Here is a 64,255-nt window from a genome sequence, read left to right as displayed (position 1 = left end):
CATTATTCTGTAATTTTTTCCCACTTAATACATTGTAACCTCTTTCCATGTCACTAAACATTATTATCTAACATCATCTTTAATGGGTCCATAGTAATCCATTGTACAAGCATATTAGAATTTGTTTAAAAAACTGTGTTGTTGGAGTAATTAGGCTGCTTCCAATTTTTATCTTTTATAAACATGCCCTTCCAAATATTCTTAAAGCAAATCTTTGAGCATTCTTATCACATACCTAAAAGTGGGATAAATGAATCAAATGACATGCAAAAGTTTGAGTTTTGACATATATTGTTAAATTGAAGGGAATTTTACTTTGAATTAATGAATTTTTTGGTTAGTGGGTGTTGACACGCCATGGACATTCTTCATCCTGATTGGTTTCTCACTATAGTGGCTCCTCATTGAGTATCTGTGAAATGAAAGCCAGAGTAAGGCCGGCAATTGGTGGTGATTAGTCAGTACTGTCACCCCTACTGTAAACTAACTTCAAGTAATCCTGAAAGTCAATTCCCCTGAAGTTCAGTGAATGCCACATAGTACTAAAAACAATGTGGAGACTATAAAGATGAACCACCAACCTTGAAAGTATTTACAATTTAGTGTTCACACATAATTATTACATAATACAAAATACGGTAAGTTCAATAAGAAAATTACAAAATGCTGTGGGAAGAAACATATTTCTGAATAGGATGTTTGGGAGGTTTATATAAAGGAAATTATATTTAATCTGGACTTTGATGAGGATACGGTCGGACTTTGACTGGCAGGGGGCAGAAAGGCATCTTGGGTATGGAGACATACCAAGCAAAAGGACCAAGGGCAAGAAAGTGTGTGACATTTGTAACAAAGGCGGGGGGTGGGGGCGGCAGCAATTGAGGTGTCCCATGAGTACAGTTAATGCAAGGCAATAATGAGAGAGATACTGGGGAAGCAGACTGATAATCAAATTTTAACACATTGCTGAGAAGTAGAAACTATTTGTAGGGAAATGGGGAGCTAATGAAGGGGAGAGATATGCCGCAGGAAGGTTAGTGTGTCAGCAGTGTGGGTCACAGAGGCATCTATCTGGTAGAGGGAAGTATTGTAGTAGTCGCAGAAGAAGTAAATAAGGGCCTGAAAAAGGAAAGGGGCAGGTAGAGGCAGACTGTGAGGAAAGAAAATGTATAGAGAAATTCTTCAAGTTACGTAGAATAAAATCATGCAAGCAAGAGTGAAAACTGGCAAAATTAAAAAGCTGGATTTATAGTTCCCCTTCACACACACCCAACTTTTTTCCTAAATAAATATCCAATTAATTGTCAACATAGACTGTTCAGCTCTTTATTTAGCTTTTATTTGAAAAGCACCAGCACCACCTGGTGACAATAACTCAGATTGCCCCTCCCCAACAGTCCTGGTTCCTTCTTTTCTACTTTCAATTGCTTTTTGAAAAAATTTCACACATACATAAAACTTGAAAGAATACTAAAGTAAACACCCCTATACTATCATCTATATTTACCAATAGTTAGTGTTTTGCTACATTGGCTTTATCTGTTTCTATATGTGTTCATAACTGAACAATTTGAAAGTAAATTGTGGACACAAAACCACTTAAGCTCCAAAATTTCCTGCATGAATCTAAGAAAAGGATTTCCTGTACATGATTATAATATCATCACCTTACCTGAAAAGTTAATAATAATTTTACATCATCATACAATATGCTATGTATGTTCAAATTTTCCCAATTGTCGTAAAACATTTCTGTTTTTAATCCAAGATCTAATCAAGACTTATGCTTTTCAACTGGTTGTTGTTTCTGAGGTCTCTTCTAATCTAGAATGACGTCCCACATTCTGGATTTGTCTGATTATTACCCCCATGATTAAGTTCATAGTAAACATTTTGAATACTTCATAGGTGACTTTGTGTAGTTTTTATCGCATCTCTTCAGGAAAACTTACTGGTCAGCTTGTCCTACTATTGGTGTTGCCAAGTTTGATCAACTTGGTTAAAGTGGTGACTGCAAATTTTACCCCACATAATTAATGCCGTAAGTGGAGAGTTACCATGAGACCAAATGAATATCTTCACTCCAACAAATTTTTACACAAAGGTTTTGACATACATTGGCACGCCTTACTCGAATCAGTTAACTATACTAGAAATTGCAAAATGATTTTCTATTTCTATCATTCTTTTGACATTAATTATCAAAGAGAAACAAATAAATTAACCTAGCTATAAAACAAACTGATACAAGCAGATTTTCACCAAGTACTCTGTACACCCTTGGTGAGCTATATCTCAAAGACAAAAAGAACTGAAAAAGAAATTTCGAACTTGGGGTACCTGAGTAGCTCAGTCAGTTAGGCAGCCAAGGTCAGGTCATTACTTCGTGGTTCCTGAGTTCAAGCCTATGAATGGGCTCTCTGTCATCAGCGCAGAGCCCACATAGTATCCTCTGTCTCCTTCTCTCTCTGCCCCTCCCCAGTGTGTGTGCATGCTCTCTCTCTCATTCTCTCAAAAATAAACAAACGTTTAAAAATAAGAAATTTTAAATTTTAGTTAGTTTGTATATTATTAGTAATCATGGTATTGTAACTCTGAAAATTTTTATGTAATTATAAAATTAAGCAAATGAACAGATGTATTCATAAAATTAGGAACCAAGATTTCACCGGAAGAGCAAAGAAATACAGAAATCAAATATAACTAGCTAAGGAAAAATGCTATAATGTTACACTTGAATTAGAATTATCAATATTAATTCATGCTTTAAGAAAAAAAAGTTACTTCTGGGGTGCCTGGCTGGCTCAGTTGGTAGAGCATGCAGCTCTTTATCTCAGGGTTCTAAGTTCGAGGAGAAAAAAAGTTACTTCTGGGGTGAGTGGCTGGCTCAGTTAGTGGAGCATGTGACTCTATCTCCGGGTTGTAAGTTCGAGGTCCATTTTGGCTATAGGGATTACTTAAAAATAAAACCTTTTTAAAAAAAATTTTAATGTTTATTTATTTTTGAGACAGAGAGAGCGCGCGCACAAGTGGGGGAGGGCAGAGAGAGAGAGAGAGAGAGATACACAGAATTCAAAGCAGGCTCCAGGCTCTGAGCTGTCAGCACAGAACCGGATGCGGGACTCAAACTCAGAACCATGACATCATGACCTGAGCTGAAGTCGGACGCTTAACTGACTGAGCCACCCAGGAGACCCTTAAAAATAAAATCTTACAGGAGCACGTGGGTGGCTCAGTCCGTTGGGCGTCCGACTGAGGCTCAGGTCATGATCTCGCAGTCCATGAGTTCCAGCCCCGCATCAGGCTCTGTGCAGACAGCTCAGAGCCTGGAGCCTGTTTCAGATTCTGTGTCTCCCTCTCTCTCTGACCCTCCCCTGTTCATGCTCTGTCTCTCTCTGTCTCAAAAATAAATAAACGTAAAAAAAAATAAAATAAAATAAATAAAAAATAAAATAAAATAAAATCTTACAAAAAGAAACAAAGAATAACTCCTTAGTTCTGTCCACTAATCATTTAAACAAAGATATTGCAGCAGCAATAACAGAACTAGCACCAAGATTTTGGTTTCTCATATGCTTACCAGACATTTGCGTATCTTCCTTCATAAAATGTCTACTCAAATCTTCTACCTATTTTCATTGGATTGTCTGTGTTTTTTTTATGATGTAGTGAAAGGACTTATTCTGTATTCTGGATTCAAGTCCATTATCAAATATATTGTTTTGTGAATATTTTGTCTCATTCTATGGCTATATTATTTATTTTCTTAGTGTTTTTTTTTTTTGATGAGCAATTTTTAATTATGATGAAGTCCAATTTACACATTTTTTTTCTCTTATGGTTATCGCTTTTCTGTGTTCTGCCCAAAACACCTTTGTCTATTCACAAATCACAGATACTCTTCTAAAATCTTTATAGTTTTAGTTTTAAGAATTTTTGTCAATTTATATAAAAGTTATTTGAATTTCAAAAAAATCTTTATAGTTTTACTTTTTATGCACAAGTCTACAATCTATCTAAAATAAATTTTTGTTTATAATATGAAATAAGCATGAAAGTTAATTTTTCTATATGGATATCTAGTTATTCCAAAATTATTTGTTAAAAAGGTTTTCCTTTACCTATCAGATGACTTTGGCATCTTTCTCGAAAATCAAATAGCGTATAAGTGTGAGCCTAATTCTCTCTATTCTGTCCTCTGATTTACATGTCAATTCTTATGCCAATACCATACAGTTGGATTACCATAGCTTCATAGTAGTATTGAACTTAAGTAGTTAGGTCTTTTAACTTTGTTCTTTTTTTGAGATGCTTTGGATATTCTAAATCCTTTTCATTTCCAAGTGAATTTTAGAAAAAGTTTGTCAATTTCTACCAAAAGCATAGTGGAACTGTTACCAGCATCGTGTTGAATCTATAATCAGTTTGGGAAGAATTGACATTTTAACAATATTGAGTCTTCCAATCCATGAACATGGTATATATTTTCATATAATGTAATCCTTTTTTCTCAGCAATGTTTCATAGTTTTCAATGAAAATAACTTGCATGTCTTTTATTAAATTTATTACTAAGTATTTTAACTTTTTTATGTTATTGTGAGTGAAATTAACTTTTTATTTTATTTTCCAGTAGTTTAAGATAATATACAAAAATACAATTGATTTTTGTATATTAACTTTGTATCCTGAAATTTTGCTAATGGTTATCTTGTAAATTCCTTAAGATTTTCTATATAAACAATCATGTCATCTGCCCCAAACAGCAACAACAACAACAACAACAAAATAACAGGTTTTCCCTTCTGATCTTTATGCTTTTTACTGCTTTTTATTGCCCTACTGAAATGGCTACAACCTTAGAGAGAATGAATATAAAGTAATGAGAATGAGTATTCTTGCCTAGTTCTTAATTTCTGGGAGAGCAGTCAATATTTCACCATTAAGCAGTACTGTAATTTTTTCATATATGCCATTTTCATATATTCCATTTATCAGAGTGAGCAAGTTCCCTTCTATTTCTAGTTTCTGAGAGTGTTTACTAGCAAATGAATGAAGTTTATCAAATGTTTTTGCTGTATCTATTGAAATAATAATATAGTTTTCCCATTTTTCTGTTAATATGCTGACTTTCTTTCATTGATTTTCAAATATAAACCAACCTTTTATTCCTAGAATAAAACTAACTTGTCACAATGTATTATCTTTTTTATGTATTGTTGGATTTGACTCACTAATTGTTTGTTATGGATATTTGTGCTATGATTATTGGGGATATAGAGCTGTAATTTTCTTTTTTTGTAAGGTCTTTGTTAGGTATTGTATTGGGTTGTGCTGGCCTCATAAAATAAATTGGAAAGTAGTCACTCCATTATTTTTGAAGGAGTTTGTTTGTTAGGATTAGTTTTATATCTTTTCTTAAATGCTTGAGAAAATTAAATAATAAAACCATCTGGGCTTTCACTTTTTATTGTGGGAAGGTTTTTAATAATTCTATTTCTTTAATAGATGTAGTGTTATTTAATCATGTGTCAATTTGTGTAAGTTTATCTTTCAAAGAATTAGTCTGTTTTCTCCAAGCTGTCAAATGCATTGCTATAAAGTTGTTTAAAACTTTCTCTGGGGGGCGCCTGGGGGGCGCAGTCGGTTAAGCGTCCGACTTCAGCCAGGTCACGATCTCGAGGTCCGGGAGTTCGAGCCCCGCGTCAGGCTCTGGGCTGATGGCTCGGAGCCTGGAGCCTGTTTCCGATTCTGTGTCTCCCTCTCTCTCTGCCCCTCCCCTGTTCATGCTCTGTCTCTCTCTGTCCCAAAAATAAATAAACGTTGAAAAAAAAAAAAAAACTTTCTCTGGGGTGTCTGGGTGACTTAGTCGGTTAAACATCTGCCTCTTGATTTTGGCTCAGGTCATAATTTCACTATTCATGAGACCAAGCCCCTTGTTTACCTCTGTGCTGATAGCTAAAAGCCTGTTTAGGATCCTCTGTCTCCCTCTCTTTCTGTCCATCCACTGCTCATGCTCATTTCCTCTCAATAAATAAATAAATAAATAAATAAATAAATAACCAAACTTAAAAAAAATTTTTTTAATTCTCTAATTAGCCTTTTAATTTCTTTAGAGTCTGTAGTGATTACTCCTATTGGTGATTTTGGTCTCTTTTTTTTTAATCTGTCTAGATAGGAGTCTATCAACTTTGTTGACCTTTTCTAAGAACAAACTGAGGCTTTATGAAATTTCTATATTGTCTTTATGTTTTCTATTTCATTGATTTCTACTTCAGTCTTTAGTTCTTCTTTTCTTCTACTTAGTTTGGTTTTACTTTGCTCTTCTGTCTCTGGCTTCTTAAGACAGAACCTTAGGTTACTGATTTTAGACCTTTGTTTATTTATTTTTTTTTTTAGACCTTTCTTGTTTTCTAAAATAAGCCTTTAAGGCTGCAAATTTCCCTCTAAGTACCTTTATCTGCATCCCACAATTTATGATATTTTTCATCTTCACTAACATTTACTTTGAAATGTTTTCTAATTTCCCTTGAAATTTTTTCCTTGACCCACAGCTTATTTCAAAATGTGTTATTTAATTTCAAAGTAATTGGATTATTCTGTATATCTTGTTATTGGTCTTTAATATTCTTGCTTTCTCATCAGAAAGTATATTTTGTGAAATTTCAATGCTTGGAGACTTATTGACTTGTTTTACGGACCAGCATACATTCCATCCTGGTAAACTTAGCAATGTCCACTGGAAAAGGATGTGCATTCTCCAGTTGTTGTGTATTGTTCCACTTAATGTCAGTTAGGTAAATGTGGTTAATAGAGTTATTCAGATCTTCTATGTCTTTCCTGATTTAAACAATTCTATCAATTACTGACAGAAACGTGTTAAAATCTCCAACTATAATTAAGGAGTTGTCCATTTAATTCCATCAATTGTTATTTCATGATTTGAAGTTCTGTTGTTACACACATACACAATTGTGATTATTATGTTTCCTGATGAATTACTTCTTTTATAACATATCTTTTTTTATTGCAGTACTATCTCAGAGTAATATTTTTCCTTGAGTTTACTTTATCAATACTAATATAGAACTCCAGTTTTTTGTTCACCTATTGCATCATGTGTCTTTTTCTATTGTTACTTTCAAAAACATTGTGTGTGTGCATGTGTGTGTGTATGATACTCATTTATAAATATATATGACATGCAACATGTTATTTATGTCCTCTCTTGGAAATAACATATAGTTGGGTCCTCCTTTTTTTATCCATTTTGAAAATCTCTACATTTAGTCAGAGTATTTCTAGGTGTCTTATTATAATTATTAAATGTTATTATTGATATGGTTTAAGTATTCCACTCCATTATTTTGCTTTCTGCCTGTGCTCTCTGTTTTTAGTTCCTCTGTTCCTCCTTTTGCCTGTTTTTGAATGAACTACTTTAAAATTTTCATTTTAATTTATCTGTTGCCTTTTAGTTATACAGCTTTCTGTTAATTTTTTAATAGTCACTATAGAGATTTCAACATCTATCCTTAACTTTTCTCAGTCTACATAGTATTAACACTGACCTCTTCATATAAAAGGTAGTAACTATACAAGCTGTGTATTGACTCTTTTTTAATAAAAATTTTAAATTTTCATATAGTCTAAATTGTCTATTTTTTCTTGGTGTCATATCTAAAAAATCATTGCCAGATCCAATGTCATGATTTTTGTTATGTTTTCTTCTAAAAGTTTTGTAGATTTATTTCTCACATTTGTTTGTTTTGTAGATTTATTTCTCACATTTGTTTCCTTGATCCATTTTGAGTTAATTTTTGTATATGGTGTTAGATAAGGGTCTAGTTCATTCTTTTGCATGTGGATATACAGTTTTCCCAGCATTGTTAGTTCTAACACTTTTGTGGAACATTCAGGAGTTTCTACATATGGGATCCTATCATCTGTAAAGATAAATAATTTTACTTCTTCCTGTCCAACAGGGATGTCTTTTACTTGTTTTTCTTGTGTAATTGCTCTGGCTAGACCCCTAGTACTTGAATAGAAGTGGTTAAAGTGGACATCTTTGCCTTATTCCTAATCTAAGAGGAAAATTTTTCAGTTTTAAATTCAATAACGTACAAAAACTCTGCTCCTTTACAACTCCATCCGCAACTTTTTCAGTGGTCGATGTCACAAAAAAAATCTTTATACACTGTATGCCCCCAACCATAATCTACTAATTCTTTAAATGCATTGATCTTTTAAATTACATAGAAAAATATATGGAGTTACAAACTAAAGTTGTAATAATACTAGCTTTTAAACTGCTATTTTTAAAATGTATTAGTCTTTTCAATCATAGAAAACAAAGTGTTACAAACCATTGTTACAATAATACTAGTTTTTATAATTTCCCAGGTGTTTGTTTATCTTTACTGAGATCTCTATTTCTTCATAGGGCTTCAAGTTACTATCTAGTGCCCTTTCATTTCAACTTGCAGGATTCCCTTTAACATTTATTACAAGGCAGGCCTAATGGTAGCAAATTCCCTCAGTTTTTGTTTGCCTGTTAATATCTTAATTTCTCCTCACTTTTGAAGGACAGTTTTGCAGATATAAATTCATAATTGATAGGGTTTTTTGTTTTATTTTAGCACATTGAATATATCATGCCTTCTGGCATGGCTTCCAAAGTATCTGATGATAAATCTACTGATAATTTCAATGAGGAGCTCTTGGATCTGACATGTCACTTCTCTCTGACTGCTTTCAACATTTCTCTCTGGCTACTTTAAAGATTCTCTGTCTTTGTCTTTTGAAAGTTTGGTTATAATGTATCTCACTGTGGATCTCTTCGAGTTCAACTTACTTGGAGTTAGTTGAGCTTCTTAGATGTTTATATTCACATCTTTCATCAAATTTGCAAAGTTTTCAGCCATCATTTCTTCAAAGAATCTCTCTGTTCCTTTCTTTCTCTTTTCTTCCTGGAACTCCCAGAACATGAATGTTAGTCCACTTGATGGTGCTCACAGGTCCTTTAGGGTCTATTCACTTTTCAAAATTTTTTTCTTTCTGTTCCTCACACTTGATAATTTCCATCATTCTATCTTCAAGTTCACTGATTGTTTCTTCTGCCTACTCAAATACGACCCTCATTCTCTCTTGTAAATGTTTCATTTCTGTATTGTACTTTTCAGCTCGAAATCTTCTTTTTGGTTTCTTTTTAGATTTTTTATCTCTTTATTGATATTTTATTTTCTTACATCATTTTCTTGACTGTCTCCACATATTCCTTTCATTATTTAAGGATCTTTAAAACAGTTGCTTTAAAGTTTTTGTCTAACAGATCTGCCATCTGGGACAGTTTCTGATGCTTTATTTTCCTTTGAAGGAACCATATTTTCCTGTTTCTTTATATGCCTTGTGATTTTGTTGTTGCTGTTGCTGTTGACAGCTGGGAACTTGAATCCAAAACTGTGATAAGTCTAGAAGTTAGATTCTCTCCCTACCCCTATAATTTGCTGGGGGGTTTTGTTTTTGTTTTTTTATTGTAGGCAAAGTCTGTGCTAAAGATCACAGATTTTATCTGAGCTTAAGCCTATCCATGGGCATGCATGGTGACTTTCTAATCTCCCCCATATATGCAATTGCTTTTGAATATTCATTTCTAATGTTTGGTTCCCAAAAGAGGAATAAAAGAAAAATGAAGAGAGGAGGGTGTTGACCCTTTAAATACTGTAGAAGTCACTTTGACTGGAGGAGGAAGAGTTTGCAACAATAAAGGAGGTAAAATAACAAAGGCCACCCAACTCTTTGCCCCCACCTCTGAGATCAGAAGCTCCAACCTGTATCAGAGGATAGATCTGTAATGCTGGAGGTGACAGGGTCTTTTTTGTCCACTGTGGCTTCCACAAACTGCATGCAAGCTGCTCCTGGAACATGTGCACAGCTGCCTGCCATGGATCTGGGGATGGGAGGATGGGTAGCTACTACTGTGCTAAGCTGAAATTGACATAAATTAAATGAAATTTACTGTCTGAGCCTTTCTTCAGAAGTTGCAATCCTTCAATAGACTCCAGGGTTCTAAAATAGTTACATCAGACAGATTCCTCCAAAGCAATTGTGGTCTAGGTAGAGAAAGAGATTCTTGGTGCTTTCTACCCTTCCAACTTCCCAGAATTCTGTAAAGAGTTCTTAAAATACAACAATAAGAAAACAAAAAACTGAATAAAAATGTAGGCAATAGATCTGAGCAGACACTTCACATGCAAATAAGTATATGAAAAGACACTTAACATCATTGATTATTAGGGAAATGCAAACTAAATTTACAATGAACTACTACTAAACACATAATAGAATGGCTAACATCAAAATATCTTACAATTCTAAATGCTGTTGAGAATGGAACTGGAAGTCTCATTCACTGCTGGTGTACATACAAAATTGTACAGCCACTTTGTAAAACATTTTGGCGTTTCTTTTCAAACAAATGACCCCCCACAATCCCATTCCTAGATATTTACCCAAGAGAATTGAAAACTTATGTTCTTGTACACAAATGTGCATAGCAGTTTTATATTAATCAACAAAACCTAGATGACATACTTCAAAAGGTGATAAACAAACTATGGTATATCCTGAAAATGAAGTTCCACTCAGCAATAAAAAGGAACAAAGTATTGATTCATGCAGCTACATTTCTTTTTTTTTTTTTTATTTTTTTTAACGTTTATTTATTTTTGAGACAGAGAGAGACAGAGCATGAACAGGGGAGGGGCAGAGAGAGAGGGAGACACAGAATCGGAAACAGGCTCCAGGCTCTGAGCCATCAGCCCAGAGCCCGACGCGGGGCTCGAACTCACGGACCGCGAGATCGTGACCTGAGCTGAAGTCAGACGCTCAACCAACTGAGCCACCCAGGTGCCCCTTTGCAGCTACATTTCTAAGTGAAAGAAGCCCTGAACCCCTATACCAACTTGTTTAGATAATTTGTGTAAACAGTATGACTTATAGTGAATATTTTCTTTCCTTCTGGGCATAGGGAACTTCAGAAACTGCATTCGCTGTGTGTTTATGTGACTAATTCCCAATACAAACTGTGGATTCCCAGGCTTAAGCAATCTTCCCTAGTAGACAACAGTTTGAACATGTACTTACAATTAAATGCTGGAGGAATCAAGTGCATCCTGTAAAATTCCATTGGGAGAAGTCTCTTGGAAATGAGCATTTGAATTCCTCCAGACTTGATCCAATGTGCTTTTTCCCTTTGATAATTTTTATTTGTATATTTTTTAAGGTAATAAACCATGAATATAATGATTTCAGAGGCCTGTGAGTCCTTCTAGCAAAACACTGAACCTGAAGGTGGTCATGAGGACCACCAATGCAATGTGTATGCATGGGTTAGTATACATACATTTATGTTCTAGTTTTGTCTACAGAGAGCTGAAAAGCAGCAAGTGTGCCTAACAGCAATGCACCTGGGTGGCTCAGTTGGTTAAACATCCGACTTTAGCTTAGGTCATGATCTCATGATTTGTGAGTTTGAGCCCCACATCGGGCTCTGTGCTGACAGCTTAGAGCCTGGAACCTGCTTTGGATTCTGTGTCTCCTTCTCTCTGCCCCTCCCCTCTCTCCCTCTCACAAATAAAAATTAAATTTTTTTTAATTAAAAAAAATTACAATTAAAAAAAATAAAATAAAAAAAGATGAGGATGGGGAGATTGGGGCATGTCAAAAGGACACAGGCTCCCAATGGCCAATGCTCGAACAATTTAAACAACAAAATAATAATAGTGTTGATTATACATCTGTGAGTAAAATAAATTATCCATGAATTCATATTCATGCAAATAAATAAGGAAAACAGAGAGAAAGAGGAAGAGAAAGAGAGAAGGGACAAATCTTTAGAAAAGAATTTCAAGTAATAAATGCAGAAAGATAAGGGAAATAGAAATTCACCATTAGAATACCACAATAAAAATTAGCACTATAATTTGGGGGCAAAACTTTAAGGAGAAATAGGGTATGTGCATAGCCTTGAAATATCTACCCCAACATGTTTATTAATAATTGTGGTGCTTTTAACATACGTCCAAAAAAATCTTTGATATTTTTCCCACCAAAAGGTGGAACGTAATTCCACTTCTTGTATGCTAGAGTTAGTGATTTGCTTCTATTGAACAGAATATAGAAAGTATTGGGGCACCTGGGTGGCTCAGTCGGTTGAGCATCTGACCTCGGCTCAGGTCATGATCTCACGGTTTGTGGATTGGAGCCCCGTGTCTGGCTCTGTGCTAATAGCACGGAGCCTGAAGCCTGCTTCAGACTCTGTCTCCCTCTCTCCCTACCCCTCCCTCACTCATGGTCTCTCTCTCTCTCTGTCTCTCTCAAAAATAAATAAACATTTTTAAAAAATTAAAAAAAAAAGAATATAGAAGGGGAAAAACATTAACTTTACGCAGACAAACCTGACAGGCATTACCTTAACTAAGGAGTCAAGGTTAATATAACCAATAATAAGTAATGTTGGTATCATGTGCCCCTAAAATGATATGATAAGAGCATTTTACTTCTACAGTATTCTTCCCCCTAATTCATAGCCCTGGTCTAATAATGAGAAAATGTATTAAAATGTACACGTGGGATTTAAATTTATGGAGGTAACTGAGTGATGACATGGAGAGGCTAATGTGAGTGAAAGAATTTATTACTTACAATTCCCAAGAGAAGGGGCTATGCCATGCCATACAGGACTACATGGGAAAGCACCAGTTTTGATCAAGAGACAGAAGTAGGAGCAAGGGCAACGTATGGCCTAAAACTTTATTGTATTTTCAATGGAACAGGCAAGACAGGACAGGAGAAACCGCTTAGGAATGACTACTTCAAATAATATCAACTGGCTCTCAGCTACGGGTGTAGTCTGGTTCCTGGCCCTAGGTGATTTAAAGCAGGGGAAATATTGGCTTGGTATGTGATGGTTAGATAAAGGAGGTTATCGAGAGTATGGACCAGAACTGGTGAGGGTTTGTAATATGATTTTCATGTACCTGTGAATGCTGGGTCACAAAGGAGATACAAAGAACTCTGGCTGTTAGTTTGGCCCTATGATCAATGGATGCCAAAACTATGAATACAGGATCTAAGAAAACGCAGAACAAAAAACGTCACATAAACTCATATTGAAGAACATTCTACAAAATACCTTGAGCAGTATTCTTTAAAACTATCAAAGTCATGAAAAACAAGAAAACACTGAGAAACTGTCACATATTGGAGGAGACGAATAAAATAGAATGGTGTAGTGCCCAAAATCGGATCTTGGAACAAAAAAAGAAAATCAATTGGAAAAGTCAAAGAAAATTTCTACTTCAGTAATAATATTGTACTAACATAAATTTGTTAGTTTATATAAATGTACAGTGATTCTATGATATATAACATTAGGTTAAGGGTATATGGAAACATTTCTATCATCACGATTTCTATACATTTAAAAATTCACTCAAAATAAAAAGTTTAATATAAATAGGTAAAATAAAAAACTTTGCCTGGATTCCACATCTGACTCTAACATTATATTTCTGCCCTCCCTTTCTTGGCAAAAATCTCTTGCCAAAATTATCTAATCTTGAATTTTTTTTTTTTACATTTTTTTTTCAACGTTTATTTATTTTTGGGACAGAGAGAGACAGAGCATGAACGGGGGAGGGGCAGAGAGAGAGGGAGACACAGAATCAGAAACAGGCTCCAGGCTCTGAGCCATCAGCCCAGAGCCCGACGCGGGGCTCGAACTCCCGGACCTCGAGATCGTGACCTGGCTGAAGTCGGACGCTTAACCGACTGCGCCACCCAGGCGCCCCTCTAATCTTGAATTTTTTATAATGTCTTTGTTGATAGTTTTTTAAGCACAAAAATTATTCAAGAGTTTTAAAAATAATTATTCAATTTATTAAAATTACCAGTTCAAAATCCAGTTATTCCTTGAGTTTTTTTCCCCTTCAGAGTTTTTTATTTCAGTAAATTTACATATTGAAATACAAATATAGAACCTTTGCATCACCCAGGTAAGTGCTCACATGTCCCTTCCCAGGCTATATACCACCCCTCTCCGAGAGTAAATAATTTTTCTGATTTTTTTCTACCATAGATTGTTTTTGCCTATTCTGGAACATCATATAAAGTGCATTACAGTACGAATTATTTTGTATCTGGCTTTTTCCATTTAGCATCATGTCCTGGCTTCTTTCAGTCATCCATACCACTGTGGTTATCAATAGTTTGTTCCATTTTATTACCTAGTAGTGTTCCATTTTATGAATACAACACAGTTTATTTATCTAATAAACAATGATGGACATACGGATTATTTCCAGTTTTTAGCTGTTATGAGTGAAGGTGCTATACATTTTCATGTACAAGCCCTTTTTGTAGACATGAGATTTTATTTTGAGGGATAAATATCTAAACTTGGAATTGCTCTATTTAATGAGAAATTGTCAAATATTTCCCAAAGTGGTTGTGCCATTTTATAATACCACCAACAATGGATGGGAGTCACACATCCTGACCAATATTTGGTCTTTTCAGTGTTTTAAATTTTAGTTAGTCTAGTGGGTCAATTTAGGGCCACTAGATTAACTAAATTTAGTCAATTTAGTTAATCTAGTGGCTTTTCATTGTAGTTTTACTTTTGCATTTCCCTAATAAGTAGTGATATTAACTACTCATGCACTTACTGGGCATTCATATATTTTCCTTTGTGAAGTATCTATTCAAGTCATTTGCTTTTTTATTGTTTTTATTTATCATTATTATTTATCATTAAGTAGGATTCCTTTCATTAATAGGAATATGTCTGCCATATACCTTTTTTTTTTTTTAATTTAGTTCTTTGAAAAGATCAACCATTTTTTAAGATTTTTAAAATTTATTTTTGAGAGGACAGTGAGATCAGGGAAGGGGCAGAAAGAGAGGGAGACAGAGGATCTGAAGTGGGCTCTGTGCTGACAGCAGAGACCCATGCGGACTCCAACTCAAGAACCATGAAATCATGACCTGAGCCGAGTCGGCTGCTTAACCCACTGAATTACCCAGACGCCCCTGCCATATACTTTTTTTTTTAAGTTTTTTTTTTTTTTCAACGTTTATTTATTTTTGGGACAGAGAGAGACAGAGCATGAACGGGAGAGGGTCAGAGAGAGAGGGAGACTCAGAATCGGAAACAGGCTCCAGGCTCTGAGCCATCAGCCCAGAGCCTGACGCGGGGCTCGAACTCACGGAGCGCGACATCGTGACCTGGCTGAAGTCGGACGCTTAACCGACTGCGCCACCCAGGCGCCCCTGCCATATACTTTTAATACACTTTCTTTTTTACGTAAGTTTTTGATTTACAGAAAATTGAGAATATGGTACAGAGAGTTTCCATATACTCTTTCACCCAGTTTCCCCTATTATTAACATCTTATGTTGGTATTGCACATTTGTTACAATTTAATGGACCAGTATTTTTATATTACAGTTAACTAAAGTCAATAGAAGACTCAGATTTCCTTAGTTTTTTGTTTTTGTGTTGTTTTGTTTTGTTTTGTTTTGTTTTGTTTTGTTTTGTTTTACCTAATGTATATTGCTGTTCCAGAATCCTACCCAGGATACTACATTGCATTTACTTGTCATGTCTCCTTGGGCTCCTCTTCTCTGTGAATTTCTTAGACTTCCTTTATTTTGATGAATTTTACAGTTTTGAAGAGTACTGGTCAAGCGTTTTGCAGGATATCCCTCTAATGGAATTTGTCTAATTTTTTTCTCATGATTAGACTGGGGATATGGGTTTGGAGATGAAGACCCCAGAGGTAAATTGCTATTTTCTTCACATCATATCAAAGGTACATATTATGAATATGGTTTATCACTGTTGATGTTGACCTTGCTCATATGGCTGAGATAGTATTGTCAGATTTCTCCTCTATAAAGTTACTCTCCCCTCTCCCCTTCCATACTGTACTCTTTGGAAGATAATCACTTAATGCACAGTGGGAAGTTATGCTCCTTCATGGCAGATCATCTACATAAATAAATTAGAATTCTTCTGTAAGGGATATTTGTCTCTTTTCCTTCCTTCATTTCCCTATTCAATCATTTACTTATATTCCTATACACTTGTGATATTTATTTCCTTGCTAACAGAGCAAGGAAGTGGTTTTATACATTGTAATACAGTTAGAGTCTCTTGTCTCATCTGCATTCCTTCCTGAATCCCCCAACCTCCTAAATGATGTCTTTTAATTGCATACATTGTTTCACTCAGTGCTGTGAAGCTGTATGGGTCTGAGTAAATGCATAATTTCATGTATTCACCATTATAGTATCATACAGAATAGTTTCACAACCCTTAATATATTGCTTGCCTTGAACTATTGAACTCTCCTTCCTTCCCCCAAATCCCTGGCAACAACTGATCTTTTGCTGGTTGTATAGTTTTGCCTATTCCAGAAGGTCATGTAATGGGAATCATTTTCAGACTGGATTATTTCACCTAGCAATATGCATCTAAGGCTTATCCATGTCTTTTAAATGGTTGGTAGTTTATTTATTTTTGTCATTGAGAGATATTCCATTGTGTGAAAATACCACAGTTGGCTTATCCATTCACCTGTTGAAAGGTATCTTGGCTACCTTTTTAAAAAATTATTATTTTCTTCCAGTCTATAACCTGCCTATTTATTTTGGTAAGAAATTTTACATTTGATGAAGTTTAACATATAATTTTCTCTTTTATGGCTATTGCTTTCTATGTCTTCTAAAAATTATTTGCCTACTCACAAGGGTATATACATATTTTCCTATATTTTCTTCCATAAATTTTATTTTATGTTTATGTCCACAATCTATTTTCAATTAATTTTTATGTAGCATATGAAGTAGGGATTGCAGCTCATTTTTTTTACTGATGTAAAATTCATATAACAAAAACTCATTTAAAATTACTTTTAAGTTTATTCATTTTGAGAGATACAGAGACAGCGTGAGTGGGGAAGGAGCAGAGAGACAGAGGGAGAGAGAGAATCCCAAGCAGGGTTCATGTTGCCAGCGCAGAGCCTGATGCAGGACTTGAACTCACAAAACCACAAGATCATGACTTGAGCCAAAACCAAGAGCTGGATGCTTAACTGACTGAGCCACCCAGGCGGCCTCTAAATCTATCATTTTAGAGTGTACAAATCTGTGGTATTTAGTACATTTCACAATGTATGCAACAATCGCCTCAATAGATGCAATTATTAATAAATAACATTTTCATCACCCCAAAAGACAACCTTATACCTATTAAGCAGTTCTTCTCCATTCCATCCTTTTTTCCAGCCCTGGCAAACATTATTCTGCTTTCTATCTCTGTGGTATTACTTAATCTGGATACATACAAATGTTGTTACAGAATATGTGAACTTTTGTGTCTGGTTTCTTTTCTATAGCATAATATTTTTGAGATTCACCCACATTGTAGCATGTAGCAGTACTTTATTCTTTTTCTGGTTGAGTAATACTTCAGTGTATGTATGTACCACATTTATTCATTCATTCGTCTGTTAATAAGACTTTTGGGTTGTTTCCATGTTTTCCCTATTCTGAATAGTGCTGCTTTGAAACTTGTGTACAAGTATTTGTTTGAGTATCTGCTTTCAGTTCTCTGGAGTATATGCCTAGGAGTGGAATTGTCAGTTTATATAAAAATTCTGAATTGAATTTTTTGAGAAACCACCAAACTACTTTGCACAGTGGCTATACCATTTTACATTCCCACAAGGATGTGCAATGTTCCAATTTCCCCAATTTCTCAACCAATATTTGTTTCCTTTTTTAAATTATAGCCATTCTAGTGGGTGTGAAGTAGTATTTCATTGTGGTTTTTTTTTTTAATTTTTTTTTCAACATTTATTTATTTTTGGGACAGAGAGAGACAGAGCATGAACGGGGGAGGGGCAGAGAGAGAGGGAGACACAGAATCGGAAACAGGCTCCAGGCTCTGAGCCATCAGCCCAGAGCCCGACGCAGGGCTCGAACTCACGGAGCGCGAGATCGTGACTTGGCTGAAGTCGGACGCTTAACCGACTGCGCCACCCAGGCGCCCCTCATTGTGGTTTTGATTTTCATTTCCCTACTAATGATTTTGACCATCTTGTTATGTGCATTTTGGACATCTCTATATTTTCCTTAAAGAAATGTCTATTCAAGTCTCTTGCCCATTTTGAAAAATGGCTGTCTTTTGATTACGAGTTTTATTCTTTATTATTATAGCTTAATAATAAGCCTTGCATTTCTTCAAACTTTTCTTATTTTTATAAATTAATTTTCTTACTATAGGTCCTTAGAATTTCCAAGTAAATTTTAGAATAATCTCATCACTTTCTATACAAAAACCTACTGGGATTTTGATTAGGATAGCATTCAATATATTGATCCATTTAGGAAGCAATGACATCATAGTGATATTGTGCGTACCGATCCATGAACATAGTATATTTCTCCAATTATTTAGTTCGTCTTTAGCTTATCTCTAGAATATTTTGAATATTTTGTGGTTCTCAATATATAGGTCTTATACACATTTTATTTTTAGGTATTTAATTTTTAATACTATCATAAATGGGTCCCTCTTTTAAAATATTTAATTTTCAATTGTTTGTTGCTAACATGGAAATACAATTGATTTTCCTATTGAGCCTATATTAATTCTTGTAAACACACCTGTTAATTCTAGTCTGCTTTTAATAGATGTCTTGGATTTTCAACCGAGATGATCATGACATCATGAATAAAGTAATTTCTGATCTGTATACTTTTTATTTCTTTTTCATGTCTTGGTGCAGTGGGTAGGATTTCCAATACAATATTGAATAAAAGTGGTTACAGTGAACATCCTTGTCTTGTTTTTGTTCTTAGAGGACATAGTGGGAAGAATTCTAAAAATATCCCCCCAAATTCTCATTCTGTGATTATACAATCAAATACTAATCTAGGTACTGCTCTGTAGGGACTCTGAAGATGAAATTAAGGTTACTAATCAGCTAACCTTAAATTAGGAAGATTATCCTATTAAGCCCAATGTAATTACATGAACACTTAGAAGAAAAAGGCAGAAAAGTCAGTCAGAGAGATGCTGAAGAAGAGGAAGTTAGCAAAGGAAAGATGATGAAAAAAGGGAGGTTAGAGAAACAAAGCATAAGAAGGATTTGACTTGCCATTGCTGATTTTGAGAATGCAAGAAGACAGGCATGAGCCAAGGAACACAAGTGGCTTCTACAAGCTGGGAACAATCTCCAAGTGACAGCAAGGAAACAGGGACCCCAGTACTACAATTGTGTGGAACTGAATTCTTCCAACAACTTGAATGGTCTTAGAGGTGGATTCATTCTTAGAGCCTCCAGAAAAACAAAACAATACAATACAAAAAACACAGCCCTGCTGACACCTTCAATTTGGCCTGCTAAAATGCAGGGCAGAAAATGAACTGAGCCACACTGTGCGTGGACTGCTGATGTACAGAACTGAATGATTTTTAAGTGAGAGTTATTTTAGGGCACCTAATTTGTGACAATTTTGTTATGGCCACAATAGAAAAGAAATATAAAAGGAACATATTCAGTATTTCACTGCTGAGTATGTTCATTGTTGGGTTTTTTCATAGATGTCCTTTATATGTTACTATGTTAAAGAAGTTCCTTTATATTCCTAGTTTGCTGAGTTTTTCTCAGGAATGTATATAAAGTTTGTCAGATGCTTTTTCTGCATCTATTGAGATGATCATATGGCTTTTCAACACTTTTCTGTTAATGTGGTGAATTATATTGAATTTTTCTTCTATCTTTTTAATTAATATTTAGGAAAGTCATAACAAATGGAACTTTTCATATAAGCATATAAAAGAAAAGGTTTATGAAAGAACCTTCACTATGGTATGCAAAATTATTTATGCATCAATGCTTACTTTTTATCTTTTTTAAATAACAGCTTTATTGAGGTATAATTCACATACCATAAAACTTCCCTAGTAAAGTGTACAATTCAGTGACTTTTTTTTAGTATATTCAGAGTTATGCAACCATCACACTAGTTTCACTTTACGTTTTCATCACCCCAAAAGAAACCCTGTACCCATTGGCAGTAACTTATTCTCCCCTCCATCCAGGTCCTGGTAACCACTAATCTACTGTGTGTTTCTATGAATTTGCTTATTCTAGACCCTTCATATAGACGGAATCACTCAATATGCAGCCTTTTTTCAAGTAGCATTATATTTCAAGGCTCATCCATGTTGTACTCTTCATAAGTACCTCTTTCTTTTTATTGTGAAATATTTTTCATTGCATAGAATATAATGGAATATTATATGACTAGATGTGGAATTGCTCAGTCAGATGCTTACTCTGTGTTTAACATTTTGAGAAATGAGAAACTCATTTAACATTTGAAAAAAATTTCTTTGCCTTTCTTTCACTAGCATAAGGTGGAAATCTATGCCATTGATTTAAACCTTTCTCCTTTCCTAAAATAAACATTTAAAGCTATCACTTTTTTCTCTACAGCTGTTTTAACTATAGCCTACAAATTTTAATATATTGTATTTTTGTTATTCAATTTAATATATTCTTCTCACTTTCCTTGCCTTTTCTACTTTGACCTACAGGTGAATTACAGATGTCCTAATCTCTAAATATTTTCAGTTTTTAAATATGTCTTAGTGTTTTTTTATTTAATTCTATTGAGGTCAGCCAAAGATTTCTGAAAATTGATCAAGCATATTTTGGATGATGATCAATGTATACTTGAATTCAATGTGTATTTTACAGATTTTAGGTACAGCACTCTAAAAATGTCCATTAGATCAAGATGGATTGTGATTTTAAACCATACTACATTCTTAATGATGCTATGTCTATTGTTTCATATATTGCTGAGAAAGGTATTGAAAAATACCTACGATTGTAGACTAGGCTATGTATTTAGTTCTGTCAGTTTTTGCTTCATGTATTTTTAAGCTCTATTAGTCATGTACACACTTAAATTATGTTTTCCTAATGATTTGATCCTTTATCATGCAATGTCTCTTTTCCATTGGTAATAACTCTTTGTCTTGAGGTCTACATTATGTGATATCAATAAAGCCACTCCAACATTTTAATGCTTACTGTTTGATTGGTATCATTTTTTTAATCCTTTTATTTTCAACCAATATGTGTCTTCACTTTTAAAGTGTATCTGGTAACACTATATGTTAACTAACTTGGATTTAAATAAAATTCAATGTTTTTTAATTAAAAAAATTTTTTAAAAGTGTATCTGGTAGATGGCATATAGTTGGGTATTATGAGATTGAGATTCTCTAGTCTGACAATCACTACCTTTTAATTGGAATGTTTAACCCATTTATATTTAATGTAATTATTGATCTGGTTAATTGGGATTGGGTCTCTTTGTTATTTGTTCCTATTTGCCCCATCTGATTCTTTTGAGATTGATGACATATATTTAATGTAACATATACAAAATATAATTTCAACATGTGATCAATATAGGACATTATTAGATAATTTATCTTCTTTTTTCAACTTACTGAGGTATAATTGACAAATATATTTGTAAGAAAATTTAAGTGTACATCATGATAATATGATATACATACACATTGTGAAATGATTCTTCCCATTTAATTAACACATCCATCATTTCATATACTTATGTTTGGGGGTTATTTTTTGTTACTGTTGTTGTTGTTGTTTGGTGAGTACATTTAAGTTCTACTCTCATACAATAAAATGTTATCAACTATAGTCACCATGTTATAGATTAGATCCTTAGACCTTATGCATTTTATAAGTAAAAATTTATACCCTTTTACCGACTTGTCTCTATTTCCCTGTCCCCATTGCCTGGCAACAATATTCTATTTTCTGCTTCTATGCATTCAACTTTTGTTTTTGGTTTTGTTTTGTTTCCACACATAACAATCTAAATGCAGTATTTGTCTTTCTCCATTTGGCTTACTTCACTTAGAATAATGCCCTCAGGATCCACCTGTGTGTTACAAATGGCAGGATTTCCTTCATTCTCATGGCTGAATTATATATTTGAATTATAATTCAGCCATATGTGTGAGTGTCTCCCATCTTTTTTATTCATTCACCCATCAATGGACACTTAAATTATTTGCATATCTTGACTGTGTGAATAGCAATGAACATGAGAGTCCACATATCTCTTTGATGTCCTGTCTTCATTTCCTTTGGATATATACCCAAAAGTGGGATTTCTGGATCATATAGTAGTTCTATTTTTATTTTTTTTTTTAACAACCTCCATGCTGTTTTCCATAGCTGCTGCACCACTTTACATTCCCAACAGTACACAAGGGTTCCCTTTTTCCACATCCTTACCAACACTTGTTATCAAATACATTTTTGAGGATAACCATTCTAACAAGTGGGAGGTAATATCTCATTATGATTTTAGATTTACATTTCCCTGATGATTAGTGATGCAGAACCCCTTTTCATGTACCTGTTGGCTACTTGTATATCTACTTTGAGAAATATCTATTCTGTTCCTTTGCCCATTTTTTACATTTAGACTTTTTTATGCTATTGAATTGGATGAGTTTTATATATTTTGGATATTAACCCCTTATCATGACTTACAAATATTTTCTCTGATTACATAGATTGCCTTTTCTTTTTGTTGATGGTTTCCTTTGCTGTAGAAGCTTCTTACTGTGATATAGTCCCACTTGTTTATTTTTGCTTTTGTTTTCTTTGCTTTCAGTGAAAAATCCAAAATATCATTGCCAAGATCAACGTCAAGAGCTTACCCCCTCTGTTTTCTTCTAGAAGTTTAACAGTTTTGAGTCTGTCGTTCAAGTTTTTAAACCATTTGAATTATGTTTGTATACAGTGTAAGACAGGGGTCCAGTTTCATTCTCTTGCATGTGATTATCCAGTTTTTTCAACACCAGTTATTGAAAGATTATATTGTATATAACTGTATACTCCATTGTATTCATTGTATATTTATGCCTCCTTTGTTGTAAATTAATTGGCCACATAGACATCGGTTTATTGCCAGGATCCTCTTCTAGTCAATTGATCTATGTATCTGTTTTTATGCCAGTACCATAGAGTTTTGATTACTTTGGCTTTGTAATACAGCGTGAAATCCAAAAGTGTAGTGCCTCCAGCTTTGTTCTTTCTCAAGATTAGTTTGTCTACTTTGGGGCTTCTGTGGTTCCATGCAAATTTAAGGAGTTTCTCCTAAGGTGAAAAATGCCATTTGAATTTTGAGATGAATTGCACTGAATCTGTAGATTGCTTAGGGTAGTATGCACATTTTCATAATATTAATTCTTACAATCTATTAGCACAGAAAATATTCCCATTTATTTGTGTCTTCAATTTGTTTCATCAACACTGTTTTCTGTGTATAGGTCTTTCACCACTTTGGTTAAATTTATTCCTAAGAATTTTATTCTTTTTGATGAAATTATAAATGGATTGTTTTCTTAATTTCTTTGATAGTTCATTACTAGTGTATAGAAACACAACTATCTTTCCATATTAATTTTGTGTCTTGCAACTTTACTGAATTCATTTATTCTAACAGTTTTTTTGGTAGAAACTTTAGGGTTTCCTATATACAATATAATGTCATCTGCAAACAGAGATCATTTTACTTATTTTCCAATATGGGTGGCTTTTATTATTTTTTCTTACCTAAATATTCTGGTTAGGACTTCCTAACAACAAGTGGAATAAAGGTGGTGAGAGTGGGTATCCTTGTCTTAATTCATCATTGACTGTGGGTTTGTCATATATAACCTTTATTATATTGAGGTACTATCACTCTATACACAGTTTGTTGAGAGTTTTTATCATGAATGCATGTTGAATTTTGTCAAATGCTTTTTCTGCAACTATTGAGATGACTATAATTTTTATCCTTCATTTTGCTAATGTGGCATATCATATTGATTGATTTGCAGATGATGAACCATCCTTGTATCCCTGTAATAAACCTCACTTGATCATGGTGTACAATCCTTTTAATGTACTATTGAATTTACTTTGTTAATATTTTGTTAAGGATTTTTGCATCTATGCTCATCAGGGATATTGACCTATAATTTTTTCTTATACTGTGCTTGTCTGTTTGGGGTATTATATGGTCTTATAAAGTGAATTTAAAAGTAACCCCCCTCTTCAATTTTTTGGAAAAAGCATAAGAAAAGTTTATATTAATTCTTCTTTAAATATTTGGCAGAATTCATCAGTGAAGACATCTGGTCCTGGACTTTTTTTGGTTGGGAGATTCTGATTACTGATTCAGTCACCTTACTAGTAATTTATCTGTTCAGATTTTCTATTCTGTGTGATTCAGTAATTGTAGGCTGTATGTTTTTAGGATTTATCTATTTTTTCTAGGTTGTCCAACTGTTTGAAGTATAATTGTTCATGGTCGTATCTTATTTCTCTGGTATCAGCTGTAATGCCTCCTCTTTCATTTATAACTTTTTTTCATTTATAACTGTTCTTTTTTCTTGGTAAGTCTAGGTAAATGTTTTTATCTGTTTTGTTTACTTTTTTTAATAGCTTTTAATTATACTAATATTTTTCAATTTTTTTGCAGTATTCCATTTTGCTTTGGTAATTTGTGTCTCCATTTTCATTTGTCTCAAGATATTTTATTTCTCCTTGATCTATTGGTTGTTCAGTAGCATGTTGTTTAATCTCCACATATTTGTGAATTTTCCAGTTTTTTTCTTGTAATTATTTCTAGTTTCATACCTTTGTGGTCAGAAAACATACTTGATATGCTCATAATCTTCTTAAATGTATTGATTTGTTTTGTGGCCTAACATATATATACCCTATCCTGGAGAATGTTCCATGTGCACTTGGGAAGAAATGTGCTTTCTGCTACTGTTAATTAAATATTTTGCAAATGTCTGTTAAGCCCATCTGGTCTAATGTGTAGTATAAGTCCATTGCTTCCTTACTGATTTTCTATCTGGATGATCCATACATTGTTGAAAGTGGGGTATTGAAGTCCCCTACTATTATTGTATTGCTGTCCACTTCTACTTTTAGGTCTGTTAATAGTTCCTTTATGGATCTAGGTGTTTCTATGTTGGGTGCATAATTATATACAAATGTTATATCCTCTTTCTGAATTCACCCCCATATCATTATATAGCTTTGTCTCTTATTACAGTCTGTCTTAAGGTCTATTTTGTCTGATATAGAAGAATAACTATCTCATCTTTCTTCTGGTTTCTATTTGCATGGATTATCTTTTTGCATCCCTTCACTTTCAGTCTGTGCCCTTAAGGCTGAAGTAAGTCTCCTGCTTTAGCTTTAATAATCATCTATATACTAATGATTCACAAATGTCCATTTCTATTTAAGATATATACATATATCTCCCACAGGAAGCTGAAATTCAATCTGCCCAAAAGTAAACTCAACTTTCCCTGGTAATTTGCTCTTTCTGTTATATTTTCTATCTCAATGAATGGTAGCATCATTCTCCCAGTTTTTTACTGTATCCTCTTCCTCATACCCTGCATCTCTCTTTCCATTTTGACCCCTAACATTTAATTAATTATAACACTATTTCCATTTTTCACGTAATTCTCTTGAATATGTCCTCTCTATGTTCTCATAGTCACCACCTTTGTTCACCAACATAACTATTTCTTCCTAATCAGTTTCCTATTTCCAATATTTTCTCCTCCCCCCAAATCCTCCATACCATAACAAGAAGTGTATTTCTAAATGAAAGCTACATTCTTGTTATTTTCTTATATGTACTATTTCAATATCTTTCTGGTTTACTTGGGAGAAAATTCAAGTTCACTTATCTCTTTTTACAGTATGCACCAGACACACTGAAACATTTACAGTCCAGGATGATGCTATAATTCTTTCATCTACAAGTCTTTGTATCCCTTTGCCTAAAATACCTTTTCCAAAACTCTCCTCATTGCTAACTTCTACTAATTTTTTTTCATGTCAGATTCATATATTCACTGCTAGAGAAGCAGTCTTGAAATCTTCTAGACCTGGGGCGCCTGGGTGGCGCAGTCGGTTAAGCGTCTAACTTCAGCCAGGTCACGATCTCGCGGTCCGTGAGTTCGAGCCCCGCGTCAGGCTCTGGGCTGATGGCTCAGAGCCTGGAGCCTGTTTCCGATTCTGTGTCTCCCTCTCTCTCTGCCCCTCCCCCGTTCATGCTCTGTCTCTCTCTGTCCCAAAAATAAATAAACGTTGAAAAAAAAAATTTGAAATCTTCTAGACCTGTGATGTGTCCAATATGATAGACACCATCATACCTATTGAACACTTAAAATATGGGTAGTCTGGGTAGTCTGAATTGAGATGTACCCTACACCAGAGACTGAAGGATCAGTTTAAAAAAACTATAAAATTATCTTAATAATAATTTTTATATTGGTTACATAAGAAATCTTTTGGATGTACTGGGTTAAGTAAAATATATTATTGAAATTAATTTTATCCCCTTTAACTTTTTAAATATGGTTGCAACAAAACTCAAAATTATATGTGGCTTACATCATATTTCTATTGGATTACACCTAGACTATATGAGGAAGAGATCCTTTTTTTCAGAACCCTGTAGTTATTTATTTGTATTTATTTTATCTGTTAAAATTGCTAAATTGCATCATATAGTAGACTGCAAGCACCTAACGAACAGGGGGCTGTCTTGGTAAACATGGTAATTCCAGTGCTAAAGGTATTAAAATAAAAACAGTAATCCCCATTATTCATGGATTCCATATTTGTGGCTCTGCCTATGGATTCAATTTACTTATAATCAGGACTAGCAGTGCTTTCAGTCAGTTATGGACAAGCACAGAACAGCAAAAGATAGAAGTCATCCAATGCATTTTTTCCTAGCTGAGGTCAAACAAGGTGAGGCTCTGCCTTCTTGCTACAGCTGTCAAATTCAACAAGTATTTCTTTTCAGTCCATTAGCACCACTTTTCACATTTTTTGACTTTTGTTGGTGACTTGGCTGCCTATGATGGCTCTGAAGCATAGTGCTGAAATGCCGTCTAGTGCTTCTAAGCACAAGAAGGCTGTGATGTACCTTATGGAGGAAATACATGTGTTAGATAAGCTCCACTCAGGCATAATAATTATAGTGCTGTTGGCTGTGAGTTAAATGTTAATGAATCAATACGTATTAAGTAAGGTGAAACTGAAACACACATAAAACAAGATTATATATTGGTCGGTTCACAAAAATCTTGTGACCAGAGACTCACAGGAACCTAACTCTGCACTTCCCCTAGGAACAATGGTTCAGTATTTGCTGATTCAGTGTTCCAGCAACTTCACTAGAATTGACTGTATGTGTTGAATGAATGAAGCTGGATCATTTGATTCCAAATCCAAATCTTATGCAAATGCAGCAGTAGTTAAAGTAGTGATTATGGAGCCAAGCTGCCTAGAGTTCAATCTTTGCTCTCTGATTTCCTAGCTGTGTGAGTTTGGCCAAAATACTTTTCTCTGCTTTTTTCTCACAATTAAAAATGTAGATAAAACAGTAGTTGCTAATGGTTTCCAGGGGCTGGGTGTAGGGGGAGGGGACTGACCACAAAAAGGAGGGAACTTTTGGAATCAGGGAAATATTCTTTATTTTGATTGAAGTCATAGTTATAGAACTACTTATGTTTTTCAAAACTCACAAAACTGAAAAGGGTAAGTTTTAATTTGTAGAAATTATAACGTAGTAAACTTAACGTTAAGGGGCACCTGAGTGGCTCAGTCAGTTAAACGTCCAACTTCAGCTCAAGTCATGAGCTCAGGTTCCTGGGTTCCAGCCCTGCATTGGGTTCTGTGCTGACAGCTGGGAGCCTGGAGCCTGGCGCCTGCTTCAGATTCTGTGACTCCCTCTGTCTCTCTGTTTCTCCCCTGCTCATGCTCTCTCTCTCTCTCTCTCTCTCTCAAAAATAAATAAAGATGAAAAAAATTTAAAAAAAATAAATTTGGGGTTAAAAAACGGGTAACAGTTAAGATTAAAGGAATAATGCACATAAGACATTTTATGTCTACCTACTTGCATAAATACCCTTTACATACCAGCAATCATTCTAATAACATTAGACAGGGAAAGGTTAGACAGTGTAAGGAAAAGCAGAGTGGACTCATGAACCAGGGTTCTAATTCGACTCTTTCATATATTAGCTAGAGGCTGAATTCCGTTCATGGGAGTTCACTTTTTTATAATAAAGGTTGAATTCAACATATGTCAAATACCTGTGCAAACCATAGGGCCACATAGTAATGTGAGAACGTGACTGGCTACTCAAAAGACAGCAATACAAAATTACAGGACCACATACTGGGGAGTATAGGTCACCTCCCCAAGGTAGAATGCAGTGCGTTGTGAAACCGAACACAAGGGGGCGCATCTCTTTTAAGAACCTTGGTCCTTAATCCTAGTCAAGTCTCTATTGGCTCCTGGTCTGTTTTGAAGACAACCCAACAGCTCTACTGAGGTTTGAACATACCTCAAACTCAAATACCAATACCAAGAGGAAAGAAGAGCCGAGTTTCTCAGAACTGGACTGGTCTGAGTTTCTGGACAGGACCGTGACGAAGGAAGGAGGTAGGCATTCACCATTCACCTTCACAACTCCGTAACAGCCTAGTGTGAAGAATGAGCTGGGTCATTTCACTGCTGTTATCTGGGTCGCAGATGTCTCAGGAGTTCCCACCCCAGAAGGCACTGCTGACCCTGCCCAGGCACCCAGTGGCAGTCACTGCCAGAACCTCATCACGGATGGCCGGGGTCCCCTGTGAGCCGACAGGTTAAAGCCGGTAATAAAATACTGCACTTGGGCTCTTCCTTGAGGAGCCAAGTGTGGTTTCGACCATCAACCTGAGCCATAAGTTCGACCCCAAATCTCCTCCCACAACCACGCAGGGCACCCGTTGAATCCGAGTCCCTCACAGGGCCTGACAACTGTCACGTGACAACCACCACGCACCCGATGGCAGGGGCCACAGAACGCGTGGTTTGGCTCTTGTTAACTTCAACTTGGACCCGAGTGCAACCAACATAAAAGTTTGAGGTAGCAAGTTTCCTTGCCTTTAAGTTCACCCTCAGCAATCGGACTCCAAAAAGTGCTCCTCACGCCGGAAGTGCACTAATCCGCAGCACGTGGGGTTGCCAGGGCGCTCTTCACGTGACTGGGCGGGACCTCGTGAACATTGTAGCCAATGGTAGCCCGAGAGGGCGGTGCCTGTGACGCGCCGGGACCTATCCCGGAAGTGGGGCTGTGGTGGGGGCGGGAAAGGGCGGGGAGGCCGGGGTGTGGAAAGTGTGGCGGCCCCGCCCCGTCTCTTGGAACTGCCGGGGCCGCCACCGCTGCCGCCGCCGCAGCTGTAGGGGACCGGCGCCGGTACGCAGGCAAAAGGAGCTCTTTCCCTGCTGAAAGGTGAAGACATGGGGAAAAGCTGGTAGGGCCGGGACCGGAGCGAGGCAGGGCCGGAGAAGGCGACCGGAGCCGAGTCCAAAACTAGGGAAGGAGGAAGGATGGATGGGGGAACGGAGGAGAGCGCGGGACCCGCCAGGGCTCAGGCCCTTGCGGGGCCGGGCCGGGCCGGGCCAAGGATGCCGGCAGGACAAGGGGGCGCCTGAGAGGCCGGGGCGACGGCGCCGCAGGCTGGAGGGCGGGGTGCACGCCTGCTCCCTGGGGGCCAGGTGCTGTGGACCAGGTCCTGTTATCCCCATCCTTGTCGGGGATGTGCGGCCTGGGCTGGGTCCCCCGCAGTGAGGATAAGGGCGGCGGCGGAGGGCCGGGTGGCGCGGCGCGGCGCTGTGCGGGAAGGTCGCCGGTTTCTCCTGCGGTGGGACGACGGGGGCCGAGATTTGCTGCTCCCCGCGCCGGTGAGTGCCCAGGGCGGGTATCCCCCACCCGCTAGGAGCTCATCTGCGACCTCCCTCCCTACCTCCCCACCAATGGATGGAAAAGTTTGTAGAGGCCGGAGTTAGAAGTGCCCCCTATTCTTTTGTGGGTGTTCTATAAATGAAAAAATAATAGATCCATGATGTTTGGTACGTAACCTGTCCGAAATTCCCTGCCTGCGTTCCCGTTGTTAAAAAGCAAACACAAACTTTTTGTGTAGTTCCCTGGGAAAAGCTAGCATCTCCCCAGCCCACCATGGCGGATGAAATTGATTTCACTACTGGAGATGCTGGGGCTTCCAGCACTTACCCAATGCAGTGCTCGGCCCTGCGCAAAAACGGCTTCGTGGTTCTCAAAGGACGACCATGCAAAATAGTGGAGATGTCAACTTCCAAAACTGGAAAGCACGGTCATGCCAAGGTAAGTGCCCTTCCAGGTCTCTCTTTGCGTTGGGGTTTTAATCATTTGAATTACAGTGCGGAACATGAGATTTCCATATTTATAACTTTGTAATAATCACAATTTTTTCTTCCCACAGTTACCCGGTGACCAGCTATTGCTTTGCATCCTGAAATATAGCATTTCCTTTTGGGGCCCTTATAATGTTTCATTTAACTGGGAAATGAAACTTTCCTGAAATCCTAGTGACTTAGAATAATCTATTCAGATGAGAAAACGTGTTCTAACATAACTTCATTTTTCTTATGCATCTTATAATTGAATTACTGGACTATATATGATATTGGGTCTGGATATGTCATGATACTGTTTAGTTTGGTTCACTGCTTCTCAAGTCAATGACCACTACTTTTTTTTTTTTTTTTTAAGAAAAAAAAATAAGATGACCTTGGAAGGAGAAAGAATCTGTCATAATCAGCTTTGGTATTGTGCTCTTGTGTATGTAATGAGTGATATACTTGGCAAAGATTAAACAGGTTTCCTGTTCTCCCTTTTCTGCTAGGTTCACCTTGTTGGAATTGATATTTTCACGGGCAAAAAATATGAAGATATTTGTCCCTCTACTCACAACATGGATGTTCCAAATATTAAGAGAAATGATTATCAAGTGAGTACTAATTTCCTGTAAAATGCTGGTTGTTTCTTAAAGTTGCAAATACATTCTACTGTTAACTGTAATTTAACAAAACCTGGGAGTAGTTTTGTAGGTTTTTCTAACCAAATATTAGGCACCACTTCTCCTAAAAATTGGAAAAATAGTGAGATTTAACACTTGTACCTTATCTATAATTATTGCTAATTTGCTATTTTTTTTAACATTTTGAATTTTTAAAAAGTTGAACATGTCTTATTGTTTCTCAGATCAAGTGACTGCATTTTGTGACTGAATAAGTCCAATGTTTAGTAAAACTGCTCTTTGTTGTAAACTATTTCAAATGTAGGTAACTCCCTCCCTGGTATTTTATTTCTTTTCACTTCTCAAACCTAAGACTTTATGAAGTCTTTGGGATTCATGTTCCACCAACCAAGTTTGTGTATTAATGAATGTGAGTTAGAATTTGGTATTCTTAAATAGGGAAGTCAGCCGAAAGCCATTAATATAAAAGATGAAGTACCTGGCCACTGCATATAGTAAAGAAAATACAAAACTATGTAATTGTTTTATTTACATTCAGTGACCATGCTGTGACCTTTTGTTAAATTATAGGTATAAACTTCCAAGTTTTAGTTCCAATTATATATTTGGATAGGTCATGTGTAATGATAACATTTTGTTGGTTTGGGAGAATTGATGGTAACCAAACCATTGACCTCATAGGATGTGGGAGCTCAGATTAATCATAACTAAAGTCTCTCTTGTAAGTCTTCAATCTCAGTGACAAGCATACCATATACAGAACTCTTTTCTGTTATATTTTACACAGTGAAAAATACAAGTGTGATACCTAGATTTTTTAAATTCATTTTAAACTGACTTCTTGCTATATCTTATATTGTATTACGTAATTTTTAGAGCATGTTACCTTCAGCTGCAATTCCCATATGACTTCCTTTTACTCTTTATTCACACATAATGTAAACATATTTTTACATAGTTTTAATCTAGTAAGTTTTATATTTTCACTTTCCCATTTATAAATATTTTCTAGGTTTCCTTGGAGTCTTTGTAGACATTTGAATTGTCTTATTATAATAATAGCGTATGGGCTTTTTTTTTTTTTTTTTTTTTAATCAGGCAAATTTGGGTTTGGATCTAGTTCTGCCACTTTCTAGCTGGACAACCTTGGACAAATTATACAATCTCTCTGAGACTCAGTCTTCCCATCTACAAAGGAAGGATAATGTGAGGATTAAATGAGAAAATGTATACCGTAATTACCTCATAAGTAGATATGTACCAAAAAGTAGTCCTTTTCTGCTCCCCCTTTTCCTGTATAAAAATTCCATTTAATCATTCCATTATGCTTGGAGCACCTAATTTAGACATGGCTTATAGTGGGTGCTCAATAAACATTTGTTAAATGCATATGTGATTATTCATTGAAGTAAGGATAGTGCAGCTAAGGCTAAGCATAGACTTTTCTTTTGCCAAAAATGGATTTCTGTTTTTTTATCCTTAACATGTGAATGCTTTGAATATTCAATATTCATTATATACATTAATACGCATTCAACATAGAATGCTTTTGCCTTTGAGTGTTTCAGAAAGACAGTATCAGTAATTCATATAATTACTACCATGATCAAATTAGTCAATCATTGGGGCACCTGGGTGATTGACTAATTGTAAAAAATATTGTGCTCTAGGCAAAGGCTCACTTACTTCGTTCCCTTTACCTTAGTCTAGGCCATGCTGTATCCCCAAATAAAACCCAAACCAAATTTTTCCTTTAAGTCTTTTCAGTCGGTTAAGCATCTGACTCTTGATTTCGGCTCAGGTCATGATCTCACCGTCGGGGCTCTGTGCTAATGGCTGGGAGCCTGCCTCGGATTCTCTCCCTCTCTCTCTCTGCCGCTCCCCCATGCACACACGATCTCTCCATCTCTATCTATCTCTCTCCACCCCCCTCAAAAATAAATAAATATTTAAAAAAATTAGTCAATCATGGATTGGAGCTCTAGATTTAACATAAAGGAAAATTTAGTTTGGGTTTTATTTGGGGACACAGCAGGACCCAGACCAGGGTAAGGGGAATGAGGTAAGTGATGCCCTTGCCTAGAGCACAATTTTTTTTTTTTTTAAGTTTATTTTGAGAAAGAGAGAGAGAGAGAATCCCAAGCAGGCTCTGTGATATCAGCACAGAGCCTGACTCAGGGTTTCATCCCATGAACAGTGAGATCATGACCTGAGCCGAAATCAGAAGTGGGACATTTAACCGACTAAGCCACCTAAAAGGAAAAATCAGTAGTTCAAATTTTGTCTTTATTTAAAATTTTGATACTTTGTTCATCATGGAATTTTTGTATTAATTTTAGTTTTAAAATATGTGATCACTGATGAGTTTTTTTGGTGCCACCTTAAATTTTGCACTCAGAACAAGTGCTTCACTTTCCTCATCCTAGTGTCGGCTTTTGGTATGTAGTCTGTACTGGATCATGGATAAGAGAATGACTCATGCCAGATAGGCTGGGTCCGAATCCTTACTTTAACACTTACTAATTACGTGACCTTGGTTGGCTAGTTATTTAACCTCTTGCCTTTTTTTCATTATTTAAAAGTGAAGATAAGAATAGTAAACCTCACGGGAGGTTTAGTTAGTTAATACTTAGAACAGTGCCTTGCATCGTAAGTACTCAGTGATCATACCCCTTTGTTATCAAGTCACCATATAATATTTATTTCTGTTCATTTAAAAAATTTAGCTCTGTGGGCCTTTTCAGTTATATTTATTGTGCTGTGGTGGTCTTCATGCACGTATCCATGCCAAATATGTACAAGGTATGAACCTGGAGTTGGGAGGAAATAGTTTCTATCAAAGACAATATTGGAACAATTGATAAATTTTTATATGGACTATATATTAAATAATATTTTAGCAATATTACATTTCCTAATTAAAAAAAATAAGTTGGTTATATAAGAATTTGTCTTTTTTGGGAAAGAAAAAAAATTTGTCTTTCTTGCTAAAGAATCATGATTTTTGAAACGTACTCAAATGGTTTAGTAAAAAGAAGAAAAGAACAAGAATGTATATTCTATGTATTTTATGTATTCATATATACATAAATGCACATGTGGTTAAATGTTAATGGGTGAATCAAGGGGAAAAATATGGGATTTTGATGTATTATTTTTGTAACTTTACTGTATATCTGAAATTTTAAAAATAATTTGTGTAAGAAGATCAAATAATTTTCATTATTTAATTTTATTTCTCTACAGTTTTATTTTTGAAAATTTTAATTTTATTTCATATAGCAATTTATTTTAATAAGATGTTTAATTTTTTAAAATGTTGTTTTACTAGAGATTTTATAATGTCTATACATATTTTATTTGAAATGCTTTATATTTCATCCCACAGTTTAACTGATGAATTCTTAACTCTTTAAAAATAAAATACCACCATTATATAAATAAATATCAAAGTATCAGTAGTATTATTTGACTTTTATGTTTCAGTCACTAATGGCAGTGGGAACCTTTAATTCTCGAAATAGACAAGTTCTACTTCAGGGAATTGCTAAAAGAGCCAAAATCAAAAAGATCTGCCTTGTAAGCCTGTGGCTATTTAGAATTATATAATAAATGATGTTGGAAAAACTGGACAGCCACATGCAAAAGAATAAAACTAGATTATCTTACACCATATACAAACATTAACTCAAAATTGGTTAAAGACTTGAATATAATTCCTGAAACCACAAAACTAGAAGAAAACATTTGTGGTAAGCTTCTTGACATTGGTCTTGGCATTACATTTTTGGTTCTGACACCGAAAGCAAAGGCAGCAAAAGCAAAAATAAATGAGTGGGACTACATCAAACTAAAATGCTTCTGTACAGCAAAGGAAACCATCAACAAGATGAAAAGGCAACCTACTGAATGGGAGAAAATATTTGCAAATCATATATCTGATAAGGGGTTAATGTCCAAAATATATAAAGAACTCAATAGCAAAAAAAAAAAAAAAAAAAACCCAAGCAATTTGATTAAAAAATGGGCAGAGGATCAAAACAAACTTTTCCAAAGAAGATACACAGATGGCCAACAGGTACCTGAGAAGATATTCGACATCACTAATTAACAGGGAAATTCAAATCAAAACCACAATGAGATATCATTTCATACATGTTAGAATGGTTATTATCAAAAAGACAAAAAGTGACAATTATTGGAAAAGATCTGGAGAAAAAGGAACTTCTTGGACTGTTGGTGGGAATTTAAATTGGTATAGTCACTATATAAAACAGTATGGAGGTTCCTCAAAAAATAAAAGTAGAACTATCATAATGATCCAGCTATACCACTTTTGGGTATGAAAACACTAATTTCAAAAGCTATATGCACCCAGATGTTCATTGCAGCATTGTTTACAGTAGCCAAGATATGGAAACTGCCTAAATGTCCATTAATGGATAAAGGAATAAAGAAGATGTGGTATACATATACAACTGATTACTACTTTGTCATGAAAAAAAGGAAATGTTGACATTTGCAACAACCTGGATGGAACTTGAAGATATTATGCTAAGAGAAATAAGTCAGAGAGAGAAAAATAAATACTGTATGATTTCACTTCTATGTGGAATGTAAAAAACAAATGAACAAAAACAAAACAAAACTTATAGAGCAGATTGGTGGTTGGTTTTTAGAGATGAAGGGGATTGGAGAATGAGTGAAATGGGTAAAGGAGGTCAATTGTATGGTGATGGGTGGTAACTAGACTTATTTTGGTGATCACTTTGTAGTGTATACAACGATTGGTACAATAAAAAAAACTACACTTCTGCCTCAACCTCCTTGTTTCCCACTCCTCTCCCAACTACCTCACAAATGTTTGAGTGATGTAAAGATGAATTAAAAGGATTTGTAGTTGCTTAGAGGATGCTTTTTGTTTTCGAGGTTTTAGACGTGTGCAAAAGCTGAAATCTGATGAGATATCTGTGGGAAGCCATAGCCAGATTTGGTAGTGCCATAGAGAGGAGCTTTGAAATCTACCTCTATGGTAGGTTTGTGTTACAAACAGTAACACAAAGCAGTAAAGGGGAGTAAGGACCAAATCTTCAACTCCTTTTGTGTTTGTCAATGTTAGCATCTGGTATTCCAAACAATTGCCTTTTATAAAATCTGTTAGAAGTCTAGGCACCTGTTGCTGGATGGCAGGATAGTTCTATTTTTGTTTTTTTGAGGAGCCTCCATACTGTTCTCCAGAGTGGAAGTGGCTGTACCAGTTTGCATTCCCCCCAGTAGTCACTTATATGTGGAATTTCAGAAACAAAACAGATATGGGAAGGCAGTGGGGGGGGGAGAGAAGAGACTGAGGACTGATGGAAGGGGGTGGGAGATGGGCTGGATGGGTGAAGGGCATCAAGGAGGGCACTTGTGATGAGCACTGTGTGTTGTATTTAAGTGATAAATCACTGAATTCTACTGAAACCAGTACTACACTATACATTAACTAAAATTTAAATAAACTTAAAGAAATCTAGACATACTGTATATGCTTCTAGAATAAATAAGTACAGCCTGGCTATTTCATCATTCCTGTAATAAAAAAAAAATCAGGAATATCAAAACTGTGTCTGTAGGTTAGACTGGGTTTGTTTCATTAATGTCATCAACAAGCAAATGTTTGTCTTTAAAAAAAATCTAACGTTAATAGTAAACTGGACACCAAAAGTTTTCTACAGAATTTTGTTCATAATCAAATTATAAAACACATTGTAATCATGGAAAACTAAAATTAACTTTATGCCCATTAATAGGAAAATAGTTAAATCAGTTACAATCTATTTATGCAGCTGTGAAGTAGTTAAAGAGACTGAGGTAGGCCTATAGTTTCCAATTTGGAAAGATTTCTAAGACATACTGTTAAGTGAAAACAACTTGCTGAAAAATACCTGTAATATCCCATTTATGTTTTTTTGACACAAAAAGTGACATTGATTCAAAGAAAAGAAAAAAACCTGACAAGATGTCTATCCCATGGCTCCCTTCCCTCCCCACTCCTGCTCCTCTTCAGCTCCCAGGGCCTGAATCCTGGATAGGGCTAGGTAACAGGACAGCCCTTCAGATGAGGTCAGCAACATTGACGAGCATCTCCTCAATTGAGGATCTGTGGAAGGTCTCGGTATCTCAAAGAGTCCTCCTGTCTTCTTCTGTCACCATGTTAAGGGCCACACCCTTATGGCCAAATCGTCCACCAGGACCAACTCTATGGATAGTTTCCCCTGTTGGTGGGAAGGTCATAGTTGATGACTAAAGAAACCTGATGCGTATCAATGCCTCTGGTCTAGGTCAAGGGCTTAAGAAGACGCAACCTATCCAGAAAGGGTTGAAGTATACGTGTAGGCAGCCAAAGGCAGGCAAAGGAAACAAACATCCCCTTCCCTCCAACAACCTAAGACATGTCAGATTTTTTTCCAAGTTACTAATTTCCTGAAGAGGGACATGAGCAGACCCCATGTAGACAGAATCACCTTGGATTCTCATTTATTTTTTCTAAAGCAACTATATTTGTACTGTGCACATACACATAAATGCTTCAGGGCATACTAGAGAGAGAGAGAGAGTTGGGGGAACGTGGTGTGCAGGAAGGAGTGAACTTATACTTTTAGTCTATACATCTTTTATGGTTTTGTATGTTTAGCATTATTTAAGCTCAGAATATATTAACGTATTACTGTGTACTTGTACAAATTAATGTGGATTGCAACTTAACTATGTAAATATTACAAAGTGATATAATCTAATCACTGCAAATGATATAATTTCTTTTAATAGCTGATATGTATTCAGGATGGTTACTTATCCCTGCTGACAGAAACCGGTGAAGTTCGTGAGGATCTTAAGCTGCCAGAAGGTGAACTAGGTAAAGAAATAGAAGGAAAATACAATGCAGGTGAAGATGTACAGGTAAAGACCTAAGGGGAGATTGCTTTTTATAAGAACTGTGGCATAAACTAGTTAGCAAAAAATGGCAAATATGAAATGTAGTTTTTAAATACTGCTCTATGAGACGGTTTTCCCCTGATACCCCGAGAGGTCCATTACCAAAGAAAGTATCAAAGTTCACTTTTTGCTAAGCAGACATTGCCAACCCCAAATTTGTTTTGAAGACCAGCACCTGAGCTATGAAAGATAAGAAAAGATGGTATGGGAACACTAAAGCGTGAAGGCGATATACTCTTTGTCTTTGCTATGACTCTCAGAAGTATGACATCTGATAAGCATTGAGACATTCATAGCTCTTACTCTTCCTGTTTCCTGGAAGTCACCTTAAAAACCACAGTTTGAGAAATTTTACTTTGGAAAACTATAAAGAAAGTAGGTTATCTGGTCTTGGAATACCTCTTTCCAAAGTCAGCATGTATGAAATATCCACAAATATCCAGTATATAATAACATATCTTATGCACGTATTGCCTTCTGAATAACTTTTTGCCTGCATTTTTCCCTTCTAGGTGTCTGTTATGTGTGCAATGAGTGAAGAATATGCTGTAGCCATAAAGCCCTGCAAATAAATGGGAGCATCAGGCACGAGCAAAATGTTAGGTCTGGATCAACCACAGATCTAAAGTTTGGGTCTAAGTTGTCACCAAAGCTATGGCCTTCATAAGCCACCTCATTTTTTTTAAATTGTTTTGAAATTGTACTCAGTTTTGTAGGCAATTGGTAATTTAAAATCATCAAGTTTGTAATTCTTTTTTTTTTTTTTTTTATGTTGTAGGTGTCTTTCCTATAACTTTCCTGTGGTTTTCAGTGAGTACAAGAAATAGATAAGATGGCTTCAGCAGATATGATTTGTCTGAGCAAATCATTCCTGAATTTTAGTTGATAGATAAACCAGGGCTTAAAATCAGACAATGTAGCATCTAGTGGTGTCAAAGTACCACATTTAAGTTGAATTGTTCTGCATTAATTTCAGACCTAATATAGAATGAGTTGATTATGGATTGGAATTGTCACAGTTTCAGCCTGTGTGTGGCAAGCACAAATCCTTAACCAAAAATCATGTTATCAAAAAGGGTCAGTTTTCTTAGTAGGCATGTGCAGCCACCTGTATTACCTCAGTCATACTTTCCTTTGCCAAATTGTTGCAAGACTAAACATAACCTTATATGTAGTGATTTTGCTACCTGCTCATAGTTGACAGACATTGAACTATAGGTTGACGGTTATTAGCAAGTCAGATTACCAAGGACGAGTCTACAGGGGACAGTGGCAAAGGGGATTGGTTAGGTTTTTACTTGAGGCCTGTGTAACTGGCATAAAAATAGAAAGTTTCTTTCTAGTTATGTTTTTGCTTTTTGTTCTCTCTCTGTATTTAAAGGAGTGACCTGCTTTATAGGATGCTATGCAGCGCTCTTTATCAATATGTTGAATAAATTGTTGGTATTTATAGTAGTCCCTCCTTTCCAACCATTTTTAAGTACACTTTTGGGCATTAAAATATTTAGTTGTCCAGCAAAACTGGATATTCTTTAAATTGATTTGGAATATTTGTTAAATTTATGTACACTTTTTCTAAAGTGAATTGAAAGTGCATCATGGAGCAAGAGTTACTTTCTGTGATGATTATTTTTCTTACTTTGAGAAGTACATATATTTTTTTCTGATTGTTATGTACTTAATTCGGTTACCAGTGTGAAACATAACTAGGAAAGAATTCTAAAAACTGAATAATTTTAAAAAGTGTTTTAGGTGACTCAGCTACATTTCTCTTCGTATATCTTATTTCCAGGATTCTAGACACTGTCACAGGGTTTGCAAGGACCTTTGACTTAAAAACAATCATTATATTGAAATTAAACTTAGAACAAAATCACTACTTCAGTAATCATTGTCTAAGACTGATTATGAGACCTTTCTCATCATGCCTTGACCTCTGAAAGACCTTTGTTCCTATCATCTGGAGGAAAACATATATGATGCTGTAACCGATCTAATCAGTAACTAAAAATAGCATTAGGCACTTGATCTTAGCCAAAAGGCCGAGAAGCGATACTGAAAATAGTATTAGGAACAGAAGATCCCAAAGGTTTAGTTACTTAATTTGTGCACATTTTAAAATCTTATATAGGCCTCAGCAAACCCATTTGGAGAAGAAAACAGGATACTTAAGAGAAATGCAAGGAGAATTCTAAAGCACAAGAAATATAGAGGTTATAGTTAACCATTTTAGCATAACATCTTAGCTTTTGCCCATCTGAAGCACAATTAGGAATTAGGCTAAATTCTTTCCAGTATTCCATCTACGTATCTACTTCATACTGCTCTAGTGTTTTAGTTGTCTGTTCTGTGCGTTTTACTTGTTACTGGTTGGCATTGTTATCCACAGGAATTCCAGGAAGTTCTCAATCTGTGCTGCTTGCTGGTCACTCACATGACCCCAGTTAACCATACTAGTGTTCTGGTTTACTGTTAATTCTGGATTAGCATGCCCTTGTTGTTCCTAACTTGTCAAACTTCACATAAATACATTTCAATTGTGAGGTAAGCATATGTGAATTATAATGCATCTCTATCTTCATACCTTGAATGGCAAAAGCTATTTATGCATAAATATTTTAAGTACCATAATGAAATGTAAATACTCTTCTGATATATAAGTATAAGTATAGATTTTAAAGATATGGGACTGTTTATTTTCACATAAGTCAGTACATGTTTCTCTAGAACAAAATATTTCATTTAGTAAAGCTTTATAAATTGTATTAAAAGGAAGCAGGTAAACGTATTTTTTAACATAGAACAGCAGTAACTTCATTCTTTTTGACATCAGAAATATTAAAAGTTGATTCCTAGTATTTGTTGTACTTTTTTGTAGCAAATGTTAAATATCACAGGTTACCATGTATAGAGTGTAGACTGTCATGTTGATAGATTATACGATGATACACCATTTTTGTCGGCAGGCATTTCACCAATTTGTATACAATATTAACACGTGGAATATTTGTTTCTTTCTAGAGCAACATATTTTATTTCTACTGTGAAGACTTTGTTATACCTTATTTGCTACTACAAAGTTGAATACCCTCTGAAATAGATCAAATCATTGCTACTTTGACTTAGCATTTGCGTCATAAACATAATTATGATGTGTCATTCTCCCCTCCAAGGGCTGTCTGTCACTTGAAATTGTTGCTAACCAAGCTCTTGAATCCGTTACCATTTATGGTACAAAATTCTGTACCAATGCTTTATAACAATTACCAAAACTCTCCTGCAGCCGGAGCATGATACCTTTAATAGGAGATGCTATAATAAAATGTTTAGGCTATAAAATTTGGGGACACAATTTTTCATTATAGCACAATGTGGAGTGTGTGCATATGCACACCCAGCTTTGTATGTTTGTTCTTTTTACAAAGTCCTTTCAACTCTTAAAAGTACTGTAGTCTGGTAGTGCCTCAAATGTTGTGACTTTTTTTTTTAATTTACAACTTTTCCAGAATTTGTTTTTGTAACTTTAAAGTCTCTCAATTAGATTATTTCTAGTTGAGCTGTAATTTGAATGCATTGTTCTCAGGGCTGTTTGTGCTAAGAGCTGAAGTTGCATTATTTTAAAGCTGCCTAAAAGTATATTGCCAAATTTTCCCAAATTGTAATACCATGATAACATGCAAATAAAAATCCGTAACATCAAAATACTTAACCTAAGTATTAAAACAAAATGGGAACATTGATAACATCTATACTGAAATCTTGCCATATAGTTTTCATTGTGGAATAGACTTTGGTAGTCTTATCTTAGAACCCAAACCTTAATGATCTATCTGAAAGCATTTCTTTGGCATGGACCCCAAAGATAGTTTTTAGAGCCAGACAAATAGGTAGTGGTTCTCAAACATATCTAGGGACAACAGATCAAAAATTCATAATGCTCTTTGGGTACATGAAAATGTTTACATACTGAATTCTATAATATGAACCACAAACAAATTTACTATGAGAAAATATGGCTCTTAAGCAGTATAAGAGCAAACTCTGAGCATATTTCCATAAACCGTATGTTATATTGAACTGATCAACAGTTGAAAATTTTCTAACTTTACTTAGGCATAATATTTTATAGTTTTTAAGCCTTTTTTTCTCCTAGCATTCAGACAAGTAATAGACAACAAAGGCTTATGAAAAATTTATTGTGGAAAATCTTAAAATTGAGAAAATTCAATCTATTAACTTTAATCTATTAAATTTGTTTTCTCTGAACTGGATATATGGCATCATTATTTGATTTTAGCGGGAACATTTGGATTTAGCTTATGGAACACAGATGTTCTGTGAGAACATGACTTGAAGTCACTATATAATTTAATGTTTCTCCATTAAGTATACATCTGAACATCAACTTAACTACCAAGTGAGGTCAAGTGCCTGAAAAGTGCTATCTACATCTAATTAGCATGTTTTCCTTGTGTGAAAGAGGCATCTTATAGCAATGCATATCGAGCTTTCTTTCACCTGCTAGAAACATACTTGTTGCCAAACTTTACCAACCACTACTATTCCTCTCGCCTTAGAATTGGATGAAACCTACTTTACAATTGAGAGAGAGGTTATTTTATTTATATGAAGTCCCTAAAACTATTTCTTGGTATTGGTAGACTTAGGTTCATCTTAGTTCATGATTGTATTTTTTAAAAACTCTGGACACCAAACTATATTCAGTGATGACTGTACAGCTTGTCATAAGTCATAATTGTGATCTTTCTTGAAAGGAATTCTTTATTATGGTTAATACCTACTATAAATGAGCACTCTTGTGCTTGTTACAAAATACAATGCCCATTACTAGTTCTATGCTAGTATAATGAAAATGGCTAGTTCCATATTATCATGTACTTGTGTTCTCCTCTCCAAAAAGGAAATAGTTGAAATGGCATTGTCTAATCCAGTGGCACTTTATTAGTAATACATTTTTATTTGTCTTAGGTACAGGAGAATTCTTGCTTTTATCTACAGAGACTCATGTTTTCGCTAAAACTTTAAAATTATAAGATATGTAGTATGAGTATTATAATTGTGTATTTTACATCTCAAAAATGGGTAAAATTCAAATGTCTTTGGGTATACTAAATTATTAAAATCCTTTACATTGTAGATGATATACATCAATTATAACTTTTTGTTACATTAAAATATATTTGTCTGGTAACTTCATCAGCTATATTAAATAAACATAAAGTTAACTTAACAGCCTGCCCTATTCTTGTACATATACATTCCTAAAACCATTTTTATGCTAGAAAATAGTATGGGGACGCCTGGGTGGCTCAGTCGGTTAAGCTTCTGACTTCGGCTCAGGTCATGATCTTATGATTCGTGGGTTCAAGCCCCGCGTCAGGCTCTGTGCCCAGAGCTCGGAGCCTGGAGCCTGCTCCGGATTCTGTGTCTCCCTCTCTCTGCCCCTCCCCTGCTTGTGCTCTGTCTCTTTCTCTCTCAAAAATAAATAAACATTCAAAAACTTTTTTAGAAAATAAAAGAAAATAGTATGTATTTATGAGTTGATCACTGTTAAAAGAAAATCTAACTTATTTTTACTGTGTTTTTATATTCTGGATCCTTACTAGACAGTACTCTAGCTTTATGGCTGGGAATGGTAATTTTTACGTTTTAGTTCCAGATTTAGGTATAGTTTTGTTTTCATTTTAAAATTTTTAATAGTTTTAAAATATGTAAAATAGCCCCATGGTTCAAAATTCTGTAATTACAAGAGTAAAAACATCTTTCCATCCTCATCCTTTTCCTTGCATTCTTCCAGAGATCTTTAATGCAAGGGCAATTAATGGTTCCTCCCCTACCCCTGACCTTCCCAGTGTCTGAGGTGTTCCTTCCCTACCAGCATTGCTGTTCTCTTTCCCCAGTGATGTGAATGGTGTGATGAGTCCCTGAAACAAACCCTTCATCCTTTTTCCAATTCTGTGTGTAATCAACACCATGTGGACATTTTCATCCCTAGATGGCTCAACCCTTTTTTCCTTTTACACACTGTACCATTCTAGAACACCTCTCACTCCCTGACATTTGAGCCATGCCAGGACTACCATGGCAGTTGTGACCTCGTATCCATAACTAGTATTGCTGATATCCATAAACTTCCAAAATCAGCAAGATAATTGTGCAGTAAGAGAAGCACCAGTTTAGAGTCTTCCAGCTCTCAGCCCCACTCTTTTATTGCCATTTGCAAATACCAGTAGCCTAGGCTCCCAGAGGGAGGCATGGGAGGGGGAAAAAGCATGAAAAGACTAATTATTTGTTATGTGTCAGCCTATCTTAATCCCTCCTCCATCCCCAACCTTTTAATTAAACATTCTATCCAAATAGGAGGTGTCCTGTGGAATTGCCACATTTAGAACTCAGGCTGCCTATCTAAAGTATGTGTTCCACTGGGAATTTAAAACATCTACAGGCAGGGGAGCCTGGGTGGCTCAGTCAGTTAAGCATACGATTCTTGGTTTAGGCTCAGGTCATGATCTCACGGTTCATGAGATCCAGCCTCAAACCCCATGTCAGGCTCTGCACTGACAGTGTGGAGCCTGCTTGGGATACTCTCTCTGCTCCTTCCCCGTTCACACTCTTTCTCTCTCCCAAAAGAAATAAACATTAAAAATAAACAAAAATAACATCTACAGGCATACCTCAGATTGCAGGTTTGGTTCCAGACCACTGCAAGAAAGTGAATATTGAAACAAAGTGGGTCAGGTGAATTTTTTTGTTTCCTAGTGCATAGAAAAGTTACATTTACGCTATATACTGTAGTCTATTAAATGTGCAGTCACATATGTCTAAAAAGATAATGTACACACACGAATTAAAAAATATTGCAAAATGGGCTATGTGGGTGACTCAGTTAAGCGTCCGGCTTCCGACTTCCGGTCAGGTCATGATCTCCTGGTCCATGAGTTCGAGCCCTGTGTCGGGCTCTGTGCTGACAACTCAGAGCCCGGAGCCTGCTTCAGATTCTGTGTCTCCCTCTCTCTCTGCCCCTCACCGCTCATGCTCTCTGTCTCTCAAAAATAAATAAACATTAAAAAAATACTGCAAAAAAATGCTAACCCTCATCTGAGTTGTCAGCAAGTCAATCTTTTTGTTGGTAGATGTTTTTCTCTTGATGTTGATGACTACTGACTGGTCAGGGTGGTGGTTGCTGGAGGTTCGGAGGCTATGGCAATTTCTTAAAATAAGGCAACAATGAAATTTGCTGCATCACTTACTTATTCCTTTCATAAGCTATTTCCCTGTAGCATGTGATGCTGCTTGATAATATTTTACCCACAATAGAACTTCTTTCAAAATGGGAATCAATCCTCTCAAACCTCGAACCTCGCTGTTGCTGTATTGACTATGTTCTATTCTAAATCCTTTGTTGCCATTTCAGCGATTTTTCACAGCATCTTCACAAGCAGTAGATTCCATCTCAGGAAACCCACTTTCCTTGCTCATCCATAAGAAGCAACCGCTGATCCATTAAAGTTTTGTGAAATTTCAGTAATCCAAATATAATAATAATGAAGAAGTGTGAAGTATTTGTGAGAATTACCAAAGGACACAGAGATATGAAGTAAGGAAATGGTGTTGGAAAAAAAAATGGTGCCGACAGGCTTGCTGGACTCAGGGTTGCCATAACCTTCAATTTGTTAAAAAGCAAAAAATGCGGTATCTGTGAAGTGCAATAAAGCTAAGCACAAGATGAGGTGTGTTTATGTTCCCATGATACATTCAGCAGGATCAGTTACAACCACTGGGTGTATACTGGCAGAAAAGGACTCACCTACAAGGTCGTATCAATCTGTTGTCCAATTTGAGAGTTATTTCTGGATCCAGTAAAATAATTTTTGGCCACACCATGGGCACATCCCAGCATCACAATGACTTGTGCCCCAGCATTTGCAAGGGCCAGAAAAGCATGGCAACCTTGGTTGCCGTCAGATCCCTAACCAGATTCTAATTGGGAGAACGGAGGCTCACCTACCCAACACTGATAGCCTGTCTGCTCTTTTTTGTTCACGATTATGTGTGTGAATTTCACTTAAAATTGCTGTCACTCTAGTTCATTTTAATTGCTGTGCAATCAATAAAGTAAATCTTTTGGGGATTTTATGTACATATCACTAACACTCTGATATTAGAGAATATACCTTTCTTTCAAAGGCAAATGGAACTTTTGGGGAAAAAAAGAATATTTAGGGCACAAAGAAAACGGTAGTTTCTTTAAGGTAGAAATATTTAAAATAGCATTCTGATACCAATCCCAAGTGAAATTAAAATTGAAATTTAAGAAAACCTTTCTACCTGCAAATTTAAAAACCTGTTACATAATACTATGTTGAAAGGGAACTACAACAGAAGCAATTCCTGAAAGATGATGAAGAAAATGTATGTAAAGCTGTAGAAAACAAATTGTAGCCTTAACATCTATATCAATAAAAATGAAAGCACGAACATAAGTGAAATTAAAGTCCTAAATCAAACTAGAAAAATAACAGAAAAATAAACTAAAAGCACAAGGGAAGAAATGATCGAGATAAAAGCAAAAATTAGGTGAATAGAAAACACATTAAAAAATAAAATTCTGGGGGTGCCTGGGTGGCTCAGTGGGTTAGGCGTCTGACTTCAGCTCAGGTCATGATCTCATGGCCTGGCTTCTGAGTTTGAGCCCCGCGTCGGGCTATGTGCTGACAGCTCAGAGCCTGGAGCCTGCTTCGGATTCTATGTCTCCTCTCCCTGCCCCTCCTCTGCTTGCACTCTGTTTCTCTCTCTCTTAAAAAATAAATAAACATTAAAAAGAAAACTATTCTTGGGGCGCCTGGGTGGCTTCATCGGTTAAGCATCCGACTTTGGCTCAGGTCATGGTCTTGCAGTTCGTGGGTTCGAGCCCCACATTGGGCTCTGTGCTGACAGCTCAGGGCCTGGAGCCTGCCTCAGATTCTGTGTCTCCCTCTCTCTCGGCCCCTTTCCCACTCACATTCCATCTCTCTCTCAAAAAAAAAATATTTTTTAAAAATTAAAAAATAAATAAAATTGGGGTTCTTCAAAAAATTAACAAAACAACAAACCATTGGCCAATTTTTTTTAAGGTAAAGGAAGAAAACACAAGTATAGAAAGTGAGAAATAATAGGAATGACTAATAATGGAAAGGAAAGAAAAGTAAAACAAGAAAGTCTATGCAAATAAATTTGAAAACCTAAATGATATAATTTCTTAGGAAAATATGGTTATTAGAATCAGCTTCAGTAGAAATAGAGAGCCTAGGGGCGCCTGGGTGGCTCAGTTGGTTGAGCGTCTGACTTTGGCTCAGGTCACGATCTCATGGTCTGTGAGTTCAAGCCCCGCGTCGGGCTCTGTGCTGACAGCTCAGCGCCTGGAGCCTGCTTTGGATTCTTTGTCTCCCTCTCTCTCTGCCCCTCCCCCACTCACACGCTCTGTCTCTCTCTCCTTCAAAAATAAACATTAAAAAAAATTAAAAAAAAAATAGCCTAAACAGGACAAATTTAATAAATGAGAAAGTTATAAAGAAAACATCCCACAAAGATTTTAAATTTTTTTTCAATGTTTATTTATTTTTGAGAGACACAGTGAGAGTGGGGAAGGTGCAGAGACATGGAGGCAAAGAATCTGAAGCAGGCTCCAGCCTCTGAGATGTCAGCACGGAACCTGATGCAGCCCTGGAACTCACAAACTGTGAGATCATGACCTGAGCCGAAGTCAGACACTCAACCAACTGAGCCACCCAGGTGCCCCCCGCCCCCGCCCGACAAAGATTTATAGATGTAGATATAGATGGAGAGAAAGAGGACAAACAAATGATAAATGGAGCAAAATGTCAATAATAAGTAAAAATCCGCATAAAGGATATATAGACACATATAGGTATTTATATAGCCTTTGTCCGGATTTTTATGCATTTATATTTATATGTGTGTATGTGTGTGTGTGCTTTCTTTGAACTATTTTTGTAACTTTTACAATTTTAGGTACAGTAATTTTTTCTAAAAGAAGTTTTTTAATTCAAAAAGCATGTATAGTACCATCCAATTTTTATACATGAATGTAATTACTTGTGTAATCTAAATTATTTATATTTATTCATACATATTCACAAACATGCATGCCCCCAATGCATTAAAAAGCTATTTCTAAGCAAGTAGGATTTTAGATATTTTTATGCATTCTCTTTTTTGTTTCTCTGTATTTCTTTTCATGAGAATTTCTTTTGACCTAAGATAATAATTTTTTTTAATTTAAAAAGTTCCTTAAAGCATTGCTTATAATGGTGCAAAGGTGGAAATAAATTTAAATGGGCAATAATTTGAATGACCAAGCTAAAAATAACAAGACAAAAATTACAGAAAATAATCAATGAAAAAAGATACTCTCTTTTTAAAATTTGATCAATTATTCAGAATTCCTACAGCACTAACAAGAAAATCTTACTTCTGAAATTACAGTTGTTAGAAATAATAAAAGTAAATAACCATTTAAGGTTTTCCTAAATATACACAGACAGAAAAGATGCATTGAAGCAAGCATAAACTTTTTCATCTCAGTTTTTAATGTTTTAATGTTTAATGCTTTCTAATCAAATTAGTAAAGGAAAGACAAGCAGGAGTGACTTCAGATTTATTTCCCCTGCCTGGCACCCTTAACTTTCATTTATAAATATTTAACAAAGAACATTCAAGGTTGGAGGATCAAAAGCAATATTCTTAGGCGGTAGTAAGTTTCTCTCAGTGCCTCACAGTTTGCATAGAAGGGCTGTAGCACATCCTTTGTTAAAGCTGTGCAGGGGTGCCTGCGTGGCTCAGTCGGTTAAGCAGCTGACTTCAGCTCAGGCTGTGATCTCACAGTCTGTGGGTTTGAGCCCCGCATCAGGCTTTGTGCTGACATCTGAGCCTGGAGCCTGCTTTGGATTCTGTGTCTGCCTCTCCCCTGCTCATGCTCTGTCTCTCTCTGTCTCAAAAATAAAAGGCATTTTTAAAAAAAATTAAAAAAAAAAAAAAAAAAGCTGCGCAGTTTGCTTCCATAGGACTGTTTGTGCTACAATGTCATTTGAGTATATTTTTCTGGAGATGTGTAGTGTTTGTCTATGTTGCACTCTAAGTAATTTCCCATTCACTAATTTTCTCTGTGGCTGTGGCTACTCTCCTGTTTAACTCTTCCACTCTTTCTAACTAAAGTTTTCTATTTTTAATTTCTAGAACTTATTTTCTTTTAGTACTAGCCAATTTGATTGTTCCTGTTTCCCTCACCATATTTGAAATACCATTAACTTCTAAATATATTCAAGACACTTATTTTATATTCTATATAATTCCAATATAAATGGGTCTGATTTATAGTTTTTTTGGGAGGATTTTGATTTTCATTCATAGTAGCTTGTTTTCTTTTGTACTTAGTGATTTAAAAAAAAAATTGTCAACTCATATTTCTGTAAGTTTATCTCAGGGAATCCTTTGTGCCTGAATCTAAAGTACATCTATACAGATAGGATCTACATTTACTTTTGCCTAGCACTATCAGTCCAAGCACTCTTTAAACAATATTTTTAGGTTGAAGTTTTTTCGTGCTATTTGAGCAGAGCTGATCCTAGTCCCAAAGTTACATGAGCATGCCTTGTCATCTCTGCCTCCAAAAAATTTTTGCTTTCAACCAGCTTGATCATACATTAGAAATTATGTATAACACTGTGTTTTATCCAGTTTTTTTTTTTTTTTTAGGGTGGCTACATATGGAGGGATTTCTCCATCCAATCTGCCATATTGTCCTTCTATATTTTATTTTATTGATCTATTCAGGCTCCAGGATCATGTAGATCAAATGATTGAAGTTTATATTAGAACTATATCTATCATATATTATAGTATCTTATAGTTGAATGACTGGAAAGGTAACTTTTCCTTATTCTAAATTTTCTTGACTCTTTTCAGACATTTAATTCATATGTTTTAGAATCCATTTCAAAGTAAGAACTGTCTGGGAGGGGGTGTTGACAGGCATTGAGTGTTTATAGTTCATGTGTAAAATTTGGGAAATACTATGTTATTTACAATATTTAATCTTACCATCTGCACATTTCTAGTTAATATTCTTTTCAGCATTAAAAAATTAGAGAAGTCTTTTTTTTGCACTATGGTTTCAATTTAGTTATTTTGAGATTACTAGCTAGTTTGAAGCACATTTTAATATCTCCTGTGTACAAATGACTTAATAGTTCCTAAAGGGTTTTTTTTCTTGTTGTTTATTTCTTTGTTTCGTTTTTCAGTCATAACATGGAAGTCTGCCAAAAACAACAGAAATAAAATAGTGTATCAATTAACAGTTTATTTTCAAAATACCCAATACTGCAAGGATAATTTCTGCTCTGCAGCCTGAGCAGCCCTTGAGGAGAAAATGCCAATTTCCTTTTTTTTTTTTTTCCCTTAATCTTTGAGAAAGAAATTCTGGTTCTTGAGGCAAACGACCAAAAAAAACCTCTTGAAATGGATTTCTCCGAGGAATTCAATAGTTATATTCAGATCCTACACATTGTATGCTTTATTAAAGCATAGTTTCCACTATGACTAACCACTGTCATAAAAAATAGGGGCACCTTGGTGACTCAATCGGTTGAGCATCCAACCTTAGGTCATGATCTCAGGGTTTATGGGTTCAAGCCCCACATCAGTCTCTGTGCTCACAGCTCAGAACCTGGATCCTGCTTCAGATTCTGTGTCTCCCTCTCTTTTTGCCCCTCCCCTGCTCATGTTCTGTCTCTCTCTCAAAAATAAATAAATATTAAACAAATTTTTAAAAAATATATGCAGTTGTTACTTTCTAGGAAATTTTCTGAATATTAACAACAAAAGTCCCCCCCATCCATACCTCTGGCTCCCAGTATGATAGTTTCACCTCTGTAAAACAAATTGCAAAATATTGAGAAGGATATCATTTTTCTGATCTGTTGTCAACTTACAATTCTTCAAAGTTCAAAGGCTATTTTTTCCTTTTGTCATCAAAACTGTCCCCACCCCACATTCACCTTCATGTGCTTTATGCATTTTAGTAGTTAGGTCTCAGCAAATATCTGTTGAACTTTAATTGGGACGCATTTTGGATGGAAGTCAGGAGCCCTAGGGTATCATGGGCATGCTATGAAGGTGCACACATGAGTTGTGTCTTTCCATAATATCAGCTTTATTCAATCATAAAGCAAAGTTAAATTGTAAATCAGGTTCAGGATTCCAAACTCAATGACATTTCACGTTTAACTTGGTTTCTTACCCATCACACAAATTAAAGCACAAGGCAAGCACACAACAAGATAAAACAAGAGGTAGGAAATTAATGAACTAAACTTGCAATCATTTTCTGAGTGTGGAGTTATGATAAGGCCTCCCTTGGGTCTAGGCCAGCTCTCAGCACTTGCTGCTTATTATGTTCAAGCAGCGAAGGATCTCTGTTCTGCCCAGAGACCATCTAGGCAGAACCTTTGGGGTAGTCGCCTTTTTGGTGTGGTCAGAGGTGAAAGGGTCAGCATCTGGAAAGTCTTGACAGTCTGCTGCAAAAATCCTTCCTTTTTAAAGGGATTCAACCAGACCTCCTCTGGTTCTGCTGGTTATCAGTTTTGGTGTGGTCAGTCGTACTGGCTTGGAAGGTACCTGCCCTTGGCTGCTTACATCACTGCTTGACCTAAGTTCTGCCTCACAAGAGTGACTCCATCTTAATTTCTACACAGGGCTAACTAAAACCCATGATAAAATTAAATCACACTCTACAAGTGAACAAGTGAGAGCAATCCTTTTTTTTTTCTCTTAGAAGCTTTTTTTCCTCAAGAACCCAATTTATTTTGGCTCCCTGAAACACTTCCCTCAACAGTCATTTAGTAAACAAGACTCATAGATGAAACATGAATACAGACGTAACTTTTTCTCTGCATAATTGTAATTACAATATAAGACAGAAGATCCCAAAACACCCTGAAATGTGACATTGTCTTGCCCTGATTGGAAAGAAGATCTAGGTGATCAATGAAAGATGATTCCTGCATCCCTCGGTTGTGTTTATCTGAGAGCGACCTCCCAAGAACTGCAGAGACCTCTGAGGTCCGTGGCTTAGTGTTGTCTTTAGCGGAAAATCGTGAATTACTTTACAATGGCCACTAGCCGGCGCTCCCGGGAAACCTGACTGTGTAGGAAACCTATCCACCCTGGCCACGCCCCAGTTTCCTGGGTTACCGGCCTCCACACGTTCTCTTCCGGGAGGCAGCGAGCGTACGTTCTCAGCGCGTGACGCAGCACGTTTTGCTATAAATACGTGACGCGCGCCTGTAGCTTTCTCTCTGATCCCACGGTTGGCCTCCAAGATGGCGCCGGTGAGTGAGCATTCTTTGGGTGGGAGCGTTCTTTGGGTGTTACCCCGATGTAGATGATTTGTACATCTACAAAAATTTTGCGAGTTGGGGACCTCTCATTCGAGATAAAGGAAGAGTTGAAATGGAGACTAGGTCAGGAACACAAGCACGTTGTTAAAATTACAAGTTGTTATTTTCGAGACTCCTGGAGACTGCCATGCGGTCTAGTAGAGTTCGAGCCCCGTCCGGAACTGGCTTGGGATGGGTGGCTGTGGCAGCGCAAGGAAGGAGGAGGCACGACGATGAACAAGGGTAGTAGGACAGCACTGGGGCCTTTTTCTTTTCAGTCTCGCTTCTGGAAATGCCGATGCTGTCCTATTCGTTTGCACCAGGAAAGAAATGTGGGTAATCGGGCCGGTCTGATAGCCTCGCCAGCGCGGAGGGAGCTCCGAGGCTACAAAAGTTTCAGAGAACCTTAGGACTAAAGGAAGAATTGTCATTGTTACTTCATGAAGGAATTTTTTTAAAAGGTAAAAGTCACGATTTTAGGCAGATAAAAAAGCGTGAAAAGATCTTATTTACGTTATTAATAAGGGAATCAGACACCAAAACCAGTCTAAAGAGCATTTGAAAGAAAAGGTAGGTATATGTCGGCAATTTACCAGTTCTAAGTTTTGGAGGGTTTTTTTTTTGTTGTTTTTTTGTTTTTGTTTTTTTTTTTTTTGGTGCAAATTACTCGTCTACCTAAAAGCAAACTGGCATTAGTACTTGGTATCCGTTTGGGTGGATCTAATTTGGAGATGCATCCTCTGATGAATACTGATTTGTCTGTTTTTAGGACATTGTCTGAATGTATATTGATAGTAGCCAGAGCAACGTTTTACTTGTACAGCCTGATTATATGGTAATTCTGAGTTTGGGGTATGGCAAACTAAAGTTACATATGTTTTTTAAATTACATACTTGAATTAAATATCTCCTTCCTCTCTCTCATAACACAATAATGATTTAATTCTGTAGGCTTGAGTGGATAGAGTATCCTGTTCTGGTGTATAATTGAGCTTGGGCAAAGTGGTGTATACTACCTGTTTCCCATAGGGCCTGGCCTATAGTAAATAGTACCTGATAATTTAAAATTGAACATCAGTGACTTGGAAAATACTAAAAGCCCATAAAACTTTTCTTGATAATTGGAACAGAATAGACTTGGTTAGAGGTTCAAACCAACCCCAGGTCGTGGTTTAATTTTAATTTACAGTAGAAAGTAAATTGATTCTCTTATTAATCTTTTCCAGTTGTAAATATAGGATTCTTTGGAATTTTCTCATTCAGAGAACTAATAGTGGCTACCCATACGCTTCATGCTTCCTTGAGTTTTGCACTTTTGAGACACTTGCATGGTGAACAGGGAGGATTACCATTGGATTTCACAAAAACCCGGTTTAAACAAGTTAAGGAGTGTACCCCTTTTCTGACAGACTAAGAAAAAGGGATATACCCAATAGATAAATTCAGCGACTTTTTACAATTTTGCACCATTTCATAATATGACATCACAGTACACTGCATCTTTGGGCTGATAACAGATTTTAAAGTTTTGCAATATAAAAATGAGTGAGTGGACTAGTCCTAATTATGTTAACTATCTGTAGCAGAAAGACAAGAAGCCTAAGAAGTCAACCTGGAAATTTAATTTGGACCTTACTCATCCAGTAGAAGATGGAATTTTTGACTCTGGAAATTTTGTAAGTATCACTCTCCTTGGCTTGTTTTTATCATTGTATTAGAGTGCATAATGATTTAAGTATATAATTCTTGATTTTAACCTAAGCTCTATTCCTAGGGTACCTTCCCTAGTGAAAATCTAGGGTTTTCTTCCCTAGTTTTGCATTTTTTCTGTTTTAAAATAGGAACAGTTTCTACGGGAGAAGGTTAAAGTCAATGGAAAAACTGGAAATCTGGGGAATGTTGTTCACATTGAACGCATCAAGAATAAAATCACAGTTGTTTCTGAGAAACAGTTCTCTAAAAGGTTGGTATTTGTTTCCCATAATATTTTAGTGAAATGATGGTAATTGTGAATATTACAGAATACGTAATCCTAATATTTTCTCTTCATATGCAGGGATAGATGTGTTGGTACGTTCAGAGATGCACATGAAAAGTGTTTTGAACTTCCTAATAGCCTGCGTGAATGGAAAATATATTCAGTAACTGGGCCAATTACTTAGGCTGGTTGTCAGTAAGCATAAATTTTTGCTGGAATATAGGCTCCTGTCCAGTACATTATAGTCCCTGAAATCCAAATTATATATAAACTTTAATGATGTTAGATGATTTAATATTAGAATATGTTGCAAGAAACATGTCTAATGTGTAACTTGAAAGTAATGTCTCAATTTGCCTAATGTAAATGTTTTCATATATATATATGTATGTATGTGTGTGTATATATATATATATATATATATATATATATATATATATAATTTAAAGGTTTTGGTGGTTGGTTTAGTATAGGCAGGTAGTCAAAGGTAACATTTTGCTGCCAGTTTTAGTTCATTTAATTTACTCAACAAATTTATATGGTAGCACTGTTGTAGGATTGGATAGCCCAGCAGTGGGCCAAGAAGCCAAGTACCTACCACCAAAGGAGCTTAAATTCTAGTGGAGACAGTGAAGTGCAGTATTAAGTAGTTGAGAAGTGAAGCTGAAGACAACAAACTTAATGTGAGAATAGAGGAGATGGTAGTGGCTTGGACTCAAGTAGTGACGCTTGTTAGCTGTTTGGTTAATCACTAGGGATTCAGGGGTGAAAATATTCTCAGGGATCTTATAATAGGCACATAATTGTAAAATGCAGTGCTATAATAGCTGTGTTGAAGGTAGAGATCGGGCCAAGAATTTGCAGAGAACCTGAGATCAGCAGTGTTGCCAGTCGAATGATGTAATTCCTGCCAGAGGGACCGGCATTAAGAAAGAAAAACAGAAGCTTGAGGAATGCTTGGTAGTTGAGAATTACCGTAAAGCATAAATGGAAGAGGGTGGCTGGAGTGATGAAATGAGACCATGCTGAAAGTGTTTTGTAAGAACTGAGCCATATGCTAGTTGCAGGTGTGCTGATCTTTTAGGTTCATCTATTTTGAGAAAGGAGGAGAGAGAATCCCAAGCAGCCTCCACCAGGCTGGATTCCAGAACCCTGAGGTCATGACTGGAGCGAAATCAAGTCAGTTGTTTACCTGACTGAACCACCCAGGCACCCTAATGAGATTATGTATTTAATTAAAACGTAATCTTGTTATGGCAGTAAAACTGAAGAGCAAGCTACTGTGGCTCTCTCTTTAGCTTCAACATAAAGGACGTTTATTTTAGGGAGGTGGGGGAATAGGGTTTGTAGGACATGAACTGATTCTAATTGGGGTTGAGAAGCTGCCTAATTCTTCTGTCCCCAGCAACCTTCCACAGTGTTTGATACAAATGAAATATTTTGGAGGGAACATTAAAGATGAATACAACTGCATGTCTTATATGATAATCCTGTGCGTGGTAGATCATTATGTTTCCTAATGAAATTCATGTTTTTATCTTACAGGTATTTGAAATATCTTACCAAGAAATACCTTAAGAAGAACAATCTTCGTGATTGGCTTCGTGTGGTTGCATCTGACAAGGAGACTTACGAACTTCGTTACTTCCAGATTAGTCAAGATGAAGATGGATCTGAATCTGAAGACTAGATAAGGCAGCCTCTTACAGGGTTTTGCTCGCTAATAAAACAAATGAAGCATGCAAAGGAAAGAAACATCTAGAAATGGACTTTTAGTTTATTGGTGAATAAAAAACACTGTCCCTGTGTGTTAAGCTTCTGCCTCTTCTGTTTTAGGTGTATGTTGTTTACATGATTCTGGCCTTTCCTTTGATAGTTTTTGTAAGCAGTATTTAAAGATTACTTATTTTGAGAGAGTGTGCATGGGGTGAGGGGCAGAGGAGACAGAATCCCTCGCAGGCTCAGCACAGAGCCCAATGAAGTGCTCAATCTCCTAATGAGCTGAGCGCCCCTGGTGCTCCTGAGCAGTATAAATTGCGTATAGCTGGTAGAATTTTTGTTTTTCAGGATTTCTGAAGTTTTACTCCTTTTATGGGTGTCCTCAAAGTATGTAGTGATGCATAGGAAATAATGAAGGGCAGTATTGTGTATGATTATATAGTGAAATATTTTAAATTGTCTTGACAGTCTTAAACATTTTTGTACATTTTGAAAATGGCAATTCTGAGTGCCTAGAATAGTTCTTGCACGTAAGTGCTCACAACTGAAGCACTTGTGCCCTCTGCTTCAGAGGATGCGGACTCCTAATTCACATAAAAACTATGCATGAGCAGGGCACGGCTCTAAACCAATGTTTAATTGCCTGTTTGACATCTCAAACCAGATGCCTTGTAAGCACTAGAATCTCAAAACCTTCCAAGTCAGAACCATTGATCTCTTACCCACTAAATCTGCTTTTGTGTTCCTTGTCTGAATAATTTACTTAGCCAGTTAGAATCTTGTCCCCTCTTTGACACCTCCTTACTGGTAATTCTAAAAGTGGTTGTCTATCGATTAGTTCTCAGTGGATGGACCCTTTCCCCCGAATAGTCTTTGAGCAAAGCAGAATGGTTTGGTAAAATTCAGATTGCAGGAGAAAAGAATACTGGGATGGGGTACTAGAGCCATACCAATTTTCTTGTTTTCCAGTGGTCCTAAGTAATGCGTCTTTTTCCTTTTCTAACCTGAAGGTGGTAACTCGGATACTTGGAACACAGGCCCTGATACCAGTAGAATCATGTTGCAAAAATAGCATCTTGACTATAACAACCTGATGTACACATTTACTTAATTGGTTTGGGAATGTTTGGAATAATTAATGTTAATTCTTTTGGGACGCCTGGGTGGCTTAGTCAAGTGTCCGACTCTGGCTCAGGTCATGATCTTATGGTTCATGAGTTCAAGCCCCATGTCGGGCTCTCTGCTGTCAGCATGGGGCTTGCTTGGGATCCTCTGTCCCCCTCTTTCTCTCTGCCCCTCCACTGTTCTCTCAGACATTTAAAAAAGGGCTACTGGGTGGCTCAGTCAATTGAGCATCTGACTTGGGCTTGGGTCATGATCTCACTGTACCTGGTGAGATCTCACCGTTCTATATCAAGCTTGCTGTCAGCGTAGAGCCTGCTTTGGATGCCGTCCCCGTCTCTCTCAGCCCCTCCCCTGCTCTTGCTCTCTCAAAATAAACCGAAAATATTTTTAAATGTTAATTCTCTTGATTTTTAAGAACTTGAAGTGGTCCCTAATATTATTAACCTACTACCCTAGTACAACAACTCCTTTGTTCTTTTCCTGACAATAGTAATAACCTCTTAACTGCCTTGTTTGAATTGTTCGTGTTTTCTACCAATAGTTACCAAGATCCTACTGTGCTTCCTTTGTTGAGCATTGTGGATACAAGGGAGTAAAAACAGCCTACTCTAGTATGGTGAGGGAAACTGACTAGATAATCCCATAAAAACTTGAGTACAACAAAGGAGAGGCGTTTATAAAAGGGATTTGATCTAGTCAAAGAAGGTAACAGGAAGTATTTGAGCTAACCTAGAACAGACATGGTATTAGCTGGGTAAAGGAAAATGGGTGTTTCAGGCAGAACAGCATAGGTAAAATTCTCAGGACATTGAGAATCTGGTTAGTATAGAGTCTACCTGGAATAGAGTGATTATGAGAAGAATTTGGAAAGGTAGGTGGAAACCAGCCCCATGCAGGACAGAAATCCATGTTTTCTTTTATCCTGAGAGCAATGGGAAGCTACTGAATTTTAAATAAACTAATGTGATACAATGCGATCCACATTTTGAAAAAGATCTTTGTGTTGTGGAGAGTGGTTTTCAGAGGCGTCACCTCATTCTCTCCACCACGCATTCAGCTCAGGTCACAGAGAGTTCCTTATTGTTCCTGAATATACCAGAGGCACCCCTGCCTCAGGGCTTACTTTGCTCGCCCCTGTGCCTGCCTGGATGCTTCTCCCCTAGATGTCTAGTTGGTCTTTACTCTGAGCTCTTCTCAGTAAAGCCTTTCCTGACCCTATTTACAAGTGCAACACTCCCGTAATTCCCTATCTCCCTTCTTTTTCTCCTATTTACCATGTACCATAGGCATTTTACTTTACTCTCTGTCTTCCTCCACTGGTGTAAGCTTTCCAAAGACAAGTGTTTCTCTTTCTGATACTGCAATATGCAGCTGGCTCTCAAAAAACTTGTTTTTCAAAATAATAAAATTTATATTGATACGTCCAATTCAAATTTACCATGACAGTTTTTACGTCATCTATTGTATAGTCCTATTTCCTTTCTCTATGCTGAAAATTTCAGTGACACCAACACAAGTATTTATTTGCTTTACCTCACAATACATATGTAATAGTCACCAAAAGCAAAACCAATATTACTACCCTTAATATACTTTGCAATTTAAGATTGTTTTGGAGTTCTTTTTGTCCTTATTGTATATCCCACTAGGAATGAACAAAGTCCTGTGTTTTAAAGTCACTAGAAATGATTCATCTCTCTGTGGTTTGGGCACAAACTCGACATACAGGTTCATTTGTTTCATTTTACTTTTGATTTCAAAAAGTTCACTTAAAATCTTTTTCTATTTTATAATTGTGTAAAATGTTTACAAGGTTCCAAAGTCCCAAACAAAGTATATTTAAAGAAGACTAGGGACGCCTGGTTGGCTCAGTGTAGAACTCTTGATTTTGGCTCAGGTCATGATCTCATGGTTGTTGAGTTCAGGCCCTGTATTGGGCTCTGTGCTGACCATGCAGAGCCTGCTTGGGATCCTCTCCCCTGCCCCCCTCTGTGCCCCTCCTCTGCTCACATACTTTCTCTCAAAATAACATATATATATATATATATATATATATAGTTTATTCAACCAGTTGTTTACTTATAGACATTTGAATTGTTTCCAAACTTTTGCTACTATAATTAGTGCTGCAGTGAAAAGCCTCCATCACACGCCTTTTCTTATTTTTGCCATTAAATCTTTGGAGTGGATCCCAAGAAGTGACACTCTTAGGTCAAAAGATAAATGAATGTGTAATTTCAATATATATTGCCAAATTTCCCCCCATGCTCACACACACTATCCTCTCTACCAGGAGTGTATGAAAATGCCCATTTTCCCATGGACTTAGCAACAGATTATGTTGTCCATTTGGTTTTTTTGGTCTATCTGATAAGTGAGACATTGTTTTCAGGATAGTTTAAATTTTCATTTATCTTATGAGTGAGGATAAATGCCACTTAATAAGTTAATAAAGGACCATCGCCTGTTTGTTATCTCTAGGGCATACATAGGATTCTTGGTCTTTTTATTTTTTATTTTTAGGCACTCCCTGTATATTAAGGCTATTAAACTCTTGTCTGTGATGTATGTTGCACAGTTTCTTTTCAGTTTGTCATTTGTTTTTTCCCCATACTTATGGTGTTTGCTTTTGTCTTGTTGCTTTAGAGGCATTATTTTTATTTTTATGTAATTAAATCCATTAATCTTTTACTGATTATTACTTCAGGATTTTGAGCCATGGTTGGAAAAGTTTTCCCATTTTTTTTTTCAACGTTTATTTATTTTTGGGACAGAGAGACAGAGCATGAAGGGGGGAGGGGCAGAGAGAGAGGGAGTCACAGAATCGGAAGCAGGCTCCAGGCTCTGAGCCATCAGCCCAGAGCCCGATGCGGGGCTCGAACTCACGGACCGCGAGATCGTGACCTGGCTGAAGTCGGACGCTTAACCGACTGCGCCACCCAGGCGCCCCAGTTTTCCCATTTTTAAGTTGCAGAAGAATTCATGTTTTCTTCTAATGCTGGTATGGTTTCATTTTTAAACTTTAAGTCTATGTTCTATTTTGAATTTATCCTGGTTTACAATTTGAAAAGTAAATCCAATGTAACCTTTCTTTTTCCCATGTGGCTACCCACTTACACGGTTACCCCTGATTACAAAGTACTCAGCAAGTCTGGATTAGCATTGATTTTCCTACTTGTCTGGAAATCCTTCCCGTGGTGCTGCTGAGGTGGTTGCAACTGTCTACATTTGCAGCCTCAGTGTGCTTGGATGATATAAATGTCAGAAGGGCCACTTATAAATACAGTGGTGCCATTTGTAAAGGGCTTTCTCTTCCTCTTTTTTGATCCATCACCAGCCCTGTGTGGCAGAATATTGTCTTCCCCATTTTGCATATGAGGAAACCGAGTCTCGGATGAACTGGCTGCCCCAGGATCTCCCTGTGCCATCCACCTCTCAGTCCTGACCCAGTGCTTCACCTGCCTTGGGGCGGGGCCACTTCCTCCCTGCACAAGGCCATGGTCAGGCATGGGGCGGAGGAGGAGCACTGATCTGGGGGTTGAGAGCTCTGCCTTGCTGACTACTGGCTATGCAACCTCAGACAACCCCTCTTTGCCACCTGAGTCTCCGCATCTGTGTGTAAAGAAGTGGTTGTAAATAGGCCGGCATTTCTCGGTTTAGGAACCCCGCCTCCTTTTGATGAACACAGACCCGTCGTGTTGCCTTGCTCAGGTCTGATTGCCCTCCCCATGATATGGCTGATGCCTATAAATATCCACACCAACCAAGGTTTTTTGGTATTTTTTTTTAAGTTTATTTATTTATTTTGAGAGAGAGAAAGAGCGAGTGCGTGAGTGTGTGTACACACAAGCAGAGGAGGGAGGGGCAGAGAGAGAAAGAGAGAGAGAGAGAGAGAGAGAGAGAGAGAGAATCTTAAGCAGGCTCCACACTCAGCACGGAGACCAACACCGGGCTTGTTCCCACGACCCTGGGACCATGGACAGATATCACTTTTTTTTTTTTAATATTTTTTTTAATATTTTTTTTAACGTTTATTTATTTTTGAGACAGAGAGAGACAAAGCATGAACGGGGAAGGGTCAGGGAGAGGGAGACACAGAATCTGAAACAGGCTCCAGGCTCCGAGCTGTCAGCACAGAGCCCAACGCGGGGCTCTAACCCACGGACCGCGGGATCATGACCTGAGCGAAGTCGGCCGCCCAACCGGCTGAGCCAGCCAGGCGCCGCATGGACGGATATCAAGAGTTGGTTACTCAACCCGCTGAGCCACCCAGGCGCCCCAGTTTTTTGGTATGTCTATTCCAAAACACAACAAAGTAAGGTTCTTTAAATTTCGTAAATATAAACTTACAATATTAGATAAGGTTTTTAAGACATGCATGCTCCTTGAAAGTAGCATATGTCCCCTCCCCCACAAGATGTGGTACTCTCTCAAGTTTTTCCCTGTCCTAGCTTTTTGTGTGATTCAAAAAAACCAGACCTGGGAATCAGGATCTACTATCTCAACTATTCTCCCTGAGGCAGAATGGTGAATTCCACAGATCCTAGGCATGTCACAAAAGTGTGGTCATTGATTGCTATTTTGCCAGGCTCTGTCCTGAAAGCTTATGGGTGACTTAGATGTGCTTTCTGTACCCAAAGAGCCTCAGTTTTAAGGGGGGCAGCAAACATAGGAACACACAATTTAGGTAAGTGTGGTCAGTGCCATGATAGAGACATAACAAGGTGCTTTGGAAGCACCTATACCCTGCAGAGTGGGAAAGGTAATCCAGAAATGCCTTCTGGAGGAGGCTGCTGACCTTGAGCTGTCTTTAGGGAAGGATGGAAGTTAATGGGACAAAGAAGGAGAAAGGGATTCTAGGCACCAGTGGCCTTCTCTTTTAGAATCTTTACACACTATATCTCATTTAATCTCTAGCTATCCTGCAAATTGCTATTATTTCCCTTTCAGAAATCAGAAAATCAAGGACTGAGAGTGCTAAACAGACTACCTACGGTCACACAGCTAATAAGTTCCAAACTGGAACTTAAACCCAGGCCCATTTGATTTCAATGCTCATGCTCTGTAAATGGCTCAGTGTCAAAAGGTTTCTAAACTTCTCTCGGCCAGGCAGGCAATCCTTTCTCGGAGTGATGCACATTCGACTGCCTCCATTCAGCTTCTTGGGAGAATCAAGCATTTTTTTTTTTTCCTGCCTGAGACCCACCAATTGGCCTGATAGAGGTTGTCTGGCACACGCCTTTGTTGTAATAAAATCAATCATGGGAGCGGGCCCACTGCTTGGAAGGCACGGGATTGGAAGATTCCTTATTTCATCACCCTTATTCTTTTCATGCAGGCATGAAACAAACTTTTACAATGGGACTTCTCTCCCTTTTCTCTCCCTTTCCAGCTGTGGTCCCCAAAACTGAGAACAAAACTAAAAATATGCCCATTTTCCAAAGCAAGGTGTTTACAGTCTCTGCAGAGCTTACAAAAGAGATGCCCCGGTTCCAGTTGTGTAAGCCTCAGTTCACTACCTGATTGCAGGACATGAGAAACTGAAGACTCCAGGATGCTTGACTCATCCTTGAGAAATGAAGGCCTAAAGCAACGGCCGGAGCCGCTTACCTCCAACAGCAGAGTGATGAGAGGTGTGTTTTCACAAATGCAGGGTTATATAAGCAAGCATTTCCCCTGGACAGATACGGTCCGTGGGGAAAGACCCGGCCTGGCCCAAGTTTTTTTCCACCTTAGAGAACTACTTGGAAGAGAGATGGGACCTCAAAGGAAAAGAATCTGTGTAGAATGGGCCGCCAAATACTCAGGGGCTGCAGGTAGTAGGTGCAAAGTCTAGGAAAACGCATTGCGCAGGTCACAACTGTTGCAACTAAAGATTCTCACTGATAAATCTTTGAGAAATTCAGAAGTGTATCCTTCAAGAGAAAGAAAAAGGCTTAAACTTTCTTCTTGTCCAGATAGCCACACCACCAAACCATAGCTCTTAAGTCGGAACTTCTCTGCTCCTTCCTTTTTGTCTGCAGCCCCCCTGCATTTTCAGGACAAACCTGGAGGAGCCAGAGGCAGCTACTAAAGTTGGGGGAGGGGCACACTTGGAGCCCCCTGGCACACAAACTCATCCCACAACCTTTTCTCTTTTCTCAAGCTGCAACACAGGCGTCCTGACACTTTGACAGAACTTTCGGGTTACTTTTTTCCTTCCTCACTAGACTGTGAATACTCTGAGGTTAAATTGATCTCTGTGTGCATTTCTGGGTGAACTCATCTAATAGCAAAAGAATCCCAAGTCAATTAATTAACATGACTTGTTATTCATGAATGTGGAAGGATCAACCAAGTATCCCCCCAAATGAATAAAACAAATAACATCACAGAAAACCAGAGGGGATGAGTACTTCGAAACAACTGACCCAGAAATGGAAATAAAAGGAACACAAGAAAGTTTTCCTCCGCCTAAGGAAACTTGAATCCCCACATTGAAAGGGTCAACTGTAAGCCAGGCAGGATGCTCATGTGGAAAAGCTCATACTTAGACACATCCTGAAGAAATTTCAGAACTCCAAAGGATATAGAGAAAATCCTAAAAGCTTCCAGAGGGAAAAAAAACAGTTCACCTACAAAGAAATTAAGTTGAATGGGACCTACCCAGGGTTTCAGTAAGTTTAGCAGCAGGAATATCTGGTTTTAATCTTAAACTGTATCCTTCATCAGCCCTGAGAGTCCTTTGCTATTCCTGGGTTTCATGTAATGACAAGACTAGACCAGATGATTTCTGGGGTCTTTTTTTGGCTCGAATCTGCTTCCAATTCTTGTCCCTAAACTGCAAAGCTGATCTTGCCAATAAACCCCACAAAGCCACTTCACTCCATAATTCTACAATATGCACCACTGACTTTTTTTTTTTTTTTTTTTTTTTTTTTTTTTTTTTTTTTT

At 36.7% G+C, this 64,255-nt stretch overlaps 2 protein-coding genes and 1 non-coding gene across 5 annotated transcripts; 2 read left to right on the top strand and 1 right to left on the bottom strand.

The window, feature by feature from the left end:
• The first annotated feature begins 29,367 nt into the window (after positions 1 to 29,367).
• EIF5A2 (eukaryotic translation initiation factor 5A2) lies at positions 29,368 to 43,295 on the top strand. 3 transcript variants are annotated; one of them, XM_040480733.1, is made up of 5 exons: positions 29,368 to 29,499; positions 30,191 to 30,390; positions 30,932 to 31,036; positions 37,877 to 38,008; positions 38,557 to 43,295. In XM_040480733.1, the coding sequence occupies exons 2-5, from the start codon at positions 30,226 to 30,228 to the stop codon at positions 38,614 to 38,616; spliced, it is 462 nt and encodes a 153-aa protein (XP_040336667.1). In that variant the 5' UTR covers positions 29,368 to 29,499; positions 30,191 to 30,225; the 3' UTR covers positions 38,617 to 43,295. The 3 variants fall into 3 exon arrangements, with proteins under 3 accessions (XP_040336667.1, XP_040336666.1, XP_040336665.1); XM_040480732.1 differs by lacking the exon at positions 29,368 to 29,499 and adding an exon at positions 29,777 to 29,951 and having other exon boundaries at positions 37,877 to 37,964; XM_040480731.1 differs by lacking the exon at positions 29,368 to 29,499 and adding an exon at positions 29,931 to 29,951.
• On the bottom strand, positions 37,437 to 37,579 carry LOC121034265 (small nucleolar RNA SNORA67). Its single transcript, XR_005792346.1, has one exon. It is a non-coding gene; the product is annotated as a small nucleolar RNA SNORA67 (small nucleolar RNA).
• Positions 43,296 to 52,332: 9,037 nt separating the features above from the next.
• Positions 52,333 to 56,286, top strand: RPL22L1 (ribosomal protein L22 like 1). The gene is made up of 4 exons (XM_040480730.1): positions 52,333 to 52,452; positions 54,084 to 54,176; positions 54,342 to 54,463; positions 56,024 to 56,286. Exons 1-4 carry the CDS (start codon positions 52,444 to 52,446, stop codon positions 56,166 to 56,168), a joined length of 369 nt encoding a protein of 122 aa, XP_040336664.1. The 5' UTR covers positions 52,333 to 52,443; the 3' UTR covers positions 56,169 to 56,286.
• The last annotated feature ends 7,969 nt before the right edge of the window (positions 56,287 to 64,255 follow it).

The sequence above is a fragment of the Herpailurus yagouaroundi genome, unplaced genomic scaffold (assembly GCF_014898765.1).
Source record: "Herpailurus yagouaroundi ecotype Mexico unplaced genomic scaffold, PumYag 159, whole genome shotgun sequence".
Lineage (NCBI taxonomy): Eukaryota > Metazoa > Chordata > Mammalia > Carnivora > Felidae > Herpailurus > Herpailurus yagouaroundi.
This window is presented reverse-complemented; position numbering and strand designations above follow the sequence as displayed.

Coding starts and splice junctions, on each gene's coding strand:
- EIF5A2 (XM_040480732.1), top strand. CDS start 29,807: ATGTGCGGCCTGGGCTGGGTCCCCCGCAGTGAGGATAAGGGCGGCGGC. Junction 30,391..30,931: donor GAAAGCACGGTCATGCCAAG/GTAAGTGCCCTT, acceptor CTTTTCTGCTAG/GTTCACCTTGTTGGAATTGA. Junction 31,037..37,876: donor TTAAGAGAAATGATTATCAA/GTGAGTACTAAT, acceptor TTCTTTTAATAG/CTGATATGTATTCAGGATGG.
- RPL22L1 (XM_040480730.1), top strand. Junction 54,177..54,341: donor TTTTTGACTCTGGAAATTTT/GTAAGTATCACT, acceptor GTTTTAAAATAG/GAACAGTTTCTACGGGAGAA. Junction 54,464..56,023: donor GAGAAACAGTTCTCTAAAAG/GTTGGTATTTGT, acceptor TTTATCTTACAG/GTATTTGAAATATCTTACCA.